This window comes from Coptis chinensis, chromosome 8 (assembly GCF_015680905.1).
Source record: "Coptis chinensis isolate HL-2020 chromosome 8, ASM1568090v1, whole genome shotgun sequence".
Taxonomy (NCBI): Eukaryota; Viridiplantae; Streptophyta; class Magnoliopsida; order Ranunculales; family Ranunculaceae; genus Coptis; species Coptis chinensis.
Window position 1 is genome coordinate 62950771 of NC_141463.1, and position 67270 is coordinate 63018040.

The following is a 67270-nucleotide window of genomic DNA, read 5'->3' on the forward strand; positions in this document are numbered from 1 at the left end:
AGTCACTATCAGAGATAGGGTATATGATACGCGCATCAAGTAAATGTAAAACTTCCTCTCTCACTACTTCCTTCATGGCGGGATTAAGGCGGCGTTGTGGTTCTCGTGATGTCTTTGTGCCGTCATCAAGATGTATACGATGCGTGCATATGCTAGGGTCTATTCCCTTGATATCATCTAAGGACCATCCGATAGCAGAACGGTGTTCACGAATGACATGAATCAAACGTGCCTCTTCGTCGATAGTCAAGTGAGCAGAAATTATTATAGGGTGACTACCATCGAGATCGAGATGCACGTACTTCAAATCAGAGGGTAGAGGTTTTAAATCCGAGTTGGAGGATTGGGGATCAAGGATTCGTGAGGGATCATCTCTTCAATGGAAAAGAGTGAATCTGGTTCTTTTGAATCAGTTTGCAACGCAGCATTAGGGTCAAATAGTGGTACTGACTCTAATAATGCATGAACATCCTTTATGTATGAGTCATCGTCAAACTCCGGATTATCAAAAGAAAGAAATTGGTGTATCTCGTCTGGGGGAAAAGAGTTTGTGAAATAATCATGTTCCAGACTATCAACCAGGCTAATCTCACCCTCCATTATAGGATCGGGAAACTGTTTCATTAATTTGAACACGTTGAGTTCGACAGAAAGGTTCCCGAAAGACAATGTCATTGAACCGTCCCGACAATTTATGAGAGCGTTAGCAGTTGCAAGAAAAGGATGTCCCAAGATGATAGGAATGGAATCACAGTCCACCTCAGTATCTAAAATGACAAAATCCACTGGGTAGTAAAAATCTTGGACCTTTACTATAACGTTCTCTACTATGCCTTTTGGGTACTTGATGGAGCGATCCGCGAGTTGCAAAGTCATATTGGTAGGTTTTAATTCATGAAGACCTAACTGCTTAAATAAGTAGTAGGGAAGTAGGTTAACACTAACACCTAGGTCTAAAAGTGCGGTAGCGGTATACTTGTCGCCTAATGTGCATGGTACAATTGGTCGACCTGGGTCCTTATACTTTACCACACCGTTGGTAGTGGTAATCGAGGGAAATTGCTCAGTGAGGAATGTTTGTTGAGGTACATTCGTACGTCGTTTGGTGGTGCACATGTCCTTCAAAAACTTGGCATGCTTGGGCAAATGTTTTAGCGCATCTAGGAAAGGTAAGTTTATGGTCAAATTTTTGAAGGTTTCACGGATCTCATCAAAATGTTCATCATGTTTGTTCTTTACCAAACGGGCAGGGAACGGAGCTTTTGGGTGGAATCGCGTATAAGGATCAGTGGTATCTTTTCCTAGGGACATGGGTGTAGATTTGGAAGGTACAACTTCATCCGTTATAGGTTGCGAGGTAGGAGTTGGAAGGACGTCAGTCGTGGCTTCCGTTGATTCCTCATCTGGCATACGTATATTATTGTCGATGGTTCGGCCAGAACGAAGAGTGGTAATGGCATTTACCTCACCCTGGCTTGGATTACTAGATCCTGGTGCATTGTTGAGTTCAAAGGCAGTGTTTGTAGGCTTAGGGTTTGGAACTGCTAGCCCAGGGAACACGCCCTTTTGACTTTTATCCTGAGCTAACAGCTGAAGAGACTGTTGGATAGAAGCTAGGATTTGATTCTGTTGATTCATGTATGTCAGGAAAGTGTCAGCCGTTTTATCGGCTGTGGATTGTACCAGAGGAGCAACAGGAACTAGTTCACGGTTATTATTCACGGGTTGATTTTGGTAGTCATATCCTTGATTAGCGGGAACAAGGTTGCGGTTGTTTTGGTACCCCATATTTGCGTTGTTGGGAAAATTACTTTGCCCTTGCTGAAATTGCGAAGGATTTCTTTGACGATAGGAATTGTAGTTCGCGATTGATCGTACAGGAACGTTGTTGACACCTGGAGGAGTTTGTGGTTGGACAGGGGGTGCCCAAGCTAAATTCGGATGTTGTCGCCAAGGTACATTAGGGATGTTGAAAGCATAAGCCTCTTCAGAAGATTGGGGAGGGCACTTATATACCAAAGGACAATAAGAATCGGCGTGCTCAGGACTTAAGCAAAGAGGGCATGGGGAAGTGTTGGCAGCCATGACCTGTTTGGGTTTTTGTTCATTTACTTGTACCGAAAGAGCATCGACCTTTTTGTTTAGGGACTCGATTAGAGTTTTTAATTCCAGATAGGGTTTGACCTCGAACATAGACGTAACTTTGGTAGGAGTGTCTTTAGAAGATCTAGAAGAATCAGTGTTTCCCCAATGGGTGCTTCGTGAAGCCTTGTTTCTCAAGAAAAGTGTATGCTTCTTCAAGCCCTTGTCCATGAAACAACCGCCGTTCATGATATCTAATGTTTCCTTTTGATGGTCGAGAGACCATTAAAGAGTGAAACGGACTAATCTGGCGGTGTCGAGTTGATGATGGGGACATTCGGAAGTAGATCGATGAAATCTGCTCCACGCTTCGAAAAAGGATTCCCTGCGGGTTTGGCGGAAGAATTGAATCTTTTGAAGCATTTCTGTAGTTTTCTTACGAAAGTATAGAACTTTATCATGAATGCTTGAATAAGTTTGGCCCATGTGTCAATGGATTGCGGCGCTGTCCAAAAGCCAAACCGAAGCTTTATCGGCTAAGGTGAAGGGAAACGGCCTAAAGCAAGACTTGTTCGTTAGTAACGGTCGGATGGCGGAAAGTGGTGACTACTTGTTGCATCCGGCGAAGATGATTGTCACGGTTTTCATGGTCTAAACCATGGTAAAACAGTAACAAACCGAAAATGTTTGGCGGAATACGAAAATCAACTACAATCGTATCGAGTTTAATGCAGGAAGCAGGTCCTTCCTGTAAGGCAGTATAGAAATCCGAAAGGGGTTTTTCGACTGTGAGATTTTCCTCAGCCATAGTTAAAGGAGATAATGGCAACGGAGATGTTTGACGAGGTTGATTTACGGAGGAGGAACTATGTCTAGGAGATAACATAAACAGTTGTTTCTTGTATTTTCAACGACAATATGTAAGTTCTAATTCCTTATATTTACCAGACCGTAGTCTCATACAAATATAAATTTTAATTTAAGGCTCATAAGGAACGAATAATGACTGGAGGTTTTAGAATTTAGGAAGGAGGGAGTTGAAGCACGCCTTCCTCGAAATGTTGCTAACTTTCGAGCGGGGAAGCTAGGATAACGCGTGTGAATATTCCAAAGAGCCATGTAACGCCGTTTTTTAAATACGTTATTTTTCTATTTATTAATTAATTAAATTATTTATTTTCAAAATTAGGCCGGATTGGACTCGGATACGTGGGCCTGGTTTTTGGGCCCGAAGTTGTTAAAGGCTTGGGTTTCGACCCAAGTATATAAACACATTTTTCTAGAAAATAGGGTTCGTGAATAATAATAAAATAATGAAAATGGAGGCAGAGAAAAAGCTGGATTGCTGGAGGGTAGAACGCGACGACTCGGACTCGGAGGAATTTCGTCGAGCTGTTCATTATTGTGAGTAGATTTTATCTTTCACTGACTACTAAAATTAAGGTTTTTCGTCTGTTTGAATTTTCGGATTTACTGTCCAAGCTATATAAGTTTTGCTCGTTCTTCCAGTTCGTTCTGTTCGATGTCCATATATTCTGTAGGCTGTCGACATAAACTGTAAAGTGTGAGCAGTTATTTTTCTTGTATTTTTCGTATATAAGACACAGTTTACTTCAACTGTGCGTTTTTGATGTTCTGCTCGTCTCTTCAAAGATGATTCTTATGATTAGTATTGAAAACTTGTTAGATTACAGGACGATCCAAAGACTCGTAGGTGGTTATTAATGGAGGCGCGAGCCCCAAACCTCCTCCTCTGGCCTGTAAATGATTAGGACGCCTTTACTGTGATACTGCTGGTTTGTGAGTTGTGATTTTTCGTTGTTTGAAGTATTTGGTATGGTTGTGGGCTGGTAAGGTGCTGCCAAAACTTGGTTGGAGGCGTTAATGGCGGTGGCCGAACCGGTGGTTGGGCTGTTTTTGGTTTAATTGGTTGTGTTGTTTTGCTTTGTTGGGTTGAGGTTAGGTTGTGATGTCGGATTGAAGGTTGGGTTTGTGTGAGGGCTGTTGGATGGTGGTGAAGGGTGGCCGAAATTTATTTTTAGATCTAGATTTGATGAGGGGGGATCGAGGCAAGGAATCGCGTTGTTGGGTGTATTAAAGTTGGTGGGTTTTCGATTTGTGGCATAACCGATTTGATGAAGTGAGGAGTGGTGGCCGATTGTGGTGGTCGGTTTTGGTGGTGGAGTTGCTGGAGGAAGAAGATGACACTGTTCATCTTAGTTGGGCCTTTTTGTTGGGCCTTTGTTAGTTTAGTTCTATGGGCCAAAACTAAGTTTCTAATATTTTTGTTTGGGCCCGATTTCATTAAGTTATTTGGGCCAAAAGCTAACTAGTTCCTTTGGGCCGGTTTGGATCCAATTAAGTTTTGGGACCAGTTCTAATATTAGTCTATGGGCCCGTTATATTTGTATTTTTGGACCGAACCACTTAACTGTTTCTGGGCCCGTTTCTAATATTGCTTGGGGTCAGTCCATAGGATTTAAAATAGATCTAATTGGGTCTTTCACTGTTTAGACTTTCGGGTTCTAAGGTTTGGGCTTGGCCAGTTGGGTCCGGACTATGACCTTGGTCATGAGCCCATGAGCCGTGCACCTTTGACCTTAGCCATGAACCATGGCTATGACCCTGAACCTGTCGAACATGGAAATGACAGTTTGACTTTGACCAGGACATGTTGACTTTGAGTTTGACCAGGACATTTTGACTTTGATCAGGACATGTTGACTTTGACCAGGACATGTTGACTTTGAGTTTGACCAGGAAATTTTGACTTTGACCAGGACATGTTGACTTTGACCATGATATGTTGAGTTTGACCTTGACCGTGATGTGTTGACTTTTGACTGTTGACTTTGACAGTTGACCGTTGACTTTGACCGTTGACTATGAAACGTTGAGTTTTCTAGTTTTTCACATATTTGATTATATAGACAAATATAGTAATAAAATATTATCGAATATTGTATAACTTGGTTGGTCATTATCTAATTTAGATTTGACGTGAGTAGTGTGTAAAGCATATATATATATATATATATTGGGCTTTGATTGTGGACTGTGGACTGTTTATTTGTGCTACGTTTTATGTGTATATTATATGGACACATATAGTAATAAAATGCTGTGGAAGCTAGTATATATTTGGTTGTCATTATCTAAGAAAGATTTGACATTGATGTTGTGTATTTTGACACGTGACGATATTGAGATGTTAGGAGACATTATATTCCTAATACGTTATAATAAAGATGTATGCGATACGTTGAAGCATTGTGACATGATATAATATGCTGGGATAGTTATATTAATGCAATATCTTGGAGAAATGTTTATACACTCCATTATTTTATATGTGAGATGCTAATATAGTATTGGTGAATGTTTGCCCACGGGAGTGTGGTGTAGTGCAATAATATATTGGCACGTGAAATAATGAAAATGGTTATGAGATATAATTGAGATATTTTTCTAAATATTGTGGTAGTGCAATAAGGTATTTGACCTGCACGTGATATAGTGGAATGTTTATGAGTCATAAATGTATGACACCTGAATAAATTACGTAACGAAAATCCTAGAACCTGACTACCACAACTCATGTGATCGGCCCTGTGTGGGCGTATTTGATATATAAGATGTTGATATATAAGATGTTGTATATATATGAGATGTTGATTGACCCATGTGTTGGGCAATCGTAGCCGAATAGTGGCTTGATATATAAGATGTTGATATATAAGATGTTGTATATATATGAGATGTTGATTGACCCATGTGTTGGGCAATCGTAGCCGAATAGTGGCTTGATTATTCCGTTCGCAAAATAGAACGAGACGCGCGATATTTTATGCCGAATAGTGGCATTACTTACATAATGGCTTCCGTGTGAGGATTTACCTGGTGTGCGGCATCCCGCTCAGGGTGGTTACGCACGGAGTGGTACATTATATAAGGGGAGGCATGTGGATGTACATGTTCGGCGTTGGGTAGCGATTGTGGTAGCCAGGGAAACTAGGTAAGACATAGATACGACGTGATTTTAGGGACACGCAAAGAAAACCTTAATTAATCTAATTATGGTAACATACTTGGTTGGTTATTTGTTTAGTTAGAATCTAAGGCGCCTCGATGGAGGAACTACATGCCTTATTTATTATGTGTATAGTTTGTTATGTGGTTAGTGGGAAGTTAAAAAACTCGATTGGAGGAACTACCTGCCTTTAATTATTGTGTTTTCGTGGATGTTGTATTAGTCGTTGAAAGTTAAAGTAGCTTCGGTGGAGGAACTAACCGCCTTGTGGATTGTGTATATATATGTATAAGTATATTTGTATTTTAGGGCTACTCACACCAAAGATTGTTTATAATGTCAACCCGATTTGCATGTTTGTTTATCGGGTGTGTTCATTAAATGAACATAGTTGATAAGTCTTGACAGGTTTAGTGTTGAAGAAGGTTGGCTGCTGCTTGTGGTTTGCGTTAGCATTGCATTTCAGGATGTATTTTGTTTTCCCTTAAGGTGATATAGATTTTCAGTCTAGACAATGTATTTGTATTTTCATTTGTAAATTTTATTAAAGAGTTATTGAAAGGAGAGTTGTAACCTAATCTTATTTGTGAATCTTTGTCATGAAGAAGACTTTTGTTTAAGTTAAAATTTTTATTGGTTTTTATTATCCGCATATTTAAACTGTTTATGGGTTTTTGGGAGTTGAGAGTGCGTCACACCACGGAGATCGAAGAGTCGGGGACAAATAATGTTTTTCCGAATTCTGTCGAAATTCGGGGTGTGACAAGCCAGGTCACCTGAGAGAATTGAGGGAGGTTGTTCATGCTAGCACGTTCCTTAATTAGGCAACCTCAATTTTTTTCAAGTTTCCTAGGCACTGATGGAATAGGATGGTGATTTATGATGGTGTATTATGCGGGGTGTTATTAAGATGATTTAGATGAAATTTTTAATTACTATGATTTTTTATTTTTTTTTGTTTACGTAACTAATGTATTATGGAGATGTGATTACGAAATATGCAATTAAAATGATAGATGCCAAAATAGAAACTAACTAACATATACTAGTTTACGCAGAAAGTTTACCCATGCAAATCTATATTACCTATACGTGCAACTATATGTAAGTTATACGTGAGCTAGGGGAATGTCGAGGACGAACTCATGCAATTGAATACCGTGTACGTGAATTGATATAACATACACATACAAAAATATTCTAAGCAGATGGTTTGACGCTACGCATATATCAAAATATATTTGAATCATATTATGTTAACGTGAATATGTAATGACGAACCACCTTTACATGCAAGGAGTCCTCATGCCAACATACAAATATACGAGGTAAAATAGGTTATAGCAAATAATATCCTCGACAAAGTTTGAGGAGTTTAAGAGTTTGAAACCTGGCGTCCCGCGATTCCTCGTATAGCGATCGACTAACTCTCGAGCTTATGCTTACCAGAAAAATAGGACCAGAGAGCCCAAAAGAGTACTGAAAAGGAAAGTGGTCTGTACCTGAAAACCGGAGTGTTGATACTCCAGGTTAGTCTCGCGTGCTTACTAATTCAGTTTCGTCCCGAGACTCTTTTTGTCCGCTCAAGATTTCAAATTCCTACGGAGTACTTAGACTGTGCTAATGAAAATAAACAAAACTTGGTTCACAGATATTTGTTAGTAGAAAAAGTTAGGGTAAAGAGTTACGGTAAAGAGTTAGTATTGTAACATAAATGAAAATTTAAAAAGATGAGGAGGTAGGGGAGGGGGTTTTTATGGATGTATTCCAGTTGTTACGTTAAGTCCAGAGTCCTTCGAAGCGGCAAATTTTGCATTTGGTAAAACACTCTTTACACACGCTTATTGGTTTTCGCCACTTATTTCTTAAGTTCTTCCAAGTCCAAAGTCCAAGTCCAAAGACCCAAGTCCAAAGTCCAAAGTCCAACGTCCGTATAGTCGTCCGTTTTAGTCAAATTACCTTACTCACGTAGGTTTGGTAGGATAGGTCGAGTAAGGGATCGTCCAAACCTTAGGGCTCGGATAGGTTCACAACCGAAATTACAACTTTTGGTGAGTAGGATTTTTAGGTTTCTTTTTAGTTGGTTTTAATTAAATTAACGGTAATGAAAATAATGTAAATTACTACGGTGATTATATGTAGGTAAACAAAGATGGAGAAGCAGGAAGAGAGTTAATCATGCTCATGCAAGAATCATTTTTCAACAGTTCATATTACCACATCACTATATCTCTAGTTCGTCTCATTTTCGGAGACGACGTCGAGTATTGATCCCTAGTACATGCCCACATCTCTAGGTCGCATTTCACTAGCATAAGGAGTTTCAATAATACCTCATCTCTGGTATATTATTTCAGCTCCTAGCTCGAATTCACATCAGCTGGACAAATTGGGGAGCTGTCTGACACCATAGAGTCGTGCCACGGTACATTTTTGGTCGCGACGAGACGATCGGAGCATCGGATCTAAATTGGTACAGTCTCACCCATTTTGGGACCGGATGTCAATTCTATGCCTAATTCCTAAGTAGTGATTTTAGAATATTAAAGAGTCAATCCGGATTTTTACACGAGCAGCATAACTCTCCCGGGGGGGATTAGCTCATTGTCATAGAAGGAATAATAAAACTTGTTGTATACATTAGGTAAATAAATGCAGGATAGGAATTAAACTAGAAAAGAAATGACTGTTATTAAGGGTAAAATAACTTACAGTATTTAAGCTGCTGAATGGAAATGACAGAATGTAAGTACTGAAGAAATAAACTAACTAGGCGGAGCTAAAGCATGCAAATGCTGAAGGGGTAATAATGAAGGCGACCCCCCTCATATATATAGGCTGGAGACTGAAGACGGTTTAATTTGATGTTGTTTGTTTGTTAATTGAGTTTTTCAAAACTTTGAGAATCAAAGTTTTGTTTTTTACCTATTTTGTTTTGTCTTTTGCCGATTTAAGGTTTTGTTTGTTAGCTCATTACAATTCAAACCACCGGTTTGAATTGGTGCGATGTCTTCTCTCTTGCCGTGGTACCAAATTGAAACCATCCTTTGCCACCGCCTATCTTGACTCGTCATGCCTTTTGGGCAGAGAGGGGTCCACTTAATGTGTCCAGCTTGGTCGCTACCGATTTTTGGTGTTTTTACGACTTTTTTGTCCTTTTCAGTTAGTTCGTCGCCCGAGTCGCTATGGCAGCTTCACTAGCCAATGTCGGCATCTAGATTTATCCGATTTGAGCTTCGGAAGTTTGCTGCTTCTTTATATGTGGACTCGTTCTACACTGGTTTTGTTCTTTTGGAAACTTCGGCTCTAGTCAGGCTCTGTTGGGCTTCACGGGGTTGAGTGGAAAACTTCAAATATTCCGGTATTCCCGTACTTTGATGCATGTTTTATCATTATATTCATCTTAATTGTGAAAACCTGCAAAAGTACAAAAATATAATTATTACATGATTATTAAACACATAATCGACCAAAATGCTATGTCTCTCGGGGTTTAATATTACAGTTTTGGGTGCTTATCAGTACGCAGGTCGGTCGACTACTTCAATGAGTAGTTATCTTGGGACGCAGTTCGGTGTTTGAGTGGCTAAATAAGCTAAACTGTCCGCGTGACGGTTCTCGTCACGCAAAAAATGATGTATGGTAGCTTTCTTAAAAGAAGGCAGTAAATGATGAACGACTTGAAGATATTTTGAAAGGTTACCTTCATGGGTAGTGTACTCTTTTTTGCAACCCCGGGCGAACGACCGGTTCGAAGTCACTAAAGACTTGGAGTTCCTTTACACCGAAATATGTATGCATACGAAGTCCTATGATCAATGCTTCAGACTCGCCGTTGTGTTGGAAGTTGTGAAGTCGATTCGAACTGACTTCTCTACCATAGTTCCATCGAGTGACACTAAGACGACCCCGATGCCACTCCCACCAGGGTTGCTAGAGCCATCTACAAAGAGAGACCAGACTGATTTGATACGTTCCTTTGTGTCTGCGAGCTCCGTTTCTAGTTCCCAATTTGGGTCATCGACAGGGAAATCTGCTAGGAAATCTGCTACGACTTGACCTTTCTGAGAAGTTCAAGGTACGAACTCCATGTGGTGTTCGCCGAGCTGCTTCGCCCATACTGCCATACGAGTTTTCTTGTTTTCTTTGTGGAAGATTTTCTTCAAGGGGAGGTCGGTAAGTACTTTGATCGAATGTGCTTGAAAGTACGGCCTGAATTTTCTTGCCGAATACAACAAAGCAAGTACAGCTCTTTCAATAAAAGAATAATTCTTTTCAGCTGGCATGAGCGTCTTACTTGTAAAGTAGATCGGTTTTTCTAAGTTGTTCTCCTCTTTGAAGAGAACTGAGCTAATGGCGAAGTCTGATATTGCCGATATAGAGCCCGGTGTTTCTCCGTCATTGGTTTGGCTAAGACGGAGGCGTGAGAGGTACTCTTTGAGAGTGGTGAATGCTTGGTGACATTGATCGCTCCATGAGAACTGTTCACCTTTTGAGGAGTTGTAGGAACGGTCGGCACTTGTCCGACGCCTCGATATGAATCGGTTTGAGTCAAATACCATACCCGACAACTTCGTTCTGACCGCTTTGTCTGTGGATCGGGCATGTCTAAGAACTCTCGGATTTGGTCTGAATTTGCTTCGATCCCTCGCTGTGACACCTGATATCTTAGAAACTTTCTGGAGGACGCTCCAAAGAGGCATTTCTCTGGGTTCAGCTTCATTCGAGTTCGGCGTAACCTGGAGAACGCTTGCTCAAGGTGAGTGAGGTGGTCGCCTATTTTCTTGCTTTTGAGGACCATGTCGTCAATGTAAACTTCCATGGTATCTCCTAACATGTCCTGGAACATGTCAGTTACCAGACGTTGATACGTCGCTCCAGCATTCTTAAGGCCGAACGGGAGGACGTTGTAGCAATAAATTCCTTGCTCTATAATGAACGAGGTTTTCTCTTGATCCTCCTCAGCGAGTGGGATTTGGTTATATCCGTTGTACGTGTCCATGAAGGAGAGAAGTTCATGACCACAGGTTTGGTCGACAAGTTGGTCAATGCGAGGTAGGGGAAAACTATCTTTCGGTGTTTCTTAATTTACATTAGTGAAATCGACGCATAGGTGAACTATTCCATTCTTTTTAGGGGACCGCGACGATGTTGGCGATCCAGTCTGGATAGTCTACCTTTCTGATGAAACCGACTTGCTTGAGTTTGTCAACCTCGTCGTTGATGGCTTTCTGAAATCGCAGGGATAGTCGGCGAGGCCGTTGGCGAACTGGTCTAGCATTGGGATTTACATTTAATCTATGACATGCTATATTAGGATCTATTCCGGGCACATCTACATACGACCAAGCAAAAACATCTTTATTCATGGATAAGAAGTTTACAAGCTGGGCCTTGATTGTGGGGTCAAGATTGGCCCCTACATAGACAAACTTGGGGTCGTCTCCTGTTCCTAAATTCACACGCTCTTTTTCTGCAGCTGGGGGTGCTGCGTTAGATGGTGATGTGTCTTTTAGCGATTTGATCTCTGGGAATGCTTTATCGCTCTGAGAGACGGTGTGATTGACAGCTGAGGTTGGAGCGACCTCTGTGGCGACGACAACAGGGGCTGGGGTGGCCTCTGTGGTCATAACAACAGGGGTAGGTGTGATCTCTGGAACTGGGGTTGGTTGCATGATACTTGATGGTGAGACTTTCGGGGTCGTAAATGGTGGCACGACAACATCTGATGCGACCTCTGGGGCTTTGATCGATGGAACGACGGATACTGGATTGACATCTGAGGTCTTGACTGGTGAAGTAACGACTACTGGAGCGATTCCTGGCGTCTGAACAGGAGAGAAGGTCTTCTTTGCCGAGCCCCCGCCGCTCAATGCGCGCTTGGACTTTGACTTCGGCAACTAAGTCGTTTGCCATTGTATAACTGGTAGGCTCGTGCTTTGTGTGGATTGGTACATTGGCGGTCTTACTTGCTGATAGGATTTGATTACAATGATACGCTTCGAGCTGATTGCTGCGAAGCTCCATCGTTCCTCTAGGGCCTGGAAAACGGAGAACTTGATGTAATGTTGATGGTACAGCTTGCATTTGATGGATCCAACGCCGTCCTAGTATGGCATTGTAGGACGACTTGATGTCTAGAACGGCTGGCGTGTATTGAAGCCGTTTGTCTTCTAGACCCTACCGATATTGGGAGTTTGTCACCGACGGGTTGGCCCTAGCCACCCTACCGATCGGATCTATGAGGACTAATGATGTCATCTCTTGAATGGTGTGGTAGAACAAAATATCGCATCGAACTCCTGTGGTCGATCGAAGGGGGGGCAATCGGATCTATGAGGACTGATTTGGATACATTTCTTGAAAGAGCATCGCCTTTTCTTGAATGGTGTCATCCGGGAAAGTAATCAAAATGGTTCTAGCATTGTCGCGATCGACGAAAGTGTCGTTTCGCCGACGAACGGTTCTCTTCTGCTCCCGGCAAGCTTGTCGGGGCAGATCGATCGCGTGCTCGGGCGAGCCATTAGTTTATGGCGCAAGTCTCCTTCGTGAATGTTGGTGTATTGTTTTATATGATCGCCTTCGAGGTCTTTTGCCCCCAAAGACGCATCGTCTCGCGTTTTGTTTGTGGAACGCTCGGGTCGAATGTTGGTGTATCGTTTTAGATCGCCGCCACCAAAGATGTCCCGAAGATCCCCTCGGCCGTCCGTCGGTTACCGCTTTAGCGTAAGCCATGGAGCTTCAAACTTTTCTTGCAATTTAATATACTTGTCTACCCGAGTTCGTGGGGTGTGATCGACCTCGGCCTCGGCTAAGCCATGGAGCTTCTTTTAATCATCAATGATTTGGAGAGGTCGGATATGCACTCGATGCACTGCGTTTAGAAAATGTCGATGTGGGCAAAAGACTCTTTCGGGCCGCTTTCCATACATAACCAGCTTGCCTTGAACCGTCCTAAGAATTGGCGAATGGTTTCATCTTCCCCTGAATGATAGCCGAACAAATGAGTCAAGATCCGCTTTCTTTAAATCATTGGCACGTATTGACTGGCAAACAGATCATTAAGCTGTTAAAAGGTTTTGATAGAATCAATCTCAAGTGAGAAGAACTAATCAAGTGCGCCATCCTTGAGACTGGCTGGAAATAATCGACGGTGAAAGTGATCAAACTCGGGTGAACTGTAGAGCGCCAGACTTTGAATGTAGCAAGCCATGTGGCCGACCGGGCACGTCTTTGCCATCGCATTACATGGAAAATCGCGGTTGGACAAAATCTTGAGGAGAGGGTTTATTGAGTACCTCGATGATCGAACGGAGACGCTGCGGGTATGTCTTGAGCATTTTTGAACAACTGGTCGATCCTTTCTTATCGCACTCGGCCGATCCTTTGCGATAATTCGTTAATCTGTTGATTAACTTCGTTGATGCCGTTCTCAGCGACGTTACCGATTGGTTGTTGTTGGTAAGCATCTACTTGTGCTCGTAAAGCAGCATTTTCTTGCCTGAGCAAGGAAATGTTCTCGTTTGTTAATCCCAGCTGGTTTGCGAGGTTTTGAACTTGAGCTTCGAGGCTTGCCATGCTTTGTGGGCTTGAGAATCGTTGGTTTTTGAGTGTTTGAGTTTTTGAGTTGTGTGAAAGTAGTTTCTCAAGTAATCGAGACCACAGACGGCGCCAATGTAAAGGTGTGTTTTGGTTTTCCTTTACATACAATGGAAGATAGGAGGATGGGTTTGGGTTTTGGAGAGACCGAGTTCGCTAATGAGCGAGCTGCCTACGTATCCTCTCTTGATTTTGAGGGGAGAGAAGAATCAGGTCTCAAGTAGTTCAAGTAGGTGGTATTTATAGGCCTAAGGGAGTGTTGATCCTTGAGACACGTGTACTCTTTTGTACATATGTAGGGTGGAGATTATGAATGCGTGTTAGATTGGTTTTTGTAGGAATTATGTGATGATTGGGAGTTGGTGCGGTAGTCCATATTTCCCGGTTGTGGGAAGTACAGGTAAGATTTTGGTGATGATTACATCTGGTGGTGTTTTTATCTGAGGCGTTCTGTCTCCAGTCGTTTATTCGTCTTGAGATATTCTTGAACGAGCTTAAGCGTACCACCTACATGAAAGGAGCTGCTCACAGATCGGTCTTGGAGGTCGATGTCCTGAGTTCGCTTATGCTTCGCGTGTGCAATATTCCTTAATGAGGATATTACTCCCCTACATGGTGTTCAACAGATAGGTGTGCATAATTGTTAACTGAAGAAATAGGTGGTCTGTGCCCTAGTTTCCTTTGGCATTTGTAGTTTTACTATGTGGTGATTTTTAGATTGAATACAACAATATGAGGGAGGAGCATCACAACGACCTACACATTTGAACTTAGTTGTTTCACTTGCAGTCGTTGCATGTCACCTGAAAAACGAGCGTGTGGGGGTGGGTTTTTTTTGGGTGGGGGGATGGGGACGGTTTGTGGATTGAAAGAAGCTTGGTGAACACAGATTTCCTAATGCTTTAACTATTGGTTCCCATGCTCGATGATAGAACTTGACCATCTAAGATTTGCATAGATTTGTTCTATCATTGCCAATCCGCAGCGCGCATATTAGATTGATATACCTGACAAATAGCAGTTAGAATATAACACAATGAATCCCATGAATGAAACATATACTATTTATTTGTTATCAAAAGAATCAAAAAAAAAAAAAAAAAAAAAAAACTTAACTAATAGAACTAATATATGGACCTCACAAAGAACAACCCTAGTTTTTCTAATATAACTAAAGAGACTCTCATTGAAATAAGAGAAGCTCTTTCGCAGGGGCATCTTCAGAAGCAACATTTCCGTACTTCTCCAGTATGGCATTCTTGGTTCTTGAACAACATTTCAGCTTGAGATGGAGCTGCCTGCAGGTGAACATCTGTTCCTTTCTCAGATGCTTCCCATACATGAGTATGTATTTCCTTGAATTCCAATGCTTGCCCAGGAGAATTTCTCATCTGGATTGTATCCTCACGCATAGACCGGGATTTAGGTTCATAGTGAGCAGAACTTCCGTGAAGATTTAAAAGGTATTTCGCTGTGTTTTCTCCTAACCGTTCCTGTGATCCCACCGCCTGAGGAACGAACACGCTTCTCAATTGTTTACTCTCATCTACCTCGAGTAAATCTTCCTTGTTGTCCTCATCAGTGAATTGGTTTCCGTTTTCAAGATTTTTCAGCTGTTGCTCTTTAAGATATGTTTCTCTGCTTCAAATCTCTTTATTATCTCTCGAGCATAAGACCTATCGTGCTTCCCGTTATAATCTTGCTGATCAATTGTCTCGCTCCCTTTCTGTGCACGACTTTATATCATGTGTAATTGCACGACAGTTCGTTTTCATGTATCAGCTCGAAAGCTGCTTTGATCCTTTGAGTAATTCCAATTCTTTTGATGGTTTAAAGTAGGTGTCTTGGCGTTGAGATACCAAGGTGTAGTTGACATGTAGGAAGCAATTTAAATCCCCATAATATTTCTTCTTCTTGATTTTAGTAATATTGAAAATAAATTCACTTTGATTTGGTTTAGACTACACCACCGTGGGTAAAGCGTAAAAGTAAAAACAAATCAAACTTGGTTACCAACCTAAGTGGGCCTGAAACTACCCGAAGCCCAATGTAAATTTTCAACTGGTATAGAAAGATTCGTTTTTGAAAAAGCAATCTTCTTCTCTTCATTTTCGTCCTTAAGTTATAACACATTTATGGGGTTTGGTATATGCTTATATAACCTTGTTTGATGAAATGCCCATGAGAATTAGCAATACAAATAATTAAATATTTATAACAATAGCACTTTGTGTGTCTAATGACTCTAAGATGCTCAGTGAGAAAAGTTGAGCAAGGGGCAAGCTGTGAATTTTCATTTCAAATGGCATCCTATTACGACATTGATGACATTATCATGGAGGACGAGGTGAGCAACCAATTCCCTTCAGATCTACAATGCTGGTTTTCTTAAGTCCCCATTCTAACAGGTTTTGGTACCTGTTTTTCAAATTGTCGCAAACGGGGTTGGAATGCTAGATCCTGGTGCAGAAAGAAATTGTGTCTGTCTTGAGCGTAACACAGACTGGAGGAGTGGGTGGTTTGCTTGTTGTTTTCTAATGGCTTCATATTTGTACATAGGTCGAGCAAGGTGCAAAAGTAGAACTTCCTTTCTGGCTGGCCCACGAGTTACACTTGAGACAAGCAGTAGCAGTTACTTGCAGAAGCATTGCGCATGGCATACATACCGAATTACAAACTTAATAACAGGCCCATCCTAGGAATCTCTTAATGGCGTTGAGGCATTTTGGTCAGGTGATCCTAGCCTTTTTCTATGTGGTCTTCTTTTAGTCCATTGTAATAGATCATACTCCCAGGTAACTCAACGGTTGATGAATTGTGCTAGGGAGGTCCCTGGTTAGGATCTACACAAGTGTGCTATGTACAGAGCATAGGCTTGAAAATACTAATTTCCACTGCTTGGAATTTCTTCATACATAAGATTCTTGGCAGTATTCTCAATTTTATTAAGTTATATGTGATTTTAATCTTCTCAAACTGCCAGGACAAGGAAGGAAATACAAGCAGATGTAGCCTGTGTGGATCTGAAGAGTCGCTGCTCCTACTTCTATGAGTTGGGTTGCAAGGTTGCACCTCTGTGAGTATCTCTCCTGCTGGACCTGCTTTTTGTGTATATAATTAGTTCGTTACATTATTAACCTTTCTTTAGCAAATAATATATCCAGGTCATAATTGTCAAATAATGGATTGTGAGATCCAAAACAAAATTTTCAGAATATCTGTAAATCCCGCCACTGCTTAAATTAAAGGTGGGTGAGCATGAAACTCAACAAAGAAAAAGCATAACAAATTTTAACATATTAGACAGCTTGAAACTCAAAAAGTTTTCATGGGTCCACTCCGCTAAGATTAAAAAATATTCATTGTGATTTCTTTTTCATTTGGGAATTAGGTTTACAATGCCAATTAGGATAGCAAACAGAAAACCACCTCTTCTTAGCCGAAGATGGGAAAGGGATGACCAAACAGATAGAAGATACCGCATAGAACCATTGCAGACTCAAGACGAAAGGGCTGATTCCAGGATAAGATTAGATGCTATTGTGTACTTCTTATCTAAGGCCATTGAGATATACCTTTGTAATAACTCAAAAAGCCGAAAAACCTGAACAAGTCAGATGTCCATTCCTTTTGATGCTTTAGAATTGAACTGATTGCTTCATATTATTTCAACCCTAGTAAGTAGCTTGGTAATGTGGACACTTGATCTTTGTCTTTGATTTCGGCCTGTTTATTTCACAAACCGCAATTATTTTTTATATTTATATTTCTTGTGGTAAAGAACTAATCAATAAAACATCTATGCATTAGAATAGGTTTGCCCTATTCATAAGAGATTTTATGTTAAGAGGTATCCCCCCATGCATAAGGAGAGGTTTTGGCTAAGAGGTTCGAAATGCAGATCCTCTCAGACATGGTTACAACAATCTTGACCTTTAGTTGTATATTGCTTCGTGATCCAGCTTTCTGTCTGTGATCTGCATGCCTCAAGGAAAGTATTCTCATGAGTCATGAATAAGTTACTTAACATTTGTTTAGGTTTGCTTTAATGGCCAAGCCTGAGTGTCCAGCGAAGAATTGGAAGGGACATGGTAAACAATGTCTGAGATTAATGAGAAACTTACATCAACTTTCACCTGAGCTTGTTTTCTTTTGGTAGGATTGGTGATAGAACGATTGGGTCCTTCCTCCTGTATGCGTTCACAGGTCGGTACAAGGAGGTTCTGAGCAAGGCACATAGCGCAGCGTTTATCATGGCTCCCAAGTTTTTGACACTTCTCACAAAAGAAGAAACTCAATGTAAGATTCCATTGAAAATTTAGTGGCCTTCCTATCCTCTTGTCATCCATCTAAAATGATTTGCATAATAATTAGAAAACATTTCTCTTTTCAAGTGTATGAAGCTGCTCGATCTTCAATGACTGCATTCAAGAAATGGCGGGTAGGTGGGCCAAGGTTTGAGAGGGCATCAATTCTCAGAAAGAGGAAACCAACTGATTAAGTGCAAGAAACGGTTCCATTCCTTTGGAGTCTACTGAAAATGTCGAAGAAAGTAGGACTGATCAAGTTAGTGCTTTCTTAATAAAAATGTGTAGTTTCTCTTTCGCCATGGGAGCAGTATAACTTTCTCTTTAAGAGTAGAGCCAGAGGATTGTAATAATTCCTCCTCCAGACTAGTTGTTTTTATTTATATTTTAATAATTATGTGTGCATTGTGGTGTGGTTTGGTGGGGATTGAGTCCCAAAATTTTCTAGTTCTTGATGCAGTATAGTGTTTTATTAAAACTATCATGTTTCAACACCTAAACGCTTGGTTATTAAATGGACAACAATGCATGAAGCAGGAATTATTGCCACAGGGGAGAGTTGCAGTCTGACGAAAGAAAGCTATATTAACTTCTGAAGCATCCTGCTAAGGCTGCTATGGAGGACGTCTTTCCTGCTGGACCTGTAGTTCTGACCATAATTTGCTCTGATTTTATAAAAGTTCACTTTGGTTTCAAAGATTGCAGGCATATACTGTGAATAGATTGTAGTTTGGTGGTGAACTGCAAATGATGGCTTAAGAATGTTTGATGACACAGAATACAGCCACTATCTTTCAGAACAGTTGAATTAACCTGATTTGGTAGCTTGCAACAGCATGGCCTGCGACCTGCTTGTTAGAACCTAGAACCTTGCTGCTGAAAACAGAGATCCCCTACCTTACAGAAACAAAATATTGCCTTTGAATAATTTGTTGTTTTGATACCATACAGGAGTAGAGAATATACAAGAGATTACATTGCAGTAAGAACCTTTGATGAAGGCCAAACTATACTTAAACATAATCAAAAGGAAAGTATGTATGTTATTCAAAAAAATTAACATTACATGATTGTTATTCTTCAACTACATCTTGAAATTCTTCCGCATTTTGTACCATCCTTTTTTGCAAGCACCAACAACTACCTATCCATATTAGCGATGTTGTTTTATCACATGGTGAGGGACCCAACAGTTAAAACATAACAGCAGTAACATAATACCAGGTTTGAAGAAAAACGAGAACCCAAAATCAATGGCCTTGAGAGAGAAATCATCGTCCTTGTTAACTAGCACGAACTTCTCGGGCTTCAAATCTCTATGCATAACCCCAAGAGAATGACAAGTCTCAATGACCTCCACAATGATCGTCGTCAACTCAGCTGCCTTCCTCTCACTATAATGTCCACTCTAAATAATACGATCGAACAATGTCCCTCCAGCACAAAGCTCCATCACAATATGAACATACAAAGAATCTTCATAAGCACCTTTAATCGACACACTGTACTTATGTCCCAAAAGATGGTGCATTATCTGAACCTCTCCTAACATCCTCCTTAGAAATCAACTTCCTCTTTTTTATAGATCTACAAGCGTACTCAATACCCGTTGAATTCTCAATACATAAATAAGTACTTCCAATTTGACCTTGTCCTAATTTACGACCATACTTAAAAAGATCGCGCACATTAGCAGTCTTGTGGCCTAAAATCCAAAAAACATGGTTATCGACACCTTGACTCATACTTTCTTTCACACTGGGCTCCACAATGGGTAAACTACTTTCTTTCTTGGGATTTTCCTTGGTGAATTCTTCTCCAACATCTTGTTGTTCCTTGTTATGAGTCGAATTATCTTTTTTGGCCTAAATTTTATCCTCATACGGTCTGAAAAAAGAAGAGTTAGTTTGGGCCGTTTAGCTACTACATTAGCAAATAATGTTTTATGTTAACAACAATTATACTCATTTTGGAACGTCTGAGCAGTTGGACATTTATCCAGAAAGAAAAGTGGCAAAGCTAGTGATCGTACCTTCCAACCGTAATGGGAGAGGCAACAGAAGAATCTAGTTGATTAACTTAAGTGGAGACACCTCCCCTACTGCTTGTGCTCGAAGAAACACTATAAGGATACAGTGCATTTGGGGACCAAAGAAGTTGCGTGTTCCCCATAACTCCATAAGAACTTGCACGAGGGGTGTTTCTTTTTTCAGAAAATCCAATTTTTCCGAATTTTGATCCGATATTTTTCCGAATTTGGCAATGATATTTGTGTTCTGATATCCAAAATTCCGATATCCGATTTTTCCGAAAAATAATTGGCTCGGAATTGGATATGTTTTCAAAATCCGATCCGATCCGATTTCCGATTAATTTCCGAATTTTTAACATATAGTGGTTTATTTAAAAGAGGATTTTCTCTCTCCTATATGCACTCTAATATGAGAGTTAGTCTTTTTTCTATCATATGTGACACTCTAATATGAAAGATAGTATTTTTTTAATAGCCTACAATCCCACGCACATGGAACCTCTTTGGAGAGTTTGAGTGTATTTTTAATTCCTATATTTGGAGAGTTTTGGTGTATTTCCAATTCTTATATATTTGATCAAATAAAAAAAAATTACTAAAAAATAGGTAATTTGTAGAATGTAATTTTCTATTACTACGAATCAAACACTTTTAGTGTTCCAATTCTTATATATTTGATCAAATAAAAAAAATTGCTAAAAAATAGGTGATTTGTAGAAACTAATTTATACTTGATCAAATAAAAAAAAATTACTAAAAAATAGGTGATTTGTATAAACTAATTTTCTATTACAAATCATACAATTTTATTATCTATGATAAAACACCGACTTATTTCGAATATATCCTTAACATGGCCTCAAAACATAGTTAAAAACAATTATACAAAATATATAATAGAAAATGAAAAAAAAAAAAAAAAAAAAAAAAAAAAACAGCAAAGCAATAATGACAAATATTTTAAAATATATATAATACTGAATGAAACTAACGACAAAAAACAATTAATGGGGAACGGAAAACTGGATGCAAATGCATCGAACTAACCTCAAATAATATTTAACAGGAAATCGGAAACTGAATGCAAATGCAAGCATTAAACTAATTTTAAAAAGTAATTAATAGAAAATCGGAATACGGATACAACTGTATTAAACTAACCTCAAAGAATAATTAATGGAAAATCAAAACTTTGATACAAATACATCAAAAATTATTGTCGAAAAAATCAAAACCTGGATGCAAATGCATTGAGCTCACCCTCAAAGATTAAATTAACGGAAATTGAAATCGGGTGCAAACCGTGCATTGAACTAACCTCAAAGAAAAATTAATTATAAATTGGGAATATAATGCAAATCCGTGGAACTAATCTTAAAAAACTAATTAATGGGAAATCGAAACCGGATGCAACTGCATTGAACTAATCTCAAAAATATATTGGATGCAAAACCTCAAGAAATAATTAACGGAAAATCGAAACCGGATGCAAACTCATTGAACTAACCTCAAACAATAATTAACGGAAATCGAAACTAGATGCAAATGCAACTTTATCAAATAATAAGTACGAGAAATCAGAAACTAGATGCAAATGTATTAAACTAATCTAACATAATAATTAACGGGAAATCAGAAACTGGATGCAAATGCATTGAACTTACCTCAAAGAACAATTAATAGAAAATTGGAAATTTGATGCAAATGTATTGAACTAACCGAAAAGAATAATTAACGATAAATCAGAAACTGGATGCAACTGCATTGAACTGATCTCAAAAAATAAATAACGGGAATTGAAAATTGGATGCAACTGCATTGAACTAACCTTAAAACATAAATAACGAAAAATCAGAAACTAGATGCAAATACATTAAACTAACCTCAAAACATAGTTGGGTTATATGTTGTGGGAATGTCTCGATAAGTATAGTTTTGCATTTAAAATGATGTTTATCTTATCTCTAAAGTAGCTTCAATATATATGAACTTCGCCTTATTAGACAATCTCACAAAACTTCAATCAAACTTCTATTATTAAACAAAAAAATGAAGTTGAAGGATTTTATCAAAGGTGAGTTATTTTTTTTTAATGAAGAGTGAGGTTTTCATGTTATAAGAAATTTGGTTGAGTGATCAATATAATATTAATATATAATAGTTATGCATATTTGCAAATATTTTTTAGAATAATTAATATAACAACACCCGTTCGTAGATAATCTTTGAAGATTCCACATAGTGAGTCATGCATAATTTAAAGAATAATTAACGAAAAATCGGAAACTGGATAATTTTCGATGATCCCACATAGTAAATTAAGCATAATTTACTTTTTATGTCATGTTTGCAAGGACACTATAAATGGATCAGTAGAAGTTGGTATTACACACCACATTGGATAATTATAAGGAAATCGAAAACTGGATTCAAATACATAACTGAGCTCAAGGAGTAATTAATGGGAAATCATAAACTTTATGCAAATTGCATTACACTAACGACAGAGAGTAACTAACGGAAAATTAGAAATTGAATGCAAATCCTTGAAAAATATTTAACGGAAAATCGGAAACGGTATGCAAATACATCAAACAAACTTCAAATAATAATTAATGGAAAACTGAAAACTGGATACAAATGCATTGAACTTAACTCAAAAAATAATTAACATAAAATAAAAAACCGAATGCAACTGCATTGAACTAACCTCATAGAATAATTGGTGGGAAATCGAAAACTAATTGCAAATGCATTGAAATAACCTCAAAGAATAGGTAACGGAAAATCAAAAACCAAATATAATTATATCGAACTAATCTCAAAGCATAAATAATCAGAAACTAGATGCAGATGTATTAAACTAACCTTAAAGAGTTATTAACGGGAAATCGGAAACTGGATCCAAATGCAATGAACTAATCTCAAAGACTAATTAATGAAACATTAAAAAATGGATGAAACTACACTGAACTAACCTAAATGAATAATTAACGGGAAATTATAAATTTGATGTAACTGCATTGAACTAACCTCAAAAAATAATTAACAGGAAATCATAAACTTGATGCAAATGCATTGAACTAACCTCAAAGAACAATTAACATAAAATCGAAAATTATATGCAACTACATTGAACTAACCTCAAAGAATAATTAACGGAAAACCAAAAACTGGATGCAATTGCATTAAACTAAAATCAGAGATTAACTAACGGGAAATCAAAAATTGGATGCAAATGCATTGAAATAACATAAAAAAATGGTTAACTAGAAATCGGAAGTCGGATGTAACTGCATCGCACTGACCTCAAAGCATAAATATCCACTTTTTTAGCCTTCTCATATGAGTAATTACAAGTAATTAGGAACCCAAAACGAAAGTGAGTTTATACAAACAGACTCTTACATGTATGCAAACTGTATAGAAATTGTAAACTATCGAACTAACCTAAAAAAACAATTAATGAAAAATCAAAAACTGGATGCAAATATATTGAACTAACCTCAAAGAGTAATTAACGGGAGATTGGAACCTGGATGCAAATGCAATGAACTAATCTCAAAGACTAATTAACGAAACATCGAAAACTGGATGCAACTGTACGTACTGAATTAACCTTAATGAATAACTAACAGGAAATCATAAAGTGGATGTAATTGCACTGAACTAACCTCAAATAATAATTAACGGAAAATCGGAAACTTGATGAAACTGCATTGTACTAACCTCAAAGAATAATTAATGAGAAATTAGAAATGGGATGCAACGTACTACATTAAACTAACCTCAAAGAATAATTAATGAAAAATCAGAAACTTGATGCAAATGCATTGAACTAATAACTTCGAAAACATATTTGTATTTTATGTATGGGGAATAAATGTCTCGACAAATATAGTTTTGCATTTTAAGTAGTGTTTATTATAATTCTTTTTATTGTGATTGGGAATACCTTGCTATTCAAGTAGCTTCAATATTATCTTCGCCACATTAGGCATTCTCACAAAACTTCAATCAAACTTCTATTATTAAACCTAACAATAAAAAAAAAAAAAAGTCGAATAGTTTTATCAAGGTTTGGTGCTTCCTTTTTATAGAGAGTGGTGCAAGAAATTTAAATGAGTAATTAATATAATTTTCATATATCATAACTATGCATAGTTGCTAATATTTTTTAGAATAATTTAATATAACGACACCCATTCATAGGACATGTGCATATGATAAATCTTTTCTAGTGGGAGTAGTGTATTCTTTGAAGATATGGAAACAATCAATCTGTTTTAGTGATTTGTACACATTAGAACGTAAGCCGAACAGTGATGATTTACCACTAAATCACCATAAATCTAATAAAACTATTATACAAGCTAGATCGAGTTTAAAATAATTCCATTTGAAAATTACAGATTAATATTCTAAACCACAAAGTGAATAGGCTATCTCAATTTGATCCCTTAGTTTCCAAGTACTTATGCACCATAATCGCTGCTCATTAACGTATTTCGGTTTATTTTCAATAAAAATATATTCTGATTCAAAAATTTGCCGCTAAATCACCATAAATCTAAGAAAACTATTATACAAGCTAGATCGAGTTTAATATAATTCTATTTGAAAATTATGGATTAATATCCTAAACCACAAAGTGAATGGGCTATCTCAATTTGATCAATTAGTTTCCAAGTACTTATACACCATAATCGCTGCTCATTAACGTATTTCGGTTTATTTTTAATAAAAATATATTCTGATTCGAAAATTTGCCGCTAAATCACCATAAATATAATAAAACTATTATATAAGCTAGATCGAGTTTAAGATAATTCTATTTGAAAATTACGGATTAATATCCTGATAAGTATAAAAATGAGTAGTCTACCTACGAAATGAACGATGAATTCACAGCGTAAGTAAACTAAACTATTCTTTTTACGTGTCTTTTTATCAAAGCTTCTACTCTCAATTGCAATTGCACTAAGTGGAGTAGGAAGTTATCCACTCCTAGTTCCCTAGCATGGATTGTTTTCTAAGTCTAACTAGTCATTCTTAAGTCAATGAGAGCTTTACGAAGGTTTATACTACGATGAAACTAAAATGAGTCTACGTTGAATTTAACTACTTAATACTATGGAAATAACGATTGTTGAATCTAGATAAAGAAATAGAGGGGGCATTGAGTCCACCTCGAATCCAACTTAATAACCTAGCATAGATTGTCGTATCTCGATTCTTACGTCTTACGGCAAGAATTTCGAGTCTAATCCCTAGTGTTAATGGCATTTCTACCAAGTTCTAACTAGCATGTGAGGTCGTCCACCCATTCTCATGGCGAATCACGACCTTCTAGAGTGGAATAGAATCTACAAACAATTCTACACTAACAACTAAGTTTTCATCAAGGCTTCATCAACCCCTCTAATGGAGGTTTTAGCCTTGATTCATCAAACTAACATTTCCCATTGAATCTAAACTAAACATAATATAAAGATTCTAACTTTATGAAATTTAACTAATCTAAATTAAACAATAACAAAATCTAATTGATAACTAAGCATTGAATAACAAGTAAATAATGAAATTAGATCTCAGAATTGTAATTGACAAATCGAAATGGAATCAAGAACAACTATTTTATTATCTAATTCAAGGAGAACAATCATTTAAGAACTTAATCTAAAACAAGAATTGAAATGGAACTAAAACTTAATTAATTAATAAAACTAGATCTAAAATTCTATATATTAATTTAGGTCTAACTAGCTACCATTAACAAAGAGTTAAGCTTTGGTTTTTATACTTTCAGATCTAAAATTCGTGCATGGGCTTGGAGCCATGTTTTGGGCCAGAGAATCAGGCCCAAAACCCAATTCTTTCAGTCCAAAAAGGCCTCTTCAGCTGCAGTTAGCTTCCACAGACTTTTCGTCCACTTCTGCTCCTCTGATTGGGTCAAGTCTTGGACCATTGGAAAGCTCTTTCCGAGCCGGTCGTTTTGACATAAGGTAGGCCCCATTCCGAGGTCTGAGTCCAAAGATATGGCATTCGGAAGTTCTGCTGACTTTTGCTCCTTTATCTCGCTAAAGTGGCACATTTCTGCACATAATGGACTTTGAAGCCTGAAATGCATAAAAAACGTAATCAAGATATTAACTCTTACTTATTATTCACATAATTGGTCTAACAAGTATGATTATTAAGGGGTTAAAACTACAGTTTTGGCTCTTATCAAACCACCCCAAACAAAGATTTTGCTTGTCCTCAAGCAAAGATGAGAAATTAGAATAAGTGACCAAAAATGGAGTTCTATCTACTCGTTTATTTGAGTCACGATTGCATTGACCATATGCAACAAGGCCTTAAACCACTAGGAATTCCCTAATGGACGAGTTATAGCCTCGTGAGAGTTTTCGATGAAGGTACTCACAAACTTCATCTATACTTCAACGACTAAGAAATAAAACTATTGTTTCCTTATTTATGTCTCAATTATCTATACATCTCACTAGCAATGAATACGAGAATAATCATGTCGAAACCTAAGCTAATATATGCATAATAATCAATCATCTATGAATAAACATATATACAATGAGTAATGCTATGAAATGCAAGAACATGTCCATTCTTGAAACTTTGGAATAAATAATCCTTAAGTAGGTTCTCACACAAAGTCAAGACAAAAATCACTCTGATTTTTCCTCTCAAGTTTTGCTACTCCTAGTGTGCAAATGTGGGCACACTTTACCTTACAATCTCAATGACACACAAGGAAGCCGAAGTTGATCAAACACATCTGCCACTTTACTATCCCACTAACCTATTCCTAATTGAGCTAGAGGTCTTTATTAGGTGTTCGCGGGGATTAGGAGATGGTTTAAGAAGGAAGGAAATGGATATTCAAAAAGGACAAGTCCGAGATAATAGAGTCTTCATATTATGTAACTAGAGAAAACCTTGTTATTTACTTTTGCTTCTACACTTTGTTTCCATCCTTAGCCATATATATATATATATATATATATATATATATATATATATATATATATATATATATATTTTTTTTTTTTTTTTTTTTTTTGGCTTTTGACTCCTTTTATTCTATTTTTTTTTGGAGTTTTTATTTTATTTCTATTTTTATTTTTCTTTTCTTTGGATGGAAACTTCTTTTTTTTATTTTTAAAGCAATTAACTAACTTTTGTTTACAATTTCCTCATTCTATTCTCGGACTTATCTAAATTGGGTAGGTTGATTTTTTTTTTTTTTTTATTTTTGTTTTGTTTTGTAACAGGTAAAGGATTTGTGGTTTATGAAAGGGCTAATGAAAGGCTCGATTAGGCGACTAGCGGAAAATATACTTATGTCGAATTTCTAGCTATATCGATCCAAAAAGGGCCCTAAATTCTCTCTTAGGACATGGTATAGTGGTCAAGCAAATTGGACGTGTGATTTCTCTATCTAATATAATTCTCCCCTTGTGTCATTTCTCAAATGTTTCACTCATATAAGGCTTTAGGCTATATTCTCACAGATTTGTAGAATAAGTATTCTAGCCTAGATTTCAGAAAAAATCATAGATACTCATGTAATATATTTATAGATAGATGCAAAGATTATTACCTACATATTAACCTAAGTTTCTAAAACTATTCTAATGCAAAAGCTACATGAGACTTCTAGATTATTAAGAGCATAGAGAAAAAAACATACCAATATTCCTAAGTGTATAGCATAAACTTTTTATTTTTATTTTTATTTTTATTTTTATTAATTTTAAGACAAATAATACGTAATATACAACCTAATATGTGCTTAACATTTACATCGTGTTTCTATACCACCCCCAAACAATTTGGGAGAAGGGGTTCATGAAACAATTCAATAGCACAATTAAATTATGTAACTAACTAATTTTTATAATTTTTAACATTTTATAAATAAAAGTCGTAATTTACATCCTAAAAGTGTCTAATTTTTTGCAAATGTTTCTATCCCACCCCAAACAATCGAACGCTTTGTCCTCAAAGTGTAAAGAGATAAGGAAAAAATTTACCATAGAAACGTGGCAAAAATTGGCGACTGTAACAAAAATATTGTAACGATGATATGATAATATGAAGCACAATTAAACTGCATTGCGTGCTAACTAACACAAACTCTACCGGAGTAAACATGACAGCGGGCTTAGGGTGGCAACATGATTTGAAATGAATACCAAAATATCGCACCCCCCCAAACAAAATTGGAAAACTCTTTTAAGTTTGAAAATTTTGTTTGGCCTAAACTCTAGAAAGTTGGTATTGTCTTAAAACTTGGGTCTTTTAAAGTCAGATTCCCTAGACTTGCTAGATTACTATTTTTTATATCTTTAAACTTTTTTACTTTTTATGAATTAGGTTTAATATACAGGAAAACAATAAAAGAAAAAACATAATTCACACCATAGAGAAACATGACTCAAAACCGAAAAACATGCAAGAGTGGAAAAGCGTGAATTATGTGAAAAGTGGACTTAGGATCCGGTACTTACAGCCACACACTCCATAGGGAGGGTCCGGTTACTTGAATGGTGCATTCACCAATATATGGAAATGAAAGAAAATGCACCAAAAACAAAAATTGAGTCGTTTATAGTCAGATACTCGAGACTTATCTAAACATATGTATGAATATGCAGTTTATCATATATCAACAACCGAAATAGTTGTGGATCGTTCCATAAATAAATATCACGAAAAACATATCCAAACACAATCAAGCACCAAGATTTTTACGACGCACCTAGTGGAATGAAAGCGAAGTCGGATAGACCTATAATATAACCGAGTATGCACCTTATGTTTCATCTTTGAATGAGAGGGTGTCCTAGTGAATAAGTGTGGAAAAGTGAATGGTTGTGGAAGATATGGTGGATTGGGATAAGTTTTAAAGGGAAAGCATGAAAAAATGAGGATGTGGGTTTAGCACAAAACTCATTCATGGTGTAGTTAGGGACCGTCTCAAGTCTAAAATGAAGGTGTCTAGTGGTTTATCCTTGGGAAGTATTTGTTTAATAGGTGGATTTAAAAAATCATGAAGCACGGGAGAAACTAAAGGATCGAAAGTGCAAACTTCGAGGTTCCTTTGAAAAGGTGGAGGGTGGGGAATATTGGTGAAGGAAGGTGAATGATTCTCGCCTAGAGCTCTCAAGTCCATATCATCGAAAATCTTGATATGTGCAAGACATTCCTCAATAGTTGGGTCAAAAGGATCACCGGGATAGAGATTGAAAAATTCATCTTCCGTCCATAGCATCAAAGGATGTATGGTTGTTGGCAAGGGGGACTCGCTTGAAGTGGTAAAGGAGCGGTGCAAAAGAGTTCGCAGGAATTCTTCTTCTATTTCGCCTACTACCGTGGAGTCATTGTTAAAGTCGAATTTCGAAGGAAAGGAATTTGTTAATCTGTTTCTCCCAAACATGTTTTGAAGTAATCTTGAGCTAAGCTCTCGATCATGCTAACCTCTCCATTTGTAGATGAATCGGAGGATCTTTGTGTCCTAGTTTTGAAAACATTTACCTCAACAAAAAGATGGCCAAAGGACAAGGACATCGAACCATCGCGGCGGTTTATAAAAGCCAAGGCGTTGGCGATGCCAAGAAGGGACGCCCTAAAATGATAGGTACAGAGTCGTTAGTGACTTCGCGGTCTAGGACAACGGTCGGGCCGGTAGTAAAAATTTTGGACTTTAACCAAAGACGTTTTTTCAACCACACCCTTAGGATACTTAATGAATCCGTCGACTAATTGCAATGTCATTTTAGTAGGTTGCATCTCCTCTGAGACCTATTTGTTTATACAAATAAAATGGGAGTAAGTTAACACCCCGTGCCCCCGTGTCTAGTAAATGCGTCGTCGTGAGAATCTCCTAAGGTGCATTGACAAATAGGGCGACCGGGGTCCTTGTACTTAACAATTCCATTATTTTCGATAAAGTTGAACTGTTCGGTTAGAAAGGCGTCTTTAGGTATGTTGGTCTTACGCCTAGTAGTGCACAACTCTTTAAGAAACTTAGCGTGGTTAGGTAGCTTTTTATAGCTTCGAAAAGGAAGGTTTATCGTTAGATTTTTGAAAACGTTCCTAATCTCCTCAAAGTTAGTATCCCCGGTTAGCATGGCTAATTTCGAGGAACGGTGGTTTAGCTCTATATTTAAGCGTATGGCTCGACTTGATGATGTGTAACCTTGGCTTTCGTTTCTTAGGTTGTGGTTTAACCGGTACCTCTACGGTGGTAGGTTCTTCGGTTTCTATTTCGGTATCTAGTTCGATATCCGGTGTAGGGAGTATTGATGGGGTAACTATAGGCATAGTTACTTTGTTATCAACCACTCTTCCGAACGGAGAGTGGTGATGGCATTTAGCTCACCCACGGTTGTAGTTTCGCACTAGTATTACCGTTTACCCCAAAGGTCGTGTTTTGTCCGTTCTAGGGTTGGGTATCGCTTGGCCCGGAAACACGCCTTTTGGTTGGGCTTTTCTTGGGCTAACTGTTGGTTTAAATTATTAACAGTTGTAGAATGTGTTGGTTAGATTGAGCCATGGTTTGGAAAAGTTGTTGGCTCACTTTGTATGAAGGTGTCAAGACGATCCGGTTGTGTGGGTGTAGTAGTCACGGGGTGGTGTGACTTGTTGGTTATTTATGGGCGGATTGTGATAGTTATTATTTACCGGAACGATACCTCTATTAGCATTATAATTATTATAACTATATTGACCTTGTGCTTGACCTTGTCGAGGTTGTGCTTGGTTGTTATAATTATTATAATTATCCTGACCCTGTCCTTGTCCTGGAGGAGCTTGGTTATAACTGTGTGTTGGCCTAACATATTGATTATTGTACCCTGAAGGTGTGACTTGTTGGTTATTTCTCCAACCGAAGTTGGGATTTTGTCTCCAAGGGGCGTTAGGTTCACTATTAATAGAATAAGAATGTTCATAGGCTATAGGACAGTGGGAGTCGGGATGCTCAGGACTCCAACAGAAACTACATGGATTTGAATTGACATTCATGACGGGGATAGGCTTTTGTTGTACAGAAATGGCCTCAACCTTTTTAGTTAAAGATTCGATCAAATTTTTAAGTTCTAGATCGGGTTTTATCTCAAACATATGGGCGGCCCTTAATCAAGCGTTGAAGAAGAACTATCCAATTATCATCACTACCCCCAATTGTTATTACGTTTAGTTTGATCTTCTAAAAATTTGTAAGCCTCGGTGCTCCTTTACTTAGGAAACTACCCCATTCATTATGTCAAGGACTTCTTTATGATGATGTTGAAGTCCTTTGAAAAGGCACGAACTAACGCGTCTTTGCTAGGTTATGGTGTGGACACTCTATAAGCGGTCGGTGAAACGATTCCAAGCCTCGAAAAATGATTCATGAGGATTCCGTCCGAAAGAAGTGAATCTTGGAAAGCATTTCATCCGTCTTTAGGGGTGGGTAAAATGTTCCATAAACAACAAGTTTGGCCCACGAAGTCCATTAATTAGCTTTGGGGCGCTTAACCAAGACGCCTTTATCGGCTAAGGTGAAGGGAAATACCCTCCCGGTTTAATGCATTCCGCACCAACGGTAGGATGATGGAATGTTGTAAGGACTTGTTCAATCCTACGCATGTGTTGGTAAGGTTTTTCATGGTCTAGACCATGGAAAACGGGTAACAGATTAAATATGTTTGGGGGAATTCGAAAATCCCCCGTTGGGTCTGCTAGAACGATGCAAGATTTAGGGCTATCGCTCAAAGCTTTATAAAAGTCAGAGAGAGGAGTCTCTCTTTCTTCAGCCATAATATCAGGTGTAGTGTGTGAAATTCTAGATAGGCGTGTTGTATTTATTTCTACGAAAAACAAGCCTGATTATACTAGAATTAAAACTCCTCTGACAGAAGATGCGAGGAGTGGAAGAAGGAGTACCTGAATGCCTCCTTGCTACGCGTTTGAATAGCGTCTTGTTTACGCGTGTTCAGTGTATATAAGAGATTAGAACACTGAAAAACTTGACAACTCGAAGTTCGAATCAAACCTGTGGAAATCCGGAAATTTCAGCTAAAGCGCTATAAAGTCGAGCTCCGAAAGTTAGCGGGTCGTGTTCCCCTTTGGTGGGCCGCTGTTAGAAGAAAATTCCAGTAACTTAGCTGGTCGCTCCTCGTATGCGCGCCAATTAGAAAAAATTCCAATAACTTAGCGCAGTCGCTCTCCTTGCTTGGCCCGCGGTTATTTTTTCGAATTTTTTTTCGACGCTGAAATGAATAACCACAGTATGAATCAAACAAGGGTGGGTGGGTTTAATGGGACTTAAAAATGACTACTTCTACAAAGAAAACAATGCTAAAGTGCAACTAAGATGGCAGCGGCGCCATTTGATAAGTATAAAAATGAGTAGTCTACCTACGAAATGAACGATGAATTCACAGCGTAAGTAAACTAAACTATTCTTTTACGTGTCTTTTTATCAAAGCTTCTACTCTCAATGCGAATTGCACTAAGTGGAGTAGGAAGTTCGTTCCACTCCTAGTTCCCTAGCATGGATTGTTTTCTAAGTCTAACTAGTCGCTCTTAAGTCAATGAGAGCTTTACGAAGGGTGTTATACTACGATGAAACTAAAATGAGTCTACGTTGAATTTAACTACGAATACTATGGAAATACGATTGTTGAATCTAGATAAAGAAATAGAGGGGCATTGAATCCACCTCGAATCCAACTTAATAACCTAGCATAGATTGTCGTATCTCGATTCTTACGCCTTCGGGCAAGAATTTCGAGTCTAATCCCTAGTGTTCATGGCATTTCTACCAAGTTCTAACTAGCATGTGAGGTCGCCCACCCATTCTCATGGCTTAATCACGACCTTCTAGAGTGGAATAGAATCTACAAACAATTCTACACTAACAACTAAGTTTTCATCAAGGCTTCATCAACCCCTCTAATGGAGGTTTTAGCCTTGATTCATCAAACTAACATTTCCCATTGAATCTAAACTAAACATAATATAAAGATTCTAACTTTTATGAAATTTACCTAATCTAAATTAAACAATAACAAAATCTGATTGATAACTAAGCATTGAATAACAAGTAAATAATGAAATTAGATCTCAAATTGTAATTGACAAATCGAAATGGAATCAAGAACAACTATTTTATTATCTAATTCAAGGAGAACAATCATTTAAGAACTTAATCTAAAACAAGAATTGAAATGGAACTAAAACTTAATTAATTAATAAAACTAGATCTAAAATTCTATATATTAATTTAGGTCTAACTAGCTACCATTAACAAAGAGTTAAGCTTTGGTTTTTATACTTTCAGATCTAAAATTCGTGCATGGGCTTGGAGCCATGTTTTGGGCCAGAGAATCAGGCCCAAAACCCAATTCTTTCAGTCCAAAAAGGCCTCTTCAGCTGCAGTTAGCTTCCACAGACTTTTCGTCCACTTTTGCTCCTCTGATTGGGTCAAGGCTTGGACCATTGGAAAGCTCTTTCCGAGCCGGTCGTTTTGACATAAGGTAGGCCCCATTCCGAGGTCTGAGTCCAAAGATATGGCATTCGAAGTTCTCATTTTTGCTCCTTTATCTCGCTAAAGTGGCACATTTCTCACATAATGGACTTTGAAGCCCTAAATGCATAAAAACACATAATCAGTATTAACTCTTACTTATTATTCACATAATTGGTCTAACAGTATGATTATTAAGGGGTTAAAACTACAGTTTTGGGCTCTTATCATATCCTAAACCACAAAGTGAAGAGGCTATCTCAATTTGATTCCTTAATTAGTATCCAAATACTTATGCACCATAATCGTTGGTTATTAACATATTTTGGTTTATTTTCAATAAAAATATATTCTGTTTCGAAAATTTGTGTGAGACATTTTGTAAAGCATTTTCAGCACACAAAATATTTAATAGATCCCGGGCGTATGTCCGGGTCCAAAATCTAGTAGTTACTAAATTAAAACTACATATAATTTACAAACCAAATAAAAACCCTAGAGAGGTAGAACATTGTCTCTTTCACAACTTCAAGAAATAAATATTGTCATTCTAGTACATGTCTCAATTTATCCCATATTCCTATTTACTGAATTAATGCATTAGCATGAAGATTTTTTTTGCTGAATGAACATGTTAAAAGGTCTAAGTTGTTTTCTTAATTAATATATTTCAAAATAATTGCTAAATGAATGTATTAACTAGATAAAAAAAATGATTATTCTAAAAGAGAATCCGATTATATAATTCAAATTTCCGATTTACTTCCATATTTTGCGGATTTTGAAATTTCCAAAAACTTTCCGCTTTTTCCAAACTTTCTAAACTTGGAAAAAAAAATTGCCATCCGAAAAATAATTGGATCAGATTTGGAAAGGATATTGTCATCCAAAAAAAATTGAAAAATTTTCCGAAAGTCCTTTATCCGATACGATCTTATCCGAAGCACCCCTAACTTGCACCATCTGGCTCATGCTTGGCCTATCATTGGGCGTGTGTTGAGTACACCATAACGCAACTATAGTTAATGTTCATGCGTTTCTTTTGTCCTTGTCCTCAATATCACAATCTTTCAAAAAAAAATTCTAGTTGTTCTTTTGCGAACTCTGCCCAAACTTGTCTAGGAAACCAATTTTCATCATCTAGATTTGTTAGGATTTAAGAAGTTAGAATAAGCCTATGCTTATGCACTTAAACATCGTCAAGCTTATGTCTGTTGAATTTGTTTAGTTGTTGATTGAGTCTAGGTAGTTGCTATTGTTATGGTCATGCATTGAGGAGTGACTTGTTCCTGACTTAGTGGTGTTAGTTTTACTTCACTAGCTTGTATTTAGAGTTGCTGCTTTCTCATTTAATAATCAGAGTGTTTACACCATCGCTGTTATTTTTGTTAAGCTCTTATATCTCACAGGTTATTGATGGTATTAGAGCCATTTTTTCTTCCTATTAGAGCCGAAACTCTTCTTTGTTAGATTGGTACAATATGAGTGTCAATAGAGGGGGAAACATTATGATAACAACCAACAGCAAAGTATTGATTATGAAGAAGTCTTTTTGCACTAGTTGCTAGGCAAGACATGATAAGGATGATCATTGCATTGGCTGTACAATGGTCATGGACCATTTTTCAGTTGGATGTCAAGTCAGCGTTCTTGCATGGGGATCTACAAGAAATTGTCTATGTCGAGTAACCTCCTGGTTATGTGCTACAAGGGAGTCAGAAGAAGGTGTACCTACTCCGAAAAACCTTATATGGACTATAGCAAGCACCGAGGGCTTGGTACAATCGTATAGAGGCTTACTTCATTAAAGCAGGTTTCCAAAAGTGTCCATATGAGCCAACACCTTTTATCAAATCTAGAGCAGCTGGGAGTTTTCTTCTTGTGTGTCTGAATGCTGACGACTTAATCTACACTGGGAATAACCCTTCTATGTTTGAAGATTCTAAACAGTCAATGATGGCAGAGTTTGAGATGTCAGATCTTGGGAAAATGTATTTTTTCCTTGGCATTGAAGTGCTACAATCCAATGCAGGTAACTTCATATCTCAGCGGAAGTATGTGCATGAGATTCTACAGAGATTCCAGATGAGTGATTGCAATTTTGTCACCGCACCAACTGAAGTTAGAGTAAAGTTACAGAAGGATCCTAAAGGGAAGAAGGTTGATAACACGCCAGATAAACAGATTGATTGTGGGCGCCCTCATGTACTTGACAACAACTAGGCCCGACATAATGCATGTTGTTAGTCTCATAAGTAGATACATGGAAATCCCAAGGTAAATCCACCTCCTCGCTGCTAAGCAAATCCTTCACTATTTAAAAGGTACTACTGACTTAGGATTGTTGTACAAGAAGGATGCAGAGTCTGAATTGGTTGGCTTCACAAACTGTGATTATGCCAATGATCCTGATGATAGGAAAAGCACGCTGGGTTCTATTTTTTTGCTGGGTTCAGGCGTCATGCATCTCATGGTCTTCCAAGAAGCAAGACATTGTCACCCTATATACTACAGAAGCTGAATATGTCGTTGTTACCTCTTGTGCTTGTCAAGCTATTTGGTTCAGGAACATCCTCACTGAACTACATTATCCTCTTGATGGTCCCATGACAATTTCTGTGACAATAGCTCCACAATTAAGCTGTCAAAGAATCCGATTTTACATGGGCGCATTAAACATATTGAAGTGAGATTCCATTTCTTGAGACATCATGTCCAAGCACAAACAATTGGTCTAAAGTACTGCAGGAGTGAAAATCAAGTTGCAGACATTTTGACTAAGCCCTTCAAACTTTCTCTGTTTATAAAGTTGCGTTGATTACTTGGTGTTTTCTCAATGGCGAATCCAGTTTGAGGGAGGGAAGCTGTAGCTCACTTGTTGCCTTTCTAAACTGAAAGTTTTGCAACACACTTCAGTTTAAAGGAGGGAATGTTAGGATTTAAGAAGTTAGAATAAGCCTATGCTTATGCACTTAAACATGAGCCAAGCTTATGTCCGTTGAGTTGTCTGTTGAGTTTGTTTAGCTGTTGACTGAGTCTAGATAGTTTCAATTGTTATGATCATGCATTGAAGAGTGGCTTAGTAGTTCCTAATTTAGTGGCGTTAGTTTTAATTCATTAGCTTGTATTTAGAGCATTGACAAATGCACAAAGAGCCGAGTTAAATGAGCAAAGGCTAAAGGATTCGAAAATGAAAAATTACCTCTTCCATGCAAATGATCGATCGATTTTGGAGACGATTCTCATGAAAGATACCTCTAAGCAAATCTGGGATTCGATGAAGAAGACGTATCAAGGCACAACTAAGGTTAAACGTGCACAACTCCAAGCATTTAGAGTAGAATTTGAGACTCTTCGCATGCAAACGGGAGAGTCAGTTTCAGATTATTTCTCAAGAACAATGACAATTGCAAACAAGATGGAGGATATTACGATAATTGAGAAAATTCTGCAATCAATGACTTTAAAATTTGACTATGTTGTCTGCTCAATTGAGGAATTAAATGACCTTGATGAGATTTTAGTTGACGAGCTAATGCGCTCAATGTTGGTTCACAAGCAACAAATAAATAAGCATCACCATGTTACTGTGGAGCAAGCTTTGCAAGTTTCGACTTATGCTCAGCCTGCAAAACACATAGGACAAGGTCGTGGCCAAGGATGGGGTCGAGCCACATACTACCGAGGTAGAGGAAGAGGCAGAAACATAAGAAAAGGTAGACTACGCAGCTATCATAATGGAGGCAGTCATGAAAACCAGCCCTTTGACATATCAAAGGTACAATGTTTGAAATACAACAAGTATGACCATTACCAATTTGATTGTCGAACACAATCATATATAGAAAAGGGTGAACAATCTAATTTTGTAGAGAGGGAAGATGAGGTTTCAGTTCTAATGGTGTGCCATAAGGAGGAAGCTACTCATCAAAACATGTGGTACTTGGATATTGGTTCTAGCAATCATATGTGTGGGGATAAATTAGTATTTTCTGCCTTAGACAAATACTTCCGTACTTGTGTCAAATTTGGAGACAACTCCACAATTTTTGTCATGGGAAAAGGCAATATGATGTAACAATTTGTGATAGAAATGACACTCTTCAAACTCTTTCTAGTGTCTTTTATGTGCCAGACTTGAAGACAAATTTGTTGAGTGTAGGCCAACTTTAGGAGAAGGGAGATCAATATGAAATCAGTATCAAGGACGGGATGTGTCGAATTCAGGATTCAAAGAAAGGCTTGCTTGGATTCCTCCCCCTTCTCAAAATTTTAACCAACAACATCCCAAAGCTGTAAATATCACTTTTGCATGTTGCTGGCAGTTGCATCCACATTTTTGGGGCAACATAGTTTCTAGTCCCTCTAAATGCAATCAAAGAGATATGACTCAAATCTTTTTTAGTAACGTTAGCTAATCCAAAATATGCAATATTTTTTAGTTACAGCATGTTGACGATTGTAACTAGGCATGCGTATATTGGGCTTGTGGGCCAACTGGGCCTTTGACGTATTGCCTATATAAACAAAGTTGCCCTTGTTCTCTGGCAATTTTAGGAGAGAGAAAAAGAAGAAGAAGAAGAAGATGTCGTACCTGCTGCCACACTTCTACTCAGGATGGGCGGTGGGTCAAGCCATACTAGCTGAGGAGGAACGTCTCGTTGTCATATGTTTCGGCCACGATTGGGATGAAACTTGTATGTAGGTACATCATTTTCTCTCTCATACTACTTTTCATAATTCACTAAATTTCCTCTTTCCTTAAAACTAGCTTTGATCTCAAAACTATTATAAAATATGAAACTTTTATCATAATGGGACATAATGGTTTTATTGTTTGTTTGATTTAAGTTAGTTAGACAGTCTTGTGAATTTGAAATAGTTTTTCGATCTTTAGGTATATATAACTCTTGCTTTCGAGCTTAGTTAGTTGACTTTAGTTTCTAATTGATGTATACTTTAACAGAATGTTTTGTCAACTAGGAGTCAAGTGTTAGGAGAATAATACAAATGATTACTACTAGACAGCGGGTTTTCCTGGAGACCACATTATCTCAATTTGTTATGAGAACCACAAAATGCCATGAGAGATCTATTTATATGTTTTTCTGTTTATGTTGAGAGGTCAATAAGTACTGGAGAGTTGAGGACAATGGACTGATATTTGTTGCATTGAAGAATAATACAAATAATTACTATTTCCATATACCGATTGAAAGAAAAAAAGAATATGTATGTAACATATATAAGTAACAACACATCAGTATTTGAGCATTTTAAACAGTGGGTGCCTTAGTACCTATATATCCTGTGAGTTCTTTGCATGACAAAGCCTTTCTGTTTCGTTTATATATCAGATAATGTTATGATGGTATTTAGTTCTTTATCTGCTTAAGTTGCTGTCCTAGAACATATATAAATGAAGTAGTGAATGCACCTGCATTAGTAATTGTGTAATAGCACATACACGATGGCTTCACATTTGTTGGTGTGATTGGTACATCTTCTCTATATACATGTTTATCACAATATGTGTTAAATAGATTGTGTATATTACCTAAGCACATTTGTTTCCAATTGAAGGTGTTATTGAAAGCTTTGGCTGTTTTTTGAAGATTTGCAAAATTATACAAGGATCTTTAGAATCTTAGTTGCAGAATTCATCTCAGATTTTCAGTATTTTGGATGTCTTTTCCTTCATTTGTGGCCAAACGCAATGTTTACTGCGTTTGAGTCTGTTTTTCACATAAATGGTAAATTAATAGTAGTTGTTGGGCATAATCTTGGCTAAAATTTTTCTAAAGACATTTAGGATGTTGTGTTATAAAATTTTCTGAATGTAGTTATATTCTGGATGTGTGTTTTTCCACGTGCCTTGAGTGCTAATTTGAAACATGAAAGTTGAACTCTTTTGCTTGAATATATGAAATTGAACCTATTGCTTGTTAAACTGAATTGAGGTCTATTATTTTAGATGGACGAGGTGTTGGCTTTTGTTGCGGAGACAATAAAGAACTTTGTTGGTATCTACCTTATTGACATCACCGAGGTTCTTGACTTTAACACCATGTATGAGCTGTATGACCCTTCCACTATCATGTTATTTTTCTATAACAAGCACATTATGATTGATCTTGGCACTGGAAACAACAACAAGATCAACTGGGCTCTCAAAGATAAATAGGAGTTCATTGACATTGTCGAGCCTATTTATCGTGGAGCCAGGAAAGGTCGTGGATTGGTGATTGCTCCAAAAGACTACCCCACCAAGTATCGTTATTAGGCCTTTCATCCTATTGGTTATGATCTGCTTCTCGAATGTCCCCATCATCAACTCGACACCGCTGTCTTAGTCCGGTCATTTTTTAATGGTTTGTCTGACCATTAAAAGGAGACATTAGATATCATGAACGATGGATGTTTCATGGACAAAGGTGCCATTGAAGCATACACTTTTTTTACGAGAAACAGGCTTCACGAAACACCCATTGGGGTAATATTGATTCTTCCAGATTTTCTAAAGACACTCCTACCAAGGTTACGTCTATATTCGAGGTCAAACCCGATCCGGAATTAAAAACTCTGATCGAGTCCCTAACCAAAAAGGTTGATGCTCTTTCGGTTCAAGTGAATGATAAAAAATCTAAACAAGTCATGGCCGCCAATGCTTCCCCATGTCTTCTTTGCTTCAGTCTTGAGCACTCTGATTCATATTGCCCTTTGGCATACAAGTGCCCTCCCTAACCATCTGAAGAGGCTTGTGGTTTCAACATCCCTAATACACCTTGGTGACAACATCCGAATTTCACTTGGCGTACCCCTGCCCAACAGCCAACTCCTCCGGGTTTCAACAACCCTCCTGTACGGCCATCCACGAACTACAATTCCTACCATCAAGGGAATCCTCAATAGTTCCCACAAGGGCAAAGTCAGTTTTCCAACACCGCCAATATAGGGTACCAAACCAACCGCAACCTTGTTCCCGCTCCTCCAGGTTATGGCTACCAAAATCAACCAGTAAACAATAACTGTGAACTTGTTCCTGCTGCCCCACTGGTATAATCCACCGCCGATAAAATGGCTGAAACTTTACTGACTTACATGAATCAACAGTCTCAAATCCTAGCATCTATCCAACAATCTCTTCAGCTGTTAGCACAGGATAAAAGTCAAAATGGCATGTTTCCAGGCCAAGCAGTTGCCGACCCTAAGCCCACAAACACTGCTTTTGAACTCACCAATGCACCAGGATCTAGTAATCCCAACCAGGGTGTAAATGCCATCACCACCCTTCGTTCTAGCCGATCCGTCGACAATCACATACGTATGCCAGACATTCAACTGATGGAAGCCGTGGCTGACATCCTTCCAACTCCTACCTCGCAACCTATAGCGGACGAAGTTGTTCCTTTCAAATCGGCAACAACATCCCTGGGGAAACACGCCACTGATCCATATGCTTGATTCCGCCCAAAAGCTCCATTCTTTGGCCATTTGGTAAAGAACAACCTGACGAACATTTCGATGAGATCTGATAAACCTTAAAAAATTTGGCTATAAACCTACCTTTTCTCGATGCACTTAAACATTTGCCTAAGCATGCCAAGTTTTTGAAGGACATGTGCACCACCAAACGACAAATGAATGTTCCTCAACAAGCATTCCTCACTGAGCAGTTTCCCTCAATTACTGCTACCAATGGTGTGATTAAATACAAAGACCCAGGTCGACCAACTGTGTCATGCACGTTGGGCGACAAGTATACCGCTACTGCTCTTTTAGACCTAGGCGCGAGTGTTAACTTACTTTCCTACTACTTATTCAAACAGTTAGGTCTTCATGAATTAAAACCTACCAGCATGACCCTGCAACTCACGAATCGCTCCATCAAGCACCCAAAGGGCATAGTAGAAAACGTCCTAGTCAAGGTCCATGATTTTTACTACCCAGTTGATTTTGTCATTCTAGATACCGAAGATGTCTGTGACTCCATTCCTATCATTTTAGGATGGCCATTTCTTGTAACTGCTAACTCTCTCATCAATTGTTGGGATGGTTCAATGACAATGTCTTTCGAACTAACATTTTTGTAGAAGTCAATGTGTTCAACTGTAGCGCCCCGATTTTTCAGACAATTGAATATTCATATAAAAGAGCTAGATCTGAATATTCACCCATCTAATAAACCAAGACGTGAGCAAGTTTAACTCACACGAGTCCAACCTAGAACTAAAATATAAAACCCCCTCTGAACATCGTGTTCTAAAAAAAATTCGACAGAGTTTCTTTTGTATTTCTAACATTTCATAAATCTACAACCTGTCCTAACCTAAAAAACAGATAATATACTTCCATTTAATATAGTACAATCTCAGTCATAAACTCAACTACTAAAAGATATTGATTCGTGGCACCGACTACTTAACCATCTCGACAAATGCTAGTTAAATCAAGTAGTTGCAGCGCCCTGAAACCAATCTCTTACCCAATTATCGTCATAACTTCTAATTAATGAATTTATAACTAAAGACAATTAACATTATAACTAAATTATTACAAAACCACTTTAAGAGAATAAATTTAGAAACAAGAAAAAGCTAAAAGAACCGCCTTAGCCAATCAGAGTGCGCTTCACGTTAAATTGTTCTTAATTTGCCCGTACGCCTTTTCTTGTCTTATGGGAGCACCTGTGAAGATACTCCAATGCTCAACGTTGGATACGTAGTCAATATATAATAATCAACTTGAAATAAAATTGAAAACAAAAGACGAGGTTAACACATACCTTTAGTTGCTTAATACCACTTACCGTTTCCTTATTAAATCCTCCTAAGTGCATCGATTAACATAATCTCAAGAAAACGTTAGCATTCAATATAATTCATACTCACAAGATTTCTATCATGCTTAACACGTAGGCAAATGAATTGTACTAGAATTAACCAGTAATAAAATAACTTGAACAACCAATTTTCTTACTACAAGGGGTGGAGGTTTTCCTATGGAAGCGGCTGAGCCGGGTGGCTGCCTACATACCCATTTAGGGATCAAGCCAATCGTAGTTACCCTATTAGGGTAAGGATATATGGGATGGATTAAGCCATTTCCGATGAGGAAGGCGGTATAGGTTCCTCACTCTTGTTCTAACCATGTAACGTCCCCTCACTGATTCTCAACCTTGAATCGGTATTCTACCTAGTATGTCACTTCACTTCTACTCATTTGAGGTTTTTCCCGAATTCTCGAGTAAACGCACCATATATATATTATTCAACCTAGACAAAAGAAGTATTTAGCGCAAGAGAACCTATGATAATCGCATGTCATTAATATACTTACCTCAATAGTATTCTAACAACCAATTAATTACGCGGGAAATAAAATAATAAGTTAATAAAATAGGCACGGATATATTAAAGCTTGTTGCAGCTTGTGGCAGCCTGACAATGGCCTGTAGACAGACTCCCTGTGGCCTGGCAACGGCCTATTGCGGCCTTTCGGAGCACAACTCTCAATTCAGATATCGAAATCAGTTCTTGCTTGGTTCTAGCAGGTGGTCTAGCTATCCAATTATTAATTTAAGATACAAGGAATTGAAATCTAGAGGTGTAAACACTATGACCGCAGGCCACCACATGTACTCCTCACATATATTCATGAAAAAGAAATTGTATATATATATATGCATCTAAAGCTATCCTTCTTGAGTAGAGAGACTAACTCCCCTCCCTTGAATACAACCAATCCCTCTTAATTATTAATCACTTCCAAATCATTAAATCAAATGGAATATTCAACTTTGAGTGCTTGCATTCTTGAGGAGCTAGCCGAACCTCACTTCCCCAATTAATGCCTATTAGCCTATCTAATCTATATTAAACTGAAGATTGGTGTCAGATTTACCTTTAAGCTTGTAATAAAAAAAATCGAACATGAAGGACACCTCCTCCTGTACGCATCCATAAAACTTGCATCTTGATTAGCCAAAAGCCCATTAAATACCACTTGCCTTATTTTCAAAAGAGCTAGTGTTGAGGAATGATTGGTAATATCCTTAATTAGCTTTCTTCCAAAATTCCCTGCAGCTCGAAGTGCCCCCTAACAGAGAGAAGAGTGCGATCCTTTTCGTTTTTCTCCCCTTAGTTCGTGAAGGTTTTCCCCCAAATTTAGAGAGAGAGACAGAGATCCAATGGGAGAGATAAAAACCACCGAGAGTTTCCCCTCTTTTTGCCCGATTGTCCACTAAAACCCGCCCATATACTAGGAGCATGCCCAATATAAAACAAGACTTAAGAAGTGGCCCAATAATATATAACGGCCCAACAGAATAACAAACCCAAAACAATAACCAGGCCCAATATAAAATTTAACCCAATGACAAACCCCATATCAATTAATCAAGCCCGCCAAATGATAAATGTTCAACCTCGCCATATACGTAATTACCTATAGTGGCACTAAACTAACACGTAAAATGACCGGTTTACCCACATGTAAAATTCTGGGTCATTACATCAACTTAATGAAACAACTTCCCGATCCTGACATTGAGGGTGAGATTAGCATGGTTGATAGTCTGGCACAGGAATATTTCACAAACTTTTTTTTCGCAGACGAGGTACACCAATTTCTTTCATTTGATACTCCTGAGTTTGACGATGACTAGTACGTTAAGGAAGTCCACGCATTATTAGAGTAAAAACCACTATTTGACCCTACTGCATGCTGTATTACCAAACGATTCAGACGAACCTGACTCGCTCTTTTCCATTGAAGAGAAGGACCCTCACGAATCCTTGATCCCCAATCCTCTAACTCCATATTTAAAACCTCTACCCTTTGATTTGAAATATGTGCATCTCCATCCCGATGGTAGTCACCCTATAATAATTTCTTCACACTTGACTAACGACAAAAAAGCACGTTTGATTCATGTCATTCGTGAACACCGCTCCGCTATCGGCTGGTCCTTAGATGATATCAAGGGAATACACCCTAGTGTATGCACGCATCGCATATATCTAGATGACGGCACAAAGACATCGCGGGAACCACAACGTCACCTTAACCCCGCCATGAAGGAGGTGGTGAGGGAGAAAGTTTTACGTTTACTTGTTATCTTTGATAGTGTTTGGGTTAGTCCTGTCCACGTTGTTCCCAAGAAGTCCTGCATTACAATTGTGGGAAATGAAAATGATGAATGCATCTCCACTCGCATTCCAGTGAAATGGAAAATTTGTATTGACTATCATAAACTTAATGTCGTAACACGTAAAGATCACTTCCCTCTTCCATTCGTTGACCAGATGCTAGATAGTTTAGCCGGTCATGCTTACTGCTATTTTCTTGATGGCTATTCTGGCTACTTCCAAATTGTTATCGACCCAGCTGATCAAGAAAAAACAACTTTCACATTTCCTTTTGGAACCTTTGCATACAAACGAATGCCTTTTGGTCTTTGCAATGCCCCTAGTACTTTCCAATGCTGCATGCTTCACATTTTCAGTGATATGGTGGAACGTTATATGGAAGTCTTCATGGACGACTTTTCCATTTATGGCAACTCCTTTGACGAGTGCCTATCCAACCTTTCTAAAGTGTTAACGCGTTGTGAAGAGAAAAATCTGGTACTTAATTGGGAGAAGTGTCACTTCATAGTTACCAAAGGAATTGTTCTAGGTCATATTGTTTTGAAAGACGGGATAGAGGTTGATAAAGCTAAAATTGTTAAAATTCTTCTCTACCTATCCCCCGAACAGTTCACGATATCCGTGCTTTTTTAGGCCACGCCGGGTTTTACAAGTGATTTGTTTAGGATTTTTCTATAGTTGCTCGAGCCTTAACCAATCTCCTACTTAAGGATGTGGTCTTCGACTTTAATTTCAATTGCAAACAAGCTTTTGAAACTCTAAAAATTGCCTTGACTACTGCTCCTATCATTCAACCCCCTGATTGGTCTCAACTATTCAAATTGATGTGTGACGCTAGTGACTTTGATATTGGCATCGTACTAGGCCAACGACATGATGACAAACCCGTTGTCATTTACTATGCTAGTAAAACTCTTAATGACGCTCAACGTAATTACACGACAACTGAGAAAGAGTTCTTAGCTGTTGTCTATGCTTTGGATAAGTTTCGCCCTTACTTGGTCAGATCTTCAACCATCGTATATATTGACCATACCGCACTTCGGTACCTACTCATAAAAAAGGATGCGAAACAGAGATTATTCCATTGGATCCTTCTCTTGCAAGAATTCACCCTAGAAATCAAAGACAAGAAAAGAACTAAAAATGTGGTGGCCGACCATTTATCAAGGCTGGTTGGTGACATTGATAGTGATTCTGACACCATTTATGATTTCTTCCCAGACGAGCATTTGTACTCCATGTTCTTCTCTCCATGGTACGCGGATATCGTTAATTACTTAGTTACTAAGGAAGTTCCTTCCTCTTGGTCACGTTCCGATCATAAAAAGTTCTTATCCACTGTAAAATATTATTTCTGAGATGATCCCTACCTCTTTAAGTATTGTTCCGACCAACTCATTCATCGCTGCATTCCCGACTAGGAACACACCGACGTGTTATCTTTTTGCCATGAACAATCTTGCGGTGGTCATTTCAATGGAAAGAAAATTGCAGCCAAGGTTTTACAATGTGGTTTTTACTGGCTTACCCTTTTTCATGACGCACACGAACATTGCAAAGCTTGCATTCGTTGTCAGCACCTGGGTCGCATTACCCAATGTAATATGATACCTTTAAATCCCATTTTAATCATGGAATTTTTTTATGTTTGAGGCATTGATTTTATGGGACCCTTCCCTATTTCTCAAGGTTTTCTCTACATTATAGTCGATGTGGACTATGTGTCCAAATGAATTGAGGCACTCGCATGTCGCTCAAATAACCATAAGACTGTCGTAAAATTTGTAAAAAGAAAATATTTTCTCTTATTTTGGTGTCTCCAAAGCTATCATCAATGATGGGGGTACACATTTTTGTAATACAATTTTTGGGTCCCTAAAGAAATATCGAGTTACTCACAAAGTTACTACTCCGTATCACCCACAGACGAGTAGCCAAGTGGAAGTCTCTAACAGAGAGATAAAGTCCATTATAGAGAAAACTGTCAATCCCTTATGGAAGGACTGGTCTTTCCGCTTATCAGATGCCTTATGGGCATACCGAACGACCATTAAAACACCTATAGGGATGTCTCCTTACCTTATCGTTTTTGGAAAACCTCGTCATCTGCCGGTTGAACTTGAGCATCGTGCTCTATGGGCCATAAAAAGCCTCAATTATAATATTAACGCGGCAGGCGAAAAGCAAAAACTGTAATTAAATGAGCTTGAGGAGATTCGGAGTGATGCATATGATCTCTAGAAATCCTATAAAGCTAATATGAAAAGAGTGCACGACAAACACATTTTGCATAAAGATTTTAAAATTGGCCAAAAAGTTTTACTTTACAAATCCAAATTACACATTTTTCTTAGTAAATTGAAAACACGATGGTTTGGTCCTTTTATTGTGTCGGTTGTGACCTATTATGGGGCAATCTCTTTATTTAATCCACAAGATAATAGCGAATTTCAAATAAATGGCCAATGCTTCAAACATTACCACGAGTTACCCTCCCCAACTGTTGATCAGACTATTCTTCAGGATCTAGTCTACATATATTAGATGTTTCATTTGGCGTACTCAATCTTGTTTTTCCATAGAGGGTATAATACGTCATTTTGGTAGCCGGGCCATCTTCTATTTTATGATCTCAAAATTAATTTGAAGTGTGTGGTTGCAAGCACCAGAGCCGTAGTCCACATCCACTCTATTTCAGAACTAAGTATAAATGTCTTCTAATAATTGAGCAAACACACCTTTTGGTTAACAATGGGTACCAAAAGTTTCCTCTCCTTCCTTTTCTTTCCTTTTCTACTCTCTTCCTTGCGAACTTCAGCTAATCATTTGGTGTAAGTCTCACTCCTCCCGAATAGGTAATGATCGTAGTACTTTTGCTCGTAAACGTCGTGCACGTAGGATGGGGTAGTGTATGAGTTGTCAGACACCATTCTGTCCAGGTCTTTAATTACTATCTGATGTTTGCCGGTATAAGGTATATTTTTGCCTAACACCAGCTGAGCAGGATAAACTTCATCACCATGTCGTTGTTCCCACGGGTTGGGAATTGTCTTGAGGATCTAACGTTAAAAGACTCATATTTCGTCTTGATGATCTAACGTTAAAAGACTCATATTTTATCTTGAGGATCTGACGTTAAAAGACTCATATTTTATCTTGAGGATCTGACATTAAAAGACTCACCATGTATATATTCATGCCTTTTCCATTTCCTTTTAGCACTAACGCAGTGCCAACGAGATTCGTGTTCAACATCGGATGTTGCCTACTTAGGAGGCGGGCAATGGATTTCACCATACCAACCTATAGCTGTTTACTACTCGATTTCACTATGGGGCAGTTTGAAGCTATACCATATGTAATTAGAGAAATATTATTAGATCGGTGCAACCCTTGCACGGTCAAGGATGGTACCGTCCTACACCCTAAGCCCCGACGCAGAAAGGTTAAGCCACAGTCTAGCTGGATTAGGTTCTCTCCAGCGTTGACATGACAGTTGCCTGGGCATCAACATGGAGAGTCTTCTGGCCATCAAGTGTTGTTCACATTAATCTCTTTTGTATAGAAATAAAACCATATAAAAAAAAACCAACACCAAACAAACAAACCATTGTTTATAAATAAAACATCCCTCTTTCTTTTCAAAAATTCCTTTGGCATTTGAGCATGCCACATCAAATTAGATGGCATTTTTCATGCCGATCATTTCGGTAGCTCATTTATCCAATTTGGATTCCGAATGAGTCATGTGTGCGCATTTACATTTTTCAGGTTTGATTTAGGCTTGGGAAAAATTGGGCCCAACCAAATCTTGTGATTCCTAGCCCATATATAACCCAAGACATAACCCAAGACACCTCACCACATGTCAACATTCCCTTATTTCTTCTCCCACAAAAACCGGATCTCACTCCCCTCCATTCAAGTCTTGCATGAGATAGCCCCTAATTCAAATCCAGTCTCACACGAGACCATACCACAATCCTGTTTCAATTTTTGTTCTGCCATCAACTTCAACTTCTTCCTCTCATCTCAAAATAATACCCATCCTCTTCCTCAGATCCACAAATGGGCGAAAATAGGCAAATTTTAGTAGAATGGAATTTTGGATCACTCTTTGGAAATAAGATGTTTCCCCATTTTTTTGATACTAAAATTCAATCTCGTGGTTGGGAGTATCTGTTGTATGCAAATGGTGGTCTTTATTCGACGAATTTGGTGTTGAAGTTCTACAACAATGGCGGTTTTAATGGCGACCATTTTTGGGTCACCATCGACAACGTGCCCCGCCAAGTCACACTCGCCTTGATTTTTGGGATCACTGGCATACCTTTGGTCGACCATCTAATGACTCAGCAACAGTCCCCGTGTATCCATGAACTTACGACCTCATGCTCGACACGCTAATCGAGGGTGATTATAATCTAGATGGGAAATGCATTTATCAACGTTCTCTACATTGGAACCAACTTGCCATGACTCAATGGCTGGGTCAGAATGGCATTGGCACCTCTAAGCCATCTGACATTAACAAGACATTTCTCCACCTACTCTGGGTCCTCCAGGAGCGAAAGGGAAACTTCTGCATTGTGACCTTTCTATTCAACATCATTACTCATGCCACACTCAGGTTAGCTCCTCATGTCGTTCTTGTCACGCAAGTTATGATAAATTTGGGTTTCCTATCTACTACACCTTTAGTTCCTATCCTACAATATGAGAATATGCATGTTTTCAAGAAGTGCATACAATTCCCATGGGAACCCACAGCACGCATGACAGCGGAACACGATAAGGTGACTCCATCTCCCCCCATCCCCTCCACCTTTCTTTGATGAGACTGCTATGAGCCAGATAAGCCATCCTATATATGCCCTACGCACTATGAACAGTGGCATGTGAGACATGTATACTCGCCAAGTATCGATGGAACATTGCATGGGCGAATTTAGGGAGGATATGAGCACTTGCGCCACGATTTACTGACCGACACCATGGGCGAATTTCAGTAAGAAATGTGCACTTCCATGAATGTATTTCAGGATCAGTTGACTACTCGCCAGAACCAGTTCCAGCGAATGCTCATGGCAAACCAACACCAGTTTCAAGCCCGGGTGATGCATACTCTAGGCGATATCCAGGAACAGTTAGTCTCCATGGGAGCTCGTCCTGTACTCCGTCGCAGGACTCCTGGTTCTTTTTCAGCAGCCCCTGAGGATTCTCAGTAGACATTTTATTTTCCTGGCCTTGTATTTTATTTATGTCGGATATTTTATTTACGTGTTTCCATTTTAATTTTCTACCTACGTATGTCTTATATTTCATACATTTTCCACAATATTATGCTTTGTCAAGTATTATATTAGATCTTATATATCTCCAATATCTATTATATATATATATATATATATATATATATAGACAAATTTTACCATCAACTAACGATCTACAATGCTCATAAAACCGCCACCACAACGGTCAGAAAATGGCTCCATTTCCTTTCTATAAATGGAAAGTTCACCACATCCTTCATTTTCACTCCTTTCATCTTCTCCCCTATACACTTTTTCTTTAATTCCAATTACATTTTTTTAATTCTTACCAATCTTCAGCTTCATGGATGCACTAGAAAAGTTCGAGCAGCAGCAAATTGAATATGTTACTCAAGTCTTCATACTCATTAGTTTTATTATCGTAATGTTGTTGATGTGGCATATAGTCATATCTAATATCTAGATCTGTTTTTTTTTTCCGTTGTCATTATGGTGTGTTTTCACATCCCTGTACATTGTTACAACTTAATGTAAGATCATATCTACGTATTCATATTACTTGTTTTTCTACTTATGCTACGTCTAGAGATCTCGCTAAAAAATAAAAAATAAAAAAAAATAGTAGAGTGCGCCACTCCTTGTAGTTGCATGCCCTATTCTTTTTTGTGACTTGTTTAATTGATTTATGAATATACAAGTTGGTCAAACTAACCTGTGAAACCTTCTCTCGTATATTCTATCTCTTCCTACGTCTGACTCACAGTCTCAGGGATCTGCTTTTAAACGATCTTTTGGGCAAGCACCTTGATAGAATTATTTTGGAAGATACACGTGGTCTAACTACCCTGTGACACCTCGATCCGTATTTTCTAAACTTTTAGATTGGTGTCTATTTATAGCTAGGCTAGACACCTCTACAATCCAGTCTTCCCCTTTTTACTGAATTATCTTCACCACTCCATTCCTTCCATCTTCAATGGCTCTCACTCGAATTTTCGTGCCCGAGCAAAACTTTATGGAAAATTTTCAGAGCGGTCTATTTCAACCATATTTTGACACTGAAATTTTACGTTGAGGATGGTTCCCTCTATTACATCATAAGGAGGCACTTTATTCTAGAGAATTGGCTCTGCATTTCTATACACACGGTTATTTTCAAAACGGACAATTCTTTGTCTGTGCAAACGGATGCGAGTGCGAATTGACTCTAGAAATTATCTCCGAAGTTCTTTAAATTCCCATAACGAACCCTGGGGTACACCTTCAGGATTCACCATTCGACAATATAAGGCATCTAATGTTTGCAACTATCCTTTACGGCGAATAAAACCAGAAAAACCGCATTGTTTATTAGCGATCCTTGCAAAAGAACCAATTATCTGTGATCCAATGTCTAGCCCATAATGTGCTCGGCACATCTAAAAATTCCGAAATAACAAAACCCCTCATCCAGTTAGAACAATGATTTTTGCAGAATTCAATTTCTCTGGAACGCGATCGCACGTGCCAAAAAAAAGTCAGGTCCTTTGCCAACCATTGTGACACTTATCTTGGTGCGTTGGGGTTTTCCTATTACTGCTCCTACTATCTACCTCATAATAGCTAGCATTCTCACCATTCAGTCTGTCTGTATGAACGGTTTTTGGAGTCCTGACGTTACAAAGAACCATGTTGGTGTAGAAACCGGTGAAACTTTTTCCTCTGTCAACATATTCGCTGACAATGCAGTACACAACATATTTAATCCTATGGAAGGCCTTCGTTTAATTCACCAAGGACTAATGACATTATACACAGTTAGAACATCATCATCATTAGTCTTCTTGAATTTCACGACCTTCAGACAATGCACAATGAGGAACAAGCACAATTCTTGAACAACTACAACCAGTTCTTGGCAAATCACAATCTCATAATGGAGAACCAATCCGAGATTTATTAGACACAGAGCGCCCTGTTGCAATGGGTTATTGCACGAATTGAATTCATCGAGAATCTTATAAATGGATTTTTCCCACCTAAGGATCCTCGCCGTTACCCAGGCCATGGCCCAAATTAAATTTTGCAAATTTCCGTTTGAATTTCCGTTCTTTGTAGTTTTCTATTTTAGTTTTTTCCTTAGTAACCATAATTAAGTGTAGTCTTATTTTCCTGTTGTAATCAATGTCATTTGTTTTTACTATTCCATTTTCATCATATTCTAGAAATTGGTTTATCTTTGTCTACAGGTGGTGTCTTTCATCACACGTCTTCTGCATCTCCAATAATGGAACCGCCAAAGATCATCCCTGAACATTCCTTCCAGGCTTTGATGGATTCTCCTTCGTATGGACTTCATTTAAGAGACCTTATCACCCAAGCCGGTTGGTCCTCCCTCATTCTGCAACTTGAGTAGACATACTCTCCATGTTTAACAGCTTATTTTTATGATCATATGGAGGATACAATAGCATTTAATGGTGCACGTGGTTTCTTTTTGAACGGATTCGCAATCCATATGGGTAACACCAGACATATCTTTTACGAGCCAACAGTTGCTATGACTTTAGACCTTCCCTATCACGACCCCTACCCCACCATTCAATACATCATACAGAACTCCTTTAATCACTACTTTTGAGAAGATTTCACCGGCCTCTACGGCGATGGCCTCAAACGTGTCATTGAACGTCAAGAACCTGGTCGATGGCCGAACAAAACAATTCCCCTAGCAAGTATGACAATGAATGGTTGGACTGCCATGTTGTTTATCCTTCTGAACATCATGGGGGATTGACATTTTTCTACTACCACCGAATCAACTTGCAAGACTTTCCATGCTCTTGCTCAACAACACACTTTCTTTGACATCACAAACCTCTTAATTGAAAACCTGAAAAGGGCTCGTGATTTTGGACACCATTATATCACCTTGCTCGTTATCGCATGCCAGATAATGAGGGCATTCTTCCCACAGTTTTCGGCCAATTTTCATGACTGGGTACAAGTAGATTCTATGTGTTCGGCGAACAGGATAATTCATTCTTTAAGATTTTGGGTCTAGCGTCGGCACTCTTCAAGGTACCTGAAGTAAGTTCGTTGCTTCCCCAAAGACAAAGACATGATAGCTCATTTGGACACTTCTAAAAAAAAGAAAGTGGAGCGAAGTTTCGCAGACCATGATAAACTGGTGTGATGCCAAAGAATGGCACTTCGATAGAGATGAAGCTAGAAAGAACATACCCCTAATTCTTAATTAGGGCAGTGTAAGTTGATGTACATATTTGTTGTTTTAGTTTTTGATGTGCCCTTGCCCTTTTGTTTTTGTATAGCATATGTTGTGTTAGCATAATTTTCTGTTGAAGATATCAGCTCTATTTTTGCTCACGCCTCTCAGGTATATTCTTTCTTTCTCTTGACACTTTGAGGACACAACGTTCAACTGTTTGGGGGTGGTTAGAACTTTTCGCAAAAATTAAGCAATTATAGGTTGTATATAACTTTATTTTCTATTTACATAAGTGTATTTAGGACAAAGTCTCGTTTCCTTTTCTGTGATGAAAAATATCTAGAAATCTCACTCTAGCATTAGAATTAGAATTTGTTCTTAGAAACTTAAGTTAATACGCATGCAATAGTTTTTACATCTTTTCATGAGCATTCATACACTGACAGTCATTGAATGCACATAGCAGTAAGTTTATGGGACCCACGATTAGACAACTTAATTTCCATATCCTATGAGAATATAACCAAAAAGCCTCAACATATATGATATATGAGTAATGACATAGAGGAGTAGTTTTTCCGAATAGAAAGATTCACGCGTCTACTTACTTGATCATTACCCGAATCCTAGGCAAGAATTTAGGCCTTCTTTGGATCGATATAGCAAAAATTCATACCTGTAAAAAATTTACCGCTAGTCGCCCCACTGAACCTTTCATTAACCCTTTCTATTTCACCAAAAATTCCTTACCCATCTATTAACCATAAATAAATAATCCCACCTAGATGATGAGTATGAGAAATAGGATGAAGTGTGGGAAAATGAAGAGAAAAACTTGTCACAAATCAAAATCAGTTACTTGCTTCAGAAAGAAAAGAAAAAGAAAAATAGAAATATGTTTCCAAAAATCAAAAGAAAAATCAAAGTTAGAACTTTCCCCAAAATCAAATCAAAAGGGAATACAAAATCTTAAAAAAACTAAGTATGGAAACTCATGTTAGAAGTAGGAAAGAAAATAAGGATTTCTCTAGTGTAAATATCTCGAAGACCTTATTTTATCATACTTATATTATCATTTTTGAATTTTCCATTCCATTTTCTTCTACACTACCACCTAAGCCCCATAACACCTAATAAAGACCTCTAGTTCAATTAAGAGTAGGATGGTGTGATAATTAGTAGTATATGTGATTCTCGACCTCAGCTCCTTTGATTGTCATTGAGTATGTGAGGAAACATGTGCTCACTGCACACTGGAGTTAGCAAAACTTGAGGGGAAAAATATGAGAGAATTTGTGTTTCGACACATAACTGTGAGAACCTACTTAAGGACGTATCCAAAAGATCCATAAACGACCCTGCTCGTACATTTCATTGTTTCTCCTGCTAGTGAGATGTATAGATATCTGAGATTAATTAAGGGAACAAGCCTTTGTTACTGAGTCATTGTAGTATAGATGAAGTTTGTGAGTATCTTCTCTGGAAAACTCTCACGATGCTATAACTCGTCCACTAGGGAATTCCTAGTAGTTTAAGGTCTTGTTGCATATGATCAATGCAACTACACTCTGCAAAATGAGACTTAGTTTAGGACAACACGTTTTTTGCCACTTATCGTTTTAATGTCTCTTCTTTGCTTGAGGAGAAACAAAGTGTTGTTTGGGGGGTTGTGTGATAAGCACCAAAAACTGTAATACTAAACCCCGTAGAGACATAGCATTTTGGGTAATTATGTGTTTAATAATCATAAAATAATTATATTTTCGTGTTTTTGCAGGTTATCACAGTTAACGTGAATATAATGATAAAACCTGCATCAAAGCACGAGAATATTGTGCATACTTGAAGTCTTCCCACTCAGCCCCAGTGAAGCCCAACAAAGCCTGACTAGAGCCGAAGATTCCAAAGGGACATAACCAGTGCAGAATGGGACCACGTGTAAAGAAGCAGCAAATTTCCGAAGCTCACATCTTTCAAACCTGGACACTGATTTTGACAAGTAAACTGCCAGAACGACCAAGGCGACGAGCTCTACGCAAAGATAGTAAGTTGTTAAAACGCCAAAATTTGAGCCGCCACTGGACACAACACGTGGACCCACTCTGCGGGCCCATAAGAAATGATGAGTCATCATGCATGGACAAGTGGCAAGTTATGGGCCCACTTTGGTGACACCTTGCAAGGAGAGACAAGACAAAACATTAAATGAATGATTAGATTTTTTATTAGGAAAAGTGTGAAAAAGGTTTGGAGGATTTGAAAAGAAAAGACAAATTTGAAATAAAGAAAGGAAAGTTTCACGTGAGAGAGGGGGATATATATTTTGGGAGGTTGGAGAAAGGCACACATTCATTCTTGCATTTCCTTTTGTTGTTTTACATTTCATACATTGTAGTTTTCTCTTTTAAGTTTTCATACTAGTGTTGATACAGGAAGCCTTCAACTTCTAATAAGATATGTTTTCTTCAAGTAATTTCCAGTTCTTGCTTTGCTTCTTATTTACTTTTTCATTTCATATATCAAAGACATCAAATCCATCCAAGAACCATGAGCTAAAACCCTCCCCAAGGGAGGGTTAATGATGCTCATGTGAGGATCAGGCTGCATTTTAGTAATCCGGAATCACTACTTAGGAAAATAGGTTTTGATTATACATCCGATCCCAAAATGAGTGAGTCTGACCAAGTTTGGAGTGCTGATACTCCAGACTAGTCTCCTGCGAGACCCACTTAACACTAGGTCCAGTCTCGTGCGAGACCCTATATGGTAGCCGTTAGCCCTCTGGTTTGCCCAACTGGTGTATACTTAAACCAGGAATTGAAGTGATATTCCAGAGATGGAATGTTAATTCAACTTCTCAGGCTAGTAAGATGAACTCAGAGATGAGTACATCATACTAGCGATCAATACTTGACGCCGTTTCGGGTTTGCTTATGAACTCGAGACAGATTAGAGCTGTAGTGATAAGGTACTCTAAAAATTTATAACTGACCTTGTATGATTATGATTAATCTTTTTCCTGTCTCTCTCTCTTTGTATATAGTTTACTAAGAAATCAATTCTTGTAATTTTACATTAACATTCCAAGCTTTAATTGAGTAACCTAAGAAATAACCTAAAATCCTACTCACTAATTCCCTTGAAGCTGTAATTTAGTTCTGAACCTTGCCTAGTCATAAGGTTTGGACGATCCCTTACTCGATCTACGCTATCGACCAACGTGAGTAAGGTAACTTGACTAGTCGGACGTTTTACGGACTTTGGATTCGAAAGGACAAACCTAAAATTACTGATTATCATTAATGTCCTTGTGTTTCTTTTGTCCTTGTCCTCAATATCACAATCTTTCAAAAAAAAAATTCTAGTTCTTCTTTTGCGAACTCTGCCCAAACTTGTCTAGGAAACCAATTTTCATCATCTATATTTGTTAGGATAAAAGAAGTTAGAATAAGCCTATGCTTATGGACTTAAACATGTGTCGAGCTTAATTATGTCCGTTGAGTTATCTGTTGAGTTTGTTTAGTTGTTGATTGAATCTAGGTAGTTGCTATTGTTATGGTCATACATTGAAGAGTGACTTGTTCCTGATTTAGTGGCGTTAGTTTTACTTCACTAGATTGTATTTAAAGATGCTACTTTCTCATTTAATAATCAGTGTTTACACCATCACTGTTATTTTTGTTAAGCTCTCACATCTCACAGGTTATCAGTGGTATCAGAGCCATTTTTTCTTCCTATTAGAGCCGAAACTCTTCTTTGTTAGATTGGTGCATAAGGAGTGTCAATAGAAGGGGAAACATTATGATAACAACCAACAACAAGTATTGATTATGATGAAATCTTTGCACTAGTTGCTAGGCAAGACATGATAAGGATGATCATTGCATTGGCTGTACAAAACTCATGGACCATTTTTCAGTTAGACATCAAGTCAGCGTTCTTGCATGGGGATCTACAAGAAATTGTCTATGTCGATCAGCCTCCTGGTTATGTGCTACAAGGGAGTCAGAAGAAGGTGTGCCGCCTGTGAAAAGCCTTATATGGACTAAAGCAAACACCGAGAGCTTGGTACAGTCGTATAGAGGCTTACTTCATTAAAGCAGGTTTCCAAAAGTGTCCATATGAGCCAACACTTTTTATCAAATCTGGAGCAGCTGGGAGTTTTCTTCTTGTGTGTCTGTATGTCGACGACTTAATCTACATTAGGAATAACCCTTCTATGTTTGAAGACTCTACACGGTCAATGATGGCTAAGTTTTAGATGTTAGATCTCGGGAAAATGCATTTTTTCCTTGGCATTGAAGTGGTACAATCCAATGCAGGTAACTTCATATCTCAGTGGAAGTATGTGCATGATGAGATTCTGCAGAGATTCCATATGAGTGATTGCAATTCTGTGACCATACCAACTGAAGTTAGAGTAAAGTTACAGAAGGATTCTGAAGGGAAGAAGGTTGATAGCACGTTGTATAAATAGATTGTGGGCAGTCTCATGTACTTGACAACAACTAGGCCCGACATAATGCATGTTGTTAGTCTCATAAGTAGATACATTAAAATCACAAAGGAAATTCACCTCCTCGCTGCTAAGCGAATCCTTCACTATTTAAAAGGTACTACTAATTTGGGATTGTTATACAAGAAGGATGCAGAGTCTGAATTGGTTGGGTTCATGAACAGTGATTATGCCGGTGATATTGATGATAGGAAAAGCACGTCGGGTTCTATTTTTTTTGCTGGGTTCAGGCACCATGCATCTCATGGTCTTGCCAGAAGCAAGACATTGTCACCTTGTCTACTACGGAAGCGGAATATGTTGTTATTGCCTCTTGTGCTTGTCAAGCTATTTGGTCCAGGAACATCCTCACTGAACTACATTATCCTCTTGATGGTCCCATGACAATTTTCTGTGACAATAGCTCCACAATTAAGCTGTCGAAGAATCCAGTTTTACATGGGCACATTAAACATATTGAAGTGAGATTTCATTTCTTGCGGCATCATGTCCAAGCACAAACAATTGGTCTAATGTACTGCAGGAGTGAAGATCAAGTTGCAAACATTTTGACTAAGCCCCTCAAACTTGCTCAGTTTATAAAGTTGTGTCGATTACTTGGTGTTTGCTCAATGGCAAATCCAGATTGAGGGAGGGAAGTTGTAGCTCACTTGTTACCTTTCTATACTAAAAGTTTCTGCAACGTACTTCAGTTTAAAGGAGGTAATGTTAGGATTTAAGAAGTTAGAATAAGCCTATACTTATGCACTTAAACATGTGCCAAGCTTATGTCCGTTGAGTTGTCTGTTGAGTTTGTGTAGTTGTTGACTGAGTCTAGTTAGTTGCTATTGCTATGATCATGCATTGAGGAGTGGCTTACTAGTTCCTAATTTAGTGGTGTTAGTTTTACTTCATTAGCTTGTATTTAGAGCATTGACAAATGCACAAATAGCTGAGTTAAAGGAGCAAAGGCTAAAGGATTTGAAAAAGAAAAATTACCTCTTCTAGGCAAATGATCGATCGATTTTGGAGATGATTCTCATGAAGGATACCTCTAAGCAAATCTGGGATTCGATGAAGAAGAAATATCAATGCACAACTAAGGTTAAACGTGCACAACTCCAAGCATTTAGAGCATAATTTGAGACTCTTCACATGCAAACGGAAGAGTCGGTTTCAAATGATTTCTCAAGAACAATGGCAATTGAAAACAAGATGCGCATCCATGGAGACAAGATGGAGGATATTACGATAATTGAGAAAATTCTGCGATCAATGACTTCAAAATTCGACTATGTTGTCTGCTCAATTAAGGAATCAAATGACCTAGATGAGATTTTAATTGACGAGCTAATGAGCTCGATGTTGGTTTACGAGCAACAAATAAATCAGCATCACCATGTTATTGTGGAGCAAGCTTTGCAAGTTTCGACTTATGCTCAGCTTGCAAAACACATAAAACAAGGTTGTGGCCGAGGACGGGGTCGAACCACATACTACCGAAGTAGAGGAAGAGGCAGAAACATAAGCAAAGGTAGAGGACACAACTATCATAATGGAGGCAGTCATGAAAACCAGCCCTTTGACATATCAAAGGTACAATGTTAGAAATACAACAGATATGACAATTACCAATCTAATTGTCGAACACAATCGTATATAGAAAAGAGTGAACAATCTAATTTTGTAGAGAGGGAAGATGAGGTTTCACTTCTAATGGTGTGCCATAAGGAGGAAACTACTCATCAAAACATGTGGTACTTGGATACTGGTTCTAGCAATCATATGTGTGGGGATAAATCAGTATTTTCTGCCTTAGACAACGAATCCTTCCGTACTTGTGTCAAATTTGGAGACAACTCCACAATTTCTGTCATGGGAAAAGGTGATATGATGTAACAATTTGTGATAGAAATGACACTCTTCAAACTATTTCTAGTGTCTTTTATGTGCCATACTTGAAGACAAATTTGTTGAGTGTAGGCCAACTTTAGGAGAAGGGAGATCGATATGAAATCAGTATCAAAGACGGGATGTGTCAAATTCATAATTCAAAGAAATGCTTGCGTGGATTCCTCATCCTTCCCAAAATTTCAAACAACAACATTCCAAAGCTGTAAATATCACTCTTGCATGTTGCTGGCAGTTGCATCCACACTTATGGGGCAACATAGTTTCTAGTCCCTCTAAACGCAATCAAAGAGATATGACTCAAATCTTTTTTAGTAACCTTAACTAATCCAAAATCTGCAACCTTAGGTAGAAGATTTTTGTTGAGGAGTACATTACTAGCCTTTACGTCATAGTAAACTATTACATCCTTGCAACTCTTGTGCAAATAGGAGAGCCCTTTTGTTGTGTCAATTATTTTGCAGTATCATACAACTTGTCCCACTTTACACTAAAGAGTTTCTCATATAAAATTTTATCCAGAGACCATTCTCTAAGTATTCATAGACAAGTGCTTTCATTTCGCCTCAAAACAGTACCCGTAAAGTCTAACTAAATTTGGATGGGAAGTAGTAGTCAATATTCTGACTTCAGCCATGAATGTGGTTTCCACAACATCCGTGGTGATATCCTTCAATCTCTTAACTGCTACTTTCACACCATCAGCAAGTTGACCTATAAAGACATCTCCATACCCACCAGAACCTATTTGACTACTGAAATTTTTGTCAAGTCTCGTAATATCCTTAGGTGAATATCGGTGCATTCTCTTTCTTTCCAGTTCCCTAAATGACATTTCAATTGGGTTTGGGCTTCCACTGACCACACGTTTCAAACCATTCACAGCCAGGGATGTGCTTTCGAGACTTCAATTATACTTTTCAGTTTCTTCATGATCTTAGTTGATACCCACCCAGTAGCATTGTACAAAATATCAAGATATGACAAAATATCGACCCCTGATTTATAGATATGTATCGTGAATATATCCTCCTATTTGGAGATATTTGACATTGTTTCATATATAAATATCGTGGATATATCCAAAATATCGATAAATATCGTGAATATTTTTTGATATATCATGATATATAATTTATATTTATTTGAAATATAATGGTAAATTTTGAAATATAATGGTAAATATTTAAATATATATCTCTAAACATATCGTGATATTTATATATTTTTTATTGAAATCTCGATATTTATCGTAATATATTTTAAGAATGCGTATATAATGGGCCTTAAGAAAACTGCCTTTGAAAGGCCTTTGACGTATTGCCTATATAAACCAAGTTGCCCACTGTTGTTCTCTGGCAATTTGAGGAGAGAGAAAAAGAAGAAGAAGAAGATGTCGTACCTGCTGCCACACTTGCACTCGGGATGGGCAGTGGATCAAGCCATACTAGCTGAGGAGGAACGTCTCGTTGTCATACGTTTCGGGCACGATTGGGATGAAACTTGTATGCAGGTACATCATTTTCTCTCTCATAATTCACTAAATTTCCTCTTTCCTTAAAACTAGGTTTGACCTCAAAACTATTATAGAATATGGAACTTTTATGGTAATGGGGCAGAATGGTTTTATTGTTTGTTGATTTCAGTTAGTTAGACAGTCTTGTGACAATGGACTGAGATTTGTCGCATTGAAGAATAATACAAATGATTACTATTTCCACATACCGATTGAAAGAAAAAAAGAATCCGTATGTAACAACACATCAGTATTTGAGCATTGTAAACAGTGGGTGCCTTAGTACCTATATATCCTGGGAGTTCTTTGCATGACAAAGCCTTTCTGTTTCGTTTATGTATCAGATAATGTTATGATGGTATTTACTTCTTTATCTGCTTAAGTTGCTGTCCTAGAACATATGTAAATGAAGTAGTGAATGCACCTGCATTAGTAATTGTGTAATGGCACGTACATTTGTTGGTGTGCTTGGTACCTCTTCTCTATATACGTGTTTCTCACAATCTGTATTAAATAGACTGTATATTACCTAAGTACCTTTGTTTCCAATTGAAGGTGTTATTGAAAGTTTTGGCTGTTTTTTGAAGATTTGCAAAATTGTACAAGGGTCTTCAGAATCTTAGTTGCAGAATTCATCTCAGATTTTCAGTATTTTGGATGTCTTTTCCTTCATTTGTGGCCAAACACAATGTTTACTGCGTTTGAGTCTGTTTTTCACATAAATGGCAAATTTATAGTAGTTGTTGGGCATAATCTTGGCTGAAATTTTTCTAAAGATATTTAGGATGCTGTGTTATAAAATTTTCTGAATGTAGTTATATTCTGGATGTGTGTTTTCCCACGTTCCTTGAGTGCTAATTTGAAACATGAAAGTTGAACTCTTTTGCTCGAATATATGAAATTGAACCTATTGCTTGCTAAACTGAATTGGGTTTTCTATTATTTTAGATGGACGAGGTGTTGGCTTCTGTTGCGGAGACAATAAAGAACTTTGCTGTTATCTACCTTGTTGACATCACCGAGGTTCCTGACTTCAACACCATGTATGAGCTGTATGACCCTTCCACTGTCATGTTCTTTTTCCGTAACAAGCACATTATGATTGATCTTGGCACTGGAAACAACAACAAGATCAACTGGGCTCTCAAAGATAAGCAGGAGTTCATTGACATTGTTGAGACTGTTTATCGTGGAGCCAGGAAAGGTCGTGGTTTGGTGATTGCTCCAAAAGACTACTCCACCAAGTATCGTTATTAGGCCTTTCATCCTACTGGTTGTAATTCACTCACCTGCTGGTTTAACCAAGGCCACAATAATGTAACTAGAAATTGTAAAATGGTTATTGTGACATTTCAGATGTGCATTATACTTGTACGGTGCAACTATTAGCTTCAATTCTGGAATGGGATTGTCTTTGACTGAATAATATTCTTCAATTGGAATTTATTCTGTTTTTTTTTTGCTTCTAGTAATCTTTATGGTGTTCAACAGATAAAGGTATTTCTGCTACGCCTGCTGATGCTGCTTTGATGATGCAATTGGGATGTGATGGTGTTTTTGTTGGGTCTGGTGTGTTTAAGAGTGGGGATCCGGCCAGAAGTGCTAGGGTGATTGTTCAGGCCGTGACGCATTATAGTGATCCGGATATTCTTGCTGAGGTCAGTTGTGGTTTGGGTGAGGCTATGGTTGGGTTGAATCTTAAGGATGAGGGAGTCGAGAGGTTCGCGCATCGTTCAGAGTAAGCTGTAAACGCATTGATGGTGTTTGGAAGAGGGCAAGTTCAGTTCGACTTTTGCTATTTGGAGGTTAGCTTCAAAGTAGATGTTGAATTTATTTGCTAATATACAAATTTGCATACTGCTAGGTTTAGGAACATGTTCGGTGAAGTTAATGCTGTTGATTTGTTGTCTAATCATCTTAACTTATAGTTGTGAGTTTATTACTTATAAGTCTGCTTCCTATTGAATATGCACTATCATTGTTTTTTAGGAATAAATTAATGTTTGTCCCCATAGTTAAGTGCTGATGATTTTTTGTGGTTTTTACTTTCATATAAATTCTAAAACTTCAGATGTTCACGCCTAGTACAATGTGTCAGTCTCAATGAGTAGGTTTCACTTGCTCGGAACAAATGAGGTATGACTATATGATAGGTTGGGTTTGTAAGGACATTTAGTGATCTTCAATCCTCATGTTTCTAGGACTTTTCAGTCATTCAGTCCATACCGGATGAAATGTTATTGCATACTGATATAAACGGGAGGTTTCTGTTTAACGCGCTGAAACTATCAGCCTTTTACTTACAGCATAAGGAGATAGAAAGAGAAGACCTTTGGTTGTTTTGCATTTAGTTTAGGCCCGCTGGAGACACAATATAGTATGCTAGTATGAGTTCACTCTTTTATTTGTTGTCTTTTTATATTTTTGCTTGGTAAAAGACTTTGAATGGATATATAGGAACACGGTCATTTCCATATTTCTAGAAGGGATTCATTTTCATGTCATGCTTGCTCTAATTGACGATATGAAGACTATCAACCTTTGTCTTCAAATGCAATTATTGATGATTTTGTAACCATGGTGATCCATAATTCGGGAGATCTGGCAATCCATACTTGGGGATATTTGGTTTGCTTTCGAGCTGTTGATGAGACTTGGACAATTGCCGATTTGACAGCTTAATACTTTACAAAGGTCAATTCTGTGCAGTAGGTAGCACGGGGAGAACTTTCGTTTTTAACCCACAGAATTAGTGTGTAGTAGCAAGTCCTATTTGACTATGGTCAGGGGAAGCATTTATTGGAGTCGAATGGGGAATTTAGTCTTGTTAATGTGCATATATCTTGTCACCATGGACTAATATGTGGTGGCTGTGATCTTTCCTCGGGGTCGGTGCGAAGTGTTTAGGTTGGATGATAAGGAAGAAAAATGGATTCATGCACAGAACTTGGGAGATGCACTTTTTTTTGTTGCAATGAACGTTCGTATTCTATTCCGGCATTGGTTATTCCTGAAGTGAAGGGAACTGCATAGTGCTTGTAGATTACACTTTGTCAAACAAGGATTGTTTGCCGATGCCAAGGGAGGGATGTTCCTCAAAAAGACTCAAGCCTTTTGCAGCTTAAAATTTTGAATATTATGGTAAAATTTGCAACCTTTTCCTAGAATTTCTTTCAAATGACTAGATGGTAATTGTTTGGTGAAGGTGAGGATCGCACCCAAGACCTTAGGCCCAGCCACCCAATGTTTGAGCAGCAGACCACTGGACACCTTCATGCTTGCCATGGACTTGGGACGGTTTGAGAATTGTTATTCTTTGCAGCGAAGTTGGTAATTATATTGAGTGTTTCATTTCATGATTTCTTGTTTCTGAACTAAGGATTCTTTATTTTTCATGGTTAGGATCCGTAAAATCATTCTTATGTATAGGAAATTCAGTGTAGACGAGGCTCAGCAGAATTTACCAGCCAAAATTTGAGGAATTTATGGTAGAGTTTTATACTTTTATGCATGCATGACTGGGTGGTATTATACAATATCCCTTGGAGTTGATTCCTTGGTAGAAGCAGACAAGCACACTTAATTTACTTGGAACTTGGAGTGGATGTGTAAAAGTCGACCCTTGGATGGTGGGTTACAATTTACAACATTACTTAGTTACAATCTATTGCATGAATTCAGCCGGGGGACAAAAATGAGTGCTATGTATTTTTGGTCTCTGATTCTTCTTTTTCCAACTTTCAGAGTGTTGTGCTCTATGCATTCAGTTGTGTAATTTTACCCTTGAGTATCGTCGTTTTTGCTCAAGGGGATAGCATTATGGCCATCTCTGTGTCATATTGTGGTGTAGTTTTACTCTTCTTCTTTGACCAATAACTTGTACATATAAACAAATAATGATATTAATAATAATGCTCCCTCCATGATAAATTAATATGAAGACCCTACAGGCCTACTTTGCTCATCATATTGCGAGGGCATTTCATTCATATAGCAACGGATTATAGAGCAATTTTTACAAGAGCTACGCTTTAGGGTAGTGTGGTCTGTACTCTAGACCGGGTATTGGCCTCGGTCCAAAATCATGTCGGGAATGCCGTGTCCTGTAAATTTCTACTGTTTTTGAATGACAGAGGGACCATACAAAGAGAACCAAGATAGTAGAAACATCCATATTTTGCGTCTATTCTGATTGACAAACTTTTGCTACATTTACTTTTGTGTGCATAGGGGAATAGCAGCCATAGCTTTCAAAACTAGCGTGTATAAGCTCATAAAAGTGAGAACAGTCTAGTGGTATCACTTTCCTGTCAGAATTCTCCTCTGTAAGACTTTTAACCTTCAGTCTTTCCAGAATCATAACATGACAGGAGATGCTTGTATTTGTCGTTTCAGTTTATAAATTTTGTCTGCTGTAAGCTTGCAAGTAAAATTCGAAAATTTATGTTATGCATGTTTCTGTTAGTATAATGCCAATATTTTGGATATTTGAATCCATGTCCCCTAGCATCTCATTCTTTCTTCATACCTATTCTGTTCACCGGAAAAAAGAAAATTTGACCTTGAGGTGGTGCCATACTGCCATATGTTTCGAATTTACTGCCCGGTGAATATGCTCAACTGAATACAAAAATGAGTACTACTACATTTGCAACTTCTCTCCATGAGTCGGTCAGTTTGAACAACGAAAATTAAGAAGAAACTACACAATTTGGGTCCTCCATGGCTCCATTGATATTAGGACTTAATCAATGTGACGATAATCTGCACAGAAAGTATTTCATTCCTCGTTTACTGCGTCACCAAGTGCATGTTGACAAAAGAAAAACATGTGGCTTGTTACTTCTTAGCCGTTTCCTAGCCCATACATATATGTCGCATGGTACTTCATCAGCAAAACAGCAAGGAATGTAATTTGTGGAACATGCACCCTGATGTGCATATTGACAGTCATATGCCCTGTATACTGGGAGTGAAAATAGTATCATGGCTACTCGTCGCACCTGGAATACTGGATCCTCCCATTTTTCTTTTACGAGTATGTGAACCGTGTTACGCATCGGTGTTTTTTTCAAATCTTTAAACCTGTCACTCTAACATCTCTCTGATAATATGATTTTTTGAATTCTAGTTATAATCTAAAAAATAATATAAAAACATTAGGAGGGGTTATAATTTGAGTGACATGAATGAGGTTTTCTAAATTATTTTAAATAATATGAAGCTAATTCTAATTTCAATAAAGTGAGAGAGTTTTTGGTAAATTGTTTAAAAAGGAGGGAGCTGATTAGAATAATTAAGGGAGGTGGTTCTAAAATCATAAAATAGAGATATTACAAATACACAGTTCGGTTGAGAAATTTTCCTCCTAAAAATCCGGCTATCATATAGTGTAGAGATGGTAAAATGTTGGTGCTGACGAGCAATCCATGTTCAGCCAGAAAACATGCCACCTTACCCTTGGCCGACACAATAAGGGACACCTTTGTGGCTTAGTTAATTACCATTCTAAAAGGAATCTGTGAAGTCTTCTTTCACTTTCTTCCCGTGAATCATTAAACAGCGCATTTATTGAAAAAATGAAGACGACTTCTCAAGTCTTTGTTTACTAGTCTTTTGTTTATTATAAATTGTGGTCGGTCACAAAGATTTTTTGTGTTTCACACTAAAATTACATCTCACAAGATTTTTGCTCTTATTATTTAATTGTGGTATTTTGTAATATAAAATTACGATTTTTCCCTCAATAGTTTAATTTGTAGAGATGTATGTGTTTGCAGTCTTTGCACCGATGCATCTCTAGGTGGTGGTAGTATACTCTTCAAATTTGAAGACGAAATTTGAAAAATTTGGTCGCAAATATTGACCAACTCTAAGTGGTCGCAAATATCATTTGCAAATTTGTAATAGGGATACTTTGCGCGACATTACCACTGTCGCCTCCCAAGTTGAAAAAACAAACTCACGTGACATTCCCACTATCATACTAAATTGAAAAAGTAAAAAACAAATAATTCGCGCGACATTAGCAATGATGCGTAATAGTACCACTGACGCATAGTGTTGGTAAAAAAAAAAAAAAAAAAAATTTGCAATAGCGACATTACCAATGTCGTTCTGCATCCGT

The 67270-nt window shown here is 37.9% G+C and overlaps 3 protein-coding genes, 1 long non-coding RNA gene and 1 pseudogene across 4 annotated transcripts; 4 read left to right on the forward strand and 1 right to left on the reverse strand.

Moving 5' to 3' along the window:
- The first annotated feature begins 14765 nt into the window (after positions 1–14765).
- On the forward strand, positions 14766–18458 carry LOC147482343 (DNA replication complex GINS protein PSF3-like). The gene is made up of 5 exons (XM_086579291.1): positions 14766–16058; positions 16271–16390; positions 16678–16787; positions 17871–18010; positions 18106–18458. Exons 1-5 carry the CDS (start codon positions 15951–15953, stop codon positions 18210–18212), a joined length of 585 nt encoding a protein of 194 aa, XP_086435417.1. The 5' UTR covers positions 14766–15950; the 3' UTR covers positions 18213–18458.
- A 537-nt stretch (positions 18459–18995) lies between these two features.
- LOC147482344 (uncharacterized) lies at positions 18996–20198 on the reverse strand. The gene is made up of 2 exons (XR_015205468.1): positions 20051–20198; positions 18996–19905 (listed from the first exon to the last, which is right to left on the reverse strand). It is a non-coding gene; the product is annotated as an uncharacterized LOC147482344 (long non-coding RNA).
- A 16579-nt stretch (positions 20199–36777) lies between these two features.
- LOC147482345 (uncharacterized) lies at positions 36778–37665 on the forward strand. The gene has a single exon (XM_086579292.1). It carries the CDS (start codon positions 36778–36780, stop codon positions 37663–37665), a length of 888 nt encoding a protein of 295 aa, XP_086435418.1.
- Positions 37666–38172: 507 nt separating this feature from the next.
- LOC147482346 (thioredoxin-like protein YLS8) lies at positions 38173–39870 on the forward strand (annotated as a pseudogene).
- Positions 39871–60973: 21103 nt separating this feature from the next.
- Positions 60974–62589, forward strand: LOC147482347 (thioredoxin-like protein YLS8). The gene is made up of 2 exons (XM_086577844.1): positions 60974–61140; positions 62092–62589. The coding sequence occupies exons 1-2, from the start codon at positions 61021–61023 to the stop codon at positions 62398–62400; spliced, it is 429 nt and encodes a 142-aa protein (XP_086433970.1). The 5' UTR covers positions 60974–61020; the 3' UTR covers positions 62401–62589.
- Positions 62590–67270: the final 4681 nt, after the last annotated feature.

Coding starts and splice junctions, on each gene's coding strand:
- LOC147482343 (XM_086579291.1), top strand. CDS start 15,951: ATGACTCTAAGATGCTCAGTGAGAAAAGTTGAGCAAGGGGCAAGCTGT. Junction 16,059..16,270: donor ACATTATCATGGAGGACGAG/GTGAGCAACCAA, acceptor ATTTGTACATAG/GTCGAGCAAGGTGCAAAAGT. Junction 16,788..17,870: donor GGTTGCAAGGTTGCACCTCT/GTGAGTATCTCT, acceptor TTCTTTTGGTAG/GATTGGTGATAGAACGATTG.
- LOC147482345 (XM_086579292.1), top strand. CDS start 36,778: ATGAAAAATTACCTCTTCCATGCAAATGATCGATCGATTTTGGAGACG.
- LOC147482347 (XM_086577844.1), top strand. CDS start 61,021: ATGTCGTACCTGCTGCCACACTTGCACTCGGGATGGGCAGTGGATCAA. Junction 61,141..62,091: donor GGGATGAAACTTGTATGCAG/GTACATCATTTT, acceptor CTATTATTTTAG/ATGGACGAGGTGTTGGCTTC.